The 72,089-nt window shown below is 42.4% G+C and overlaps 2 protein-coding genes across 3 annotated transcripts in view; both read left to right on the top strand.

Annotated features, from left to right (window-relative positions):
- COLEC11 (collectin subfamily member 11) overlaps nucleotides 1-25,260 on the top strand; it is a 45,230-nt gene extending 19,970 nt beyond the window's left edge. The window contains exons 4-7 of one of the 2 annotated variants that reach the window (XM_032791072.2): nucleotides 17,330-17,401; nucleotides 18,235-18,288; nucleotides 22,353-22,448; nucleotides 22,625-25,260. In XM_032791072.2, coding sequence (XP_032646963.1) covers nucleotides 17,330-17,401; nucleotides 18,235-18,288; nucleotides 22,353-22,448; nucleotides 22,625-23,016 — 614 coding nt within the window. In that variant the 3' untranslated portion in view covers nucleotides 23,017-25,260. Of the gene's footprint in view, nucleotides 1-17,329; nucleotides 17,402-18,234; nucleotides 18,289-22,352; nucleotides 22,449-22,606 lie in introns of both variants that reach the window. The other variant, XM_032791071.2, reaches the window with a different exon arrangement.
- Nucleotides 25,261-40,721: 15,461 nt separating this feature from the next.
- ALLC (allantoicase) lies at nucleotides 40,722-67,664 on the top strand. Its single transcript, XM_032791069.1, has 11 exons — nucleotides 40,722-40,811; nucleotides 43,103-43,153; nucleotides 47,985-48,072; nucleotides 50,291-50,416; nucleotides 51,559-51,638; nucleotides 53,404-53,536; nucleotides 57,968-58,123; nucleotides 64,913-64,986; nucleotides 66,062-66,170; nucleotides 66,960-67,081; nucleotides 67,512-67,664. The coding sequence occupies exons 1-11, from the start codon at nucleotides 40,722-40,724 to the stop codon at nucleotides 67,662-67,664; spliced, it is 1,182 nt and encodes a 393-aa protein (XP_032646960.1).
- Nucleotides 67,665-72,089: the final 4,425 nt, after the last annotated feature.

Here is a 72,089-nt window from a genome sequence, read left to right as displayed (position 1 = left end):
GGAATCCCTGTTGAGAAAGACATTACGTTATGTGGCCTCCATGTTATTCTTAGCTTTTGCTGCCTGGGCGATACTGCTGCATATCAGCATGAGACATTAGCACTAGATCACTAGAAAAACAAGTTCAAAATCTGATTATCAGACCTGTTCTCTACTTCTGTTTGCACATACGTGCATGCCCTTTTGGTACATTAATACCTGCAAATACAGGTGTTAGAAATTGCACAGGCAAAAAATGTTTTGACATTTGTTGTGTGTCCTTGGGTGAGTTGCACACTTCTTGTGTCACAGTGTAGCCCTCTATAAAATGAGTACACTAATACTTGTGGTGAACACATTTAATTAAAACTTACGAACGACTTTGTGATCTTCAGATGAATGGCATTTTATAAATACATAATTATCAGAGCTGAGTGAAATTCAAAATTTCCATTCTATGGGAAATTCTGACATTTCAACATTTGATTTTCCCCTGAAATGGCATTTTTGATTGAAATTAAACATTTTGACATTCCTGAAATAAAAATGTTATCATTTCAGTTTATTGAACTGACGTGAAATGCTTCTTTTTAAATAATATCAATATTAAGCTGCATTTCCATCTGGTGATGTATCATGGCAGTCACATGACTCATTATGGCTATTGTAGTCAGGGAGCCTGATGCACTCATTCTCTACTCTGGGCCAGGCTCCTGGACTGGACTACATCTCCCATAATGCACCATGAAGCTCAGCCTGCGTGAAATAAGCTCATTGCCTTATGGGAGGTATTGTTAAATCCTGCAAGACTGGAACCTGGAAGGTTCAGGGCTGCTGATGCCTCTGCATTGCCATGGGAGGCTTAGGCTAGGCTCCCATGGGAGGACCCTGTGAGACTGGGTTTGGCAGGAAGTACTGCCCAACAGGACTGGAATGGTGGCCCCTCACAATCCCCTGATTGGCTGATGCCAGTATATAAATCAGGAAGCCACGAAGGGGAAGTGTCTGAGCAACAACACAGACTGCCTTGCGCATTTCTGCTCCAAACCCTGATTATGATAGGCTCTAGACTCTGGATTCTGACCCTGGTTTGTTCTTGACTTTGTTATTCAATTGCTGTCTGTAACCTGGTGCCTGACCCCAATCTCCTGGTAATCTGACCCTGCCTACTACCTATTGCCTGAGCTCTCAGTTCACCCTCTGGCCTGTCTTGGATTCTGACCTCCCAGTACTTGATTCAGCCCGACTAATGACTCCTGGCTCCAAACACTCAGTCTGACTGCCTTCATCCTGGTTGTGACAGATATAATCCTTCAGGGAGCCTGGCCCGTAGGAGAGAATGAGGCCTGGAATTATAACTCCAGTAAGACAATTTGTCATGATGGGAATATGCAGTTAAATGTTGTGTTGAAGTGATATGAAATGAAAAATAGAAAGGCAGGACTGGGAGGGACATCCTGGGTCATTGAGTCCAGTCCCTTGCTGTCTAAGGCACCATGTTATATAATCGTGTTCATAAACTTATCAAGCTCCATCTTAAAACTAGTTAGGTTGTTTGCCTTCACCAACCCTACTGAAAGGCTGTTCCAGAACCTCACTCCTCTGATGGTTAGAAACCATCTCCTAATTTCCAGCCTCGATTTCTTCTTCTAATTTCCAGCGTCAACATTTTAGATCAGTTCCGAAATCAATGTATTCGGATTTGGGTTAAAATGAACTGAAATGAAATATTTCATTTAGATTTTCCTGACTGAAAATAATAATAAAAAAAACCTGTCAAAAATTTTTGGAGAAACTACATTTTCTGTTGGAAAAGTTGTTACAATAGAAAATTTCTGCCTCGCTCTAATAATTATAATGCTTTCTCCTTTCTGTGTGCCTCTACAATTCTGATTTCCTGCCAGGTCTGGAGGAGGAAGTGCTGAAATAAAAATACCTTGCAAGAAAAAACACCAAAACCAGCAAGAGACAAAGGAAAATAGGAGTTTCATGGCCTATGTATTGGTATTTTTCCAGATGATGCTTCCAGAATGACTGAATAGAGGCAAAATCTTTTACATCATTCAAAAAACTTAAAGACCAAGACATTTTTTTCAGTTGTCCTTTATCCAGCCAGGTTCAGCAGAGTAGATTGTATTTGACATATTCTCAGAACACCTGAAGATGCAACTATTTTGTTTTAGCAAAGTGTGAAGAGTTTATGAAACAAACTCCTGTGTGAAATGGACTCTAATTAGCTAGTCTTCTCATTAATATTTTATAGTTAAAAAAATTGTCTACATTAATTGCTCTCTGCAAATCTTTTTTTCACACGAATACAGCTTGTTATTTTAAAAATAATGTGGAATACATGACACTAAAATTATTCAAAGCGATTAAATACCCTTTATTTTTTGCGCCTTTCTTCCTCATTAGGGACACTCCCCCGCTCCAATACGGTACCTTCAGTTCACCAGGCTTTAAGAAGTGCCTCACTAGCAAGGAATCAATCCCGATTGCAGACAAGCACTCCTTTTGCATCTGCTGCCTTGGGGAAGGCCACATCCAGCCAAAGTGTGGTCTCTGCCAGCAAATCCAGCCACAATCTCATAGGGACAGAGACCTCTGACAGAACATTATCTTCATGGAGGTGGCTCTTAGGCCCTCACAGGATCCACACCATGAGTCACCAGGCAGACATCAGTCTTATCCACAGCCCTCTACAGCTAAAGGCTGTGGGTCAAGGAAACAGATTGCTGACCCCTCTCCCATGTCATCTAAGAAGAGAGTGGGAAGTCCACATAATGAACCCCGAGATAGCTGTAAGCGGTCCCCATCTCGCTCAGTATCTTTGGCACCATCAGTACTGAGACCATCTCAGTCCAGTACCCATAACTCATGGAAACCAACAGCAGCTGGTACTGCTGACATGCTCATGTAAGCACTCTGCTAAAAAGGAGCTCTCAGTATGTGAGTCTACATTGTTAACATCATCATTGCCTCATCCAAAGAGACCGATACAGACAAGATCCCCATCTCTCTCAGCACTGCCACCAACACCAGGATGGTCAGTGCTGGCAAACCAGAGGAGGTGGTGTCATAGTACTCCTTTCTGGCTCCATATGGTGCTCAATACCGTTAAGGCCAATGCCTGCAGATGGCCCCATCACCACCACCCTGGTATGGCCACCCAGGGGCACCACTACCGGGCTCTATGCCACCATCATTCCAGTGGTCTTATTGGGACCCAGAGGCAGCATATCACCAACATGCCTCTCAAGCTTTAAACCTTGCCCAAGAACCCTCAAGGCACACCACCTCGGCCGCAGCATCCAGTGCTTTGGAGCCTCCACAAAATATCATAGAGGAACAGGAAGGTGGGGCAAAGAAGCATTGACATTAAAGAGCATGTTCTCTTTCTCCCTGGATGAAGCTGTCATGCCTTCCCCACCATCTCTGCTGGACAACTTTTGTCTTTTCCAGGAGTTGGCAAAGAGAGTTGCAGACACTCTCCAATACTCCTGAAAGATATCAAGGATATTCATCATCGGCTCCTTGACATCCTCCATGTCTTCTCCTCATCAAAGATTGCCCTCCCTATTAATGAGGCCATCTTAGACCCAGAAAGAAACCCCAGCTTCAGTAGCACCAACTTCCAAGCGGTGTCCCCACCAATGAAACTAAATTTCTCTTCTCCCACCCACCACCCAGCTCCATTGTGGTGAACGCCATCAATTCCTGTGGCTGGCAACACCAGTCGAGGGCCACTCCCTAAGACAGAGACTGGAAGTGCCTAGACCTTTTTGGTAGGAAGGTGTACTTCTCAGCCATACTTCAAATCTATATCACCAATTACCAGGCCCTCACAGTGAAATATGATTATATAAACTATTCAAAACTGAATGACTTTTTTGAGCAGATACCGGAGTTACATTGTGATCAATTTAAGGCTGTTATCCAGGAGGGCCAGTTAGTGTCAAAAACATTGCTGCACTCTGCCCTTGATGTGGCTGACACAGCAGCTAGTGGTGATGCGTGGATGTCATGGCTCTATTTGTTGGCCTTCCTGAAGGAAGTACAGTCTCCTGTTGAGGACCTTTCTTCTGAGGGCACAAAGCTTTTTGCAGAGAAGACTGATGCTCCTTTCACACCCTGAAGGACTCTATGGCCACTGTCCAGTCACTGGGTATCTACACACCAGGACAAAAAAGACTATTTAGTCCCCAGTCCCGGCATAGACACACACACATCGCAATATTAACCTCAATGCCACCATGAGCCACAAAAGAAGAAAGGAAAATTTTCTAAGTGCAAACCAGCCTGACCACAGTCTTCTTCGTCCCAGCTCTCTGTGTCCAAATACCAGTTCTGACGGGTGCGTCGAGGCGCTGTTAGACCATTTCCCCCAATTGATACAGCCGATCAATGCTTTACACCCATTTGGCCACCAATAGGCAACATTCTGCAGTGCCTGGAAATTCATAACATCAGGTCAGTGGTTCCCAGAGATCATTCAGACTGGGTGCACCATCCATTTTACTTTGCTATCCCCTCCACAACACCACTATTTTTTTTCCTGTGGGTGCTTGAGCCCCTCAGCATCCATGGAGTCAGCACATATGCTCTTCAGGAGTCACCTACAGTGAAGCACCCATAGGGATACTACTTGAAGAAGTTGTTACTAACCTTGTGCAGTAATGATGGTTCTTCGAGATGTGTGTCCCTATGGGTGCTCCATAACTCACCCTCCTCCCCTCTACTTTGGAGTTCTTGTCTATGGCTCAGCGGTAGAGAGGGAACTGAGGGGGTTAGTCCACATGCCTTGACTAGCCTCGTGGCAGGGCATGTGTAGGTACAGTGCATGTGCAGGCCTAACGGACACCACTACTGAAGTTCTTCGATCAACAGCACAGGGACACAAACACACCTACAGTGGAACACCCACAGGGACACACATCTCGAAAACCATTGTTACTGCACAAGATGAGTAACTTCTTCATCTTCTGCCATCTGGAAAAGACTTGAGGTCATTGTGGACTTGATTCAGAAAAGTCCTTAAGCACATGCTTAACTTTAAGCATGTGAGTAGTCCCATTGGCTTCAATGCAACTACTGCATGTAAAGTTAAGCACATGCTTAAGTGCTTTTCCTGCCTCTCAGAGAGGAAGTGTGAATGGAACATCCGGACCAGCAACAGTAGGTGAGCTGCCTGTGGATTCTCTCCCGGTGAGAAACAGATGAGGTTTGTTTAATGAACTCTTGTGCCTGCTGTCATTTTTCCAGGGATTGTGTCTATTTATTATCTAGGAATAGGGACTTCAAGAAAAACACCAAATATTGCAAGACTTGTGGTAAAATCACGAGCGTTGGTAACACTTGAAATAAGCAACACATGGCCGTTTTTCCAGTATTCTTCCAGCTAACTTTTTATCTAGTGCTATGAGCTGGTTATCACCTGGAGAATATTTATTTATTTCATATTATAGATGTGCTAAAAGAGCGTGTCCATCCACATGCTCTGAGCTGTTAAGTGCTCCACTATCTGCAGAGATCAACCTGTTATTGGGGCAGTCAACTTTTTAGCTCAGTTTTTAACCTCTTTGTGGGCCTGATCTTGCACCATCAGGGACCATGGACGTATTAGATGACCATGTTCTTTAATTACTAAGTTATAGTATGATTTTTAAGCACATTTGTACTGAGGTTTATATTTAGTTATTCTTTTGTGACGAACAGACATTAAGTGTAAAAGAGGAGCTTTAAATTTTTGGGTCTCCCAATAGGGAAGACTGTCAGTCAAAATCTTTATAGTAGTTAACACTGTTAATGTTTATGATATTTTGGTTCTATTTGAGTAAATGGTGGCTGACTTGAGAGAGTGTGTGTAATTCCTTTGTAGTTTTTGCAGTATTTTCTATTTATGGTATCGCTTTGTGATCTCAACATTTCTGTAATTCCTTTTGTGCCCTTTATCTGTTTTATTTGTTGAGCAAGTTAATTCTAAGATACTGTGACTACTATCTTTGGTTTTATAAGTGTTCAAAAATCAATGAATAAATAAATGAAATATATAAGAAATGCAGTCCTCCTATTTCTAGCCTGATCAGAAGGAGGAAATACTGGGAACCTTGTGAGAAAAATCTCTGCTCTAGTGATATTTGCAGCCCAATTTTTCAGAAGCAAAAGATTTGGATAATTCAAACAAACAATCAGATGTTTGGATACATATCTAAAATAGACCCAAATACTAAGCTGTTTGATGTTTCTGTGTCACTAGACATTGGTTAAGAATAAATTCATGTTATTTTCCTCATTGCTTTTGATTATTCTGCAAGTAGATTACCACCTGTATAATATCAGCATTTTATAAAGCATTAGATAAGATTTAGATTAAACACAGGTCACTAGAACAATTATAATCAGTCATCCAAAGTACACCTCTACCCTGTTATAATGCCACCTGATATAACATGAATTCGGATATAATGCAGTAAAGAGGCGCTTGGGGTGGGGGTAGGGGGTTGCATGCTCCAGCAGATCAAATCAAGTTCGATATAATGCGGTTTCACCTATAATATGGTAAGATTTTTTGGCTCCTGAGGACAGTGTTATATCAAGGTAGAGGTATAATTTAGACCACTGTATTACACTATATGGCAGAAGCAAGAGGAAAATATTCTATATAAGAAATTCTATGACTGATGATGAAATGTTATGAGCCAACTTCTGTCTTTGAATGAATATTGACCTCTGCTGAAGTTATGAAAACATTGCATGCATATCTGAGGGAGAATTTAGCCTTAAATTATGGTCCAAGAGTGAATAATGTAGTACAAAGGATTAGCCTTCCACTGGAGTTTAAATTGTGATGACGGTTACAAATGGAAATGAGTTAGGTGACCTCATCCAAGTCTCCATTTGTGCCCATTATGAAATGACTGTCCACCTCAACACAACTGACATTCTCTTCTCAGAAGATGGATTACTGGTCAGGAGTGATCTGAATGATTTCACAGAGCCATGAGCCTCTGTGTTAGGTCCAAACTTCCAGGAGCACAAACTCCTCAAAACAATTTAAATAAAAAAATATAGCAAAGCAAACATCCCCAGATCAATCGAAATGCCCTCTCAATACAACCCAAAGTAGACATTCTAAAGCATTTAAAAATAAGAAAACGGGGAGGGGGGAAGGTGGGTAGGAGATAGGGGAGTAATGTTGGAAAGCACTGTCAAGCTAACTGGACTCTTAAAAATAAAAGTGGCCCTACTAGGTATTTTAATTTACCTACAGTCTTAAATAAACACCTGAAAACATACAGAATGTATTTGAACTTTTTGTTATTACATGCATAGATCTATAAATTAGGTTTCCTCAAAATGTTGTGGAATAACTTGAACCTATGAGCTGCTGAGCATTCTGGCCCTGATCTGGTGAAGCATGTTACCACATGCTAATTATTAAGTATGCAAATAATCTCATTAACTTCACTGGATTGGGATCCAAGCAGTTTGCAGGATCGAGGTCTAAGAGAGGGGTAATAATATCTCAAGAGATATTTTAATATTACCTAGTGCTCATTAATATGCAATCTTTTTCATGTCTGATTCAATACTCACATGACTTTACTGCTCCTTTAGGGATGTTGCTGACAGAATTCTGTAGAAAAGCCCTGGTGAAAGATGTCTTGTGTAGACAATTATATAGACACAAAGTTGCCATCTGATTCAAAAATATCTTCCAGTTCTACTTTAAAATGCATATACAGTGTATTTTGACAAAAGTGAGGTTGATGAATGTCTTCAATTTCCCATCATGTTAGATAAAAGTTTATTTAATAGCTTCATTGGTACATTAGCACAGTAATTCAGTCTAAATTGTAAACCCCATTGAAAAGCTGCTTTGCTTTCATTATTGTGTTGGTAGTTTAAAGTGCAAAAATGATCACTATGAGCCACATTTTTAAACACGTGTGCATAAGTTGTGCTCACAAAAGGTACATGTGTGTATGGCACAGACAGATAATTGATCATGCAGTTTTATGAGTTTTGCATGTGCAGCTACGTATTTGACATGCCTTTGCACCTCACAGACATATCTTGCTGGCACAATTCAAGCATGTCATATATATTTGCCCCAAAGGCTGTAGCGTAGAATTGTTGCTTTTTAGAGACCATGATCAGTTTTAAGAGCTGCTTTTTGACTTCCTACTATATCTCGCCATTTGCCACTTGCATGATTTATTATTATTATTTATTTATTTGTATTGCTATACAGTAATAATGGGTGATTTCAACTATCCTCATATTGACTGGGTAAATGTCACCTCAAGGCGTGATGCAGAGATAAAATTTCTAGACACCATAAATGACTGCTTCTTAGAATAGCTAGTTCTGGAACCCACAGGAGGAGAAGCAATTCCTGATTTAGTTGTAAGTGGAGCACAGGGTCTGGTCCAAGAGGTAGCTATAGCTGAACTGCTCGATAATAGTGACCATAATCTAATTGCATTTAACATCCTTATGGAGGGAATAGTACCCAAAAAACCCACCACGGTAATATTGAACTTTAAACAGGGGAATTACATAAAAATGAGGATGCTTGTTAGATGGAAATTAAAAGGAGCTGTCAAAAGGGTTAATTGCCTGCAAGCAGCGAGGGGACTATTTAAAAACATGTTGATAGAGGCTCAGACTAAATGTATACCCCAAACCAGAAGAGACAATAAGAGGACTAAAAGAATAACATCATGGCTAAACAGCAGTATAATGGAGACCATTAGAGGCAAAAAGGCATCTTTTAACATTTGGAAGTCAAATCCTAGTGAGGATAATAATAAGGTGCACAAAGTCTAGCAGGTTAAGTGTAAAGGCATAACAAGGCAGGCCAAGAAAGAATTGAGACACAACTTGCTAAAGACTAAAGGTAGTAAGATTTTTTTAAAGTACATCAGAATCAGGAAGCCTGCCAAACAGGGAGTAAAGGTCACTATGTGACCAAGGTGTTAAAAGACCACGCAAGGAATACAAGGTTACAGGGGTGCTGGAACAATTTGTAAAGTGGGGGTGCTGAGAGCCATTGAACCAAACTGTAAATCCTGTATATGATGGAAACCCCTTCAAGCCAGGGGTGCAGCAGCATCCCTAGGTCCAGCACCTATGCAAGGTCATTGCAAAGAAGATGAATTCTCTTCGTCAGTCTTCACTGCACAGGGTGTTGGGGAGATACCCACATCAGAGCTAGTCTTTTTGGGCAACATATCTGAAGTAGTGTCCCACACTGATGTGTCAGTGGAAGAAGTTTCAGAACAAACTGATAAATTAAACAGTAATATGTCACTAGGACCAGATATTCACCCAAGAGTACTGAAGGAATTCAAATATGAAATTTCAGAACTTCTAACTGTAGCGTGTAACCCATTGCTGAAACAAATCTCCATACCAGATGGCTGGAAGGTAGCTAATGTAATGCCAATTTTTAGAGTACCTGGCAAATTGGTAGAAGCTGTAGCAAAGAACAGAATTATCAGGCAGATAGATAAACCTGTTTGTTGGGAAAGAGTCAGCATGGCTTTTGTAAAGGGAAATCATGCCTCACAAACCTATTGGAATTCTCTGAAGGAGTCAACAAGCTTGTGGATAAGCATGAGTCAGTTGATATAGTTGCTTGAACTTTCAGAAAGTCATGGACTTAATAATTCTTTTTGAACTCAGTTATACTTTTGGCCATTATGACATCCCCTGGCAACAAGTGCCACAGGTTTATTGTGCGTTATGTGAAAAAGTACTTTCTCTTGTTTGTATTAAACCCGCAGCCTATTCATTTCATTGGGTGACCCCTGGTTTTTGTATTGTGGGAACACATCTATTATAAGACAAGAGCCAATGGATGGAGACAGACAGACAGACAGGAGTACAAGGAAATTAGACAATATAGGTCAGCATGAGAGACATGGTCTCAGCACATCAGCAGCGTAACTTTTGTCAAACTTTTTATGTAAGCATTTCAGCAAAGGAGAGTCGTAAAGAGAGATTTGTAGCTTTGCAGATTTTATGGGGAGTTCTTCCCAAGCATAAGGGGCAGCGTGGGACAAAGCATGAAGGTGCTTGTTTGCAAATTTAACAAGTGGGTGATGGAGGCTGGCATCATAGGCCACTCAGAGGTGGGAATTGACCTTTTGATAGAGAGAGATGATGAATGGGGTGGGGATAGGCTGCAAAAGGCCTTTAAAATACATACAAGTAGCTTATGTTTGATGTGACAGAGAAGGAGCCAATGGTGAGATACAAAGAGACAGGCTAGGAAAATGATCTTTGCAGCAGGATTCTGAATGGAAATGAGCTGAGTAAGACTGCATTTGTCATGGCCAGAAAGAAGGATGTTGCAGTAATCAAGATATGAGTTGATGAGAGTTTTAGTTGCGCAGATGGATAGGAAAGGTTGTCTCTTAAAGATATTATACCAAATGAATCCGCAAGATTTAGACATAGCCTTGATATGAGAACTTAGACAGAAGTCTGAGCTGAAGATAACATCCAGGTTATGGGCCAGAATGACAGGCAGGATGGTTTACATAACTATCAGCCAGGGGCATCCCATAAAAGATGGATCCTGTTTTTTAATTTAATATATTTGTAGAGTTTAAGGCCAGGAGGGACCATTGGATCATCCAGTCTGGTGCAGGGCATTACATCTCATCCAGTTACCCTGCACTGATCTCAATAACTTGTATTTGGCTAAAGCATTTTTTCTAGGAACACATCCAGTCTTGATATGAAAAGATCAGAGATGGAGAATCCACCACTTCCCTGGTAGTTTGTTGCAATGGTTAACTGATCTCACTTAAAAAAAAATTGTTGTAATTTCTAATTTGAATTTATTTGGCTTCAGCTTCCAGTCATTGGTTCTTGTTATGCTTTGTTCACTAGAACAGTACCCAGTATTTTCTTCCCTTGAAGGTACTTGTAAATTGTGATCAAGTCACCTCTCAGTCTTCTTTTTAATAAGCTAAACAAATTGTGCTCTTTATGTCTCTTGCTATAAGGCATTTTCTCCACCCCTAAGATCATTTTTGTGGCTTTTGTCTGCACCATCTCCAGTTTTCCAATGTCCTTATTAAAATGTGGATAACAAAATTGGACACAGTATTCCAATACTGGTCTCACCAATGCCATACACAGAGGTAAAAATCACCTTCCTGCTCCTGCTTCACTACTCCTGCATTTATACATCCAAGGATGAGATTAGCCCTTTTTGCCACAGTGTCACATTTAGAGTTCATGCTGGGTTGCTTGTCCACTGTGACCCCTAAATCCCTGTCAGTCACTGCTTTCCAGGATACGGTATGGCTTGCATTCCTTGTTCCTTTGCATTTGGCTGTATTAAAATGTGTTTTGTTTGAAGTGGCTCAATAGTTCACCTTTAGTATATTCTGCCTTCTCTTGCTCATGGAAAGGATCTCCAAGAAGATCAATTGGACTTTCCTCTTTTTAGCTCCCTTCCAAGATCCTGAAGTCTTCTCTCATCTGTGGAGTTCCATATGATGCTGAGACATTGGTTTCAAAGTGTATCATCACCAGTAGAGACTTGCAGATGACTGTACTGTTTGTCCAAATTTGTAGTTACATCTCTTTTGGTCACTCCAGGGAGACAGCATGCGGACTGCATTCCCTCCGAGCTTCCATCTTCCCCAGCTTCCTCATGCCGCTTTTGGACTGCTCTTTTGGCAGTTCTGTGGTCTGCTAGAATGGACTCCACAGGTGGTCCCCAAATCATAGCTTGACAACCAGTGATGTAGAAAAATCTCTCTTTTAATTGGTTACTCCATAGGAAGAAATAATTACAGGGAGAGAGGCTTTCCCATGGGTAAATTAAATGGTTATCCCACGGGGAGGTTAAATCACAGGGAAAAAGGGATGTAAAGCAAGTTCGATGAAGCCCTTGGATGACACTACAGTTTGCTACCAGCCAGTGAGTGTATCTGTGAGATTGGAACAAGCAAACTCCTGTAGGGGGAGAGAGACTATAGAAAAAAATCAAATCCAAACAGTTCTTTTAATGAGCACAGGATAATTAATATATGTTTTTCCTGGGTTTGAGATAAACAAACTCTTATTTCTGAGTAGAACACATAAGTTTCATTTTACTGGTTATTATTGATAAGTAGTCTGTTCTGTTTACATAAAAGGATGTGAAGTCACAAGAAGTAAATTAGTTGTGTTTATATATCATGTTATATTTATGGGCTGAATACGTCTGTTTCATTTCAGATACAGCTGTTTGAAGTGAATTATTAAGGACCCCTAGGACTGGGTGTTCAAACCTCTGATATAATCCTTTTATTGTAAACCCAGTCTTCCTATAACCGATTCATATTAGAGTGAGCAAGGCCATTTTTTGATAAGCTCAATAAGGTCAGAACAGGCTAACATTTTTTAACACATTTGGAGTTCCTGGGAAATACATCCCCAACATTCATCACATTCCAGCAAAAATATCTCTCTGTAGTTAATACAGTACCACAGACTGAATCCTTAAAGTGTTCAAGGAATCTTGAATCCACCATGTGAGCTGAGGCTATCTCCCAAATAATACTTTTTCAACTGATTGTACAGATTGCTTCTGTTTTTCTACTGGGATCACATGCATTAGGAGGAAAATACCTGTGGTTTCATGTACAGTTTCCTAACTCATTATCTCCAGACTGATTCTTGTCTGCATATTTATACCTGCCTCTGGAATTTTCCATTACATGCGTCTGACGAAGTGGGTATTCACCCACGAAAGCTTATGCTCCAATACATCTGTTAGTCTTAAAGATGCCACTCTCTGTTGCTTTTCATAGATAGTACAAGACAGTTAGCCAGTCGCCCATCAATTCAGATGTCCTTTCTGACAGCAACCGACAGCAGATGCATCCGAGGAAGGTGGAATCTGAGCTTCTTACTCTAGGATAATGCATCTACTGGTAGCTAGTTGTGTGACACTTCCACTCAGGGTAATAAGGAGATTTCTTCCTGACCCTATGGAGACTAGGTTTTGCCTAGGCGCATGATATTTGATTGTCCTTATCATAAAATTATATTTTTAGTTATAAAATTATCTAGGCTTTAAAAAAAACCCAGCCTAAGTATGTGATTGTGATCTGCAGCAAAGAATTCCAGAGGTTGACAATACATTGGGCCAGATCCTCAGCTGGCATAAATTGTGATTGCTCTAGTGACTTCAACTAAACTATGACAATTTATAAGCTGAAGATCTGGCCTATTGTGTATAGTAATTTTTCCTTGAATTCATCTCATTGAATGAATGGTTCTTTCATTGTGGGAAAATGCATAAAATATGCTGCACAGTTTAAAATAAGACTGGATTTCCTTTGAGAAGAAGACCACACAGAATTTTTAGCGGAAACAGTTGTAGACTAAGCTGCTTCAGGAAATGCTGGGCCAGATTGTCTCTCCTGTTCTAGTCCACTTATGCAGACTCATTGGGCAAATGGGACTGAAAGCTCGTGGAGCTGCTTAACTGGTGTATAGCTGGCATAGCCAGTTGCTACGCCATTCCCTGTGCAGTCCCTAGTATAGAGGGCTTACTTGTACGAGGAGGGTATATGGCCAGAATGTGTTGTGGTCTGGCTGGGATGCGCATGGGGGCATACTCTTTTGAGCACCCCCCCACCCCATGCCTTGTGATGGGATATGCAGCAAAAAATCAAGGCTACTCCTTTTTATTGCTGTTTACAAGTCAGGACAGGGACATTTCTTGGAAAGCCTACTTGAAACAAGTCAGCTGACATAGCAGGTATTCACCAGGTCCAGATTATCCTCCCCTCCCCGAGGATTAATGATCTTGCTGGCTTCAGAGTTACTATACTACAGGGAAAGAGCAACTTCCAGCTCAGACAAACTAAGGCCAGGTCTACACTGCGACTTTAAATCGGTTTAATGGCCGATATACCGATTTAACGCTGTGTCCGTTCACACGATGTCGTCATTAATATCGACTTTAACGGCTCCTTAAATCGATTTCGGAACTCCTCCCAAACGAGAGGAGTAGCGCTAAATTCGATAGTGATAACTCGGATTAGGGTTCGTGTGGACGGAAATCGACGTTATTGGCCTCCGGGCGGCATCCCAGAGTGCAGCACTGACCGCTCTGGACAGCAATCTGAACTCGGATGCAGCGGGCAGGTAAACAGGAAAAGCCCCGCGAACTTTTGAATTACATTTCCTGCTTGCCCAGCGTGGAGCTCTGATCAGCACGGCTGGCAATGCAGTTTGAAATCGAAAAAGAGCTCCAGCATAGACCGTACGGGAGATACTAGGTCTGATCGCTGTATGGGGAGACAAATCTGTTGTATCCAGCTCCGTTACAGAACACGAAATGCCAAAGCGTTTGAATAAAAAACTCCAGGATACACAGCGCTGTGTGACAAGCGTAACGGGAAGCCAGAGACTCAAATGGACGCTCATGAAGGGAGGGAGGGGGTACTGAGGACTCCAGCTATCCCACAGTCCACAGCAGTCTCTGAAAATTATTTGCATTCTTGGCTGAGCTCCCAATGTCTGTAGGTTCAAACACAGTGTCTGGCGTGGTTCAGGGAACAGCTCCTCAGTTTATTTCCCCCCACCACCACGTGAAAAAAAAAAGGGAAAGATTGCTGTGCTATGGCGTTTGCTCAATGCACTCCGCGAAAAAGGCGCCAAAGGGTTGTCTGCTGCCTTCACAAAGGGAGGGGTGAGGCTGTACCCAGCACCACCCGGGGCAGTGTTTTCTGCCCCATCAGGCACTGTGCTCTCAACACGGAAGTGGGAACTATGGGATAGCTGAGGAACAGCTACCCACAGTGCACCGCTCCTGAAATCGATGGTAGCTTTGGACCATGGACGCAAACAATCGATTTCGGGATCCCACTGTGGACGCGCTAAACCGATTTTATTAGATCTGTTTTGTAATATCGGTTTAAGCTAATTCGAAATAATCGTGCAGTGTAGACGTACCCTAAGTATATATAGCACCTGTATATCTACTTGGATTTGCTTAGAAGAGTTGTGGCCTACTAACCATAGGTGGCCTGGTTTAAGCCAAATCTCAGTAATGTGCAGGAGTGCTCTGCCTTTGCTATTAAAACAACCAGTGTTCAGCAACGGTTGTCAGAGACTGGTCCCCCTAGTGTTGAAAATGTTTTGGCTGCTAGTGTAGACAGGGCCAAACCATTTTCAGTATTCATTACAGAAAGCATTCTAGACACTGGGTAGCAGGAGATATCTCCCATGCTTTCAGATAGTGGGTTTTGAAGTCTGTTGACACTATCTTTACCAACAGGATAATGATTTCCCATATTGGTTGAAGGATGTGACGGGGAAGACCCATACGTGTGACTTCTTGGCTCACTTTCCTAGCTTAGACACATATGGTGGACCAAATTCCACTTTTGACTAGTGATGGTAGAATGTGGCCATTGATTCCAGCCAGTGGATCAGAACATCACTAATTGATTAAAACGACTTTAGTGATAAATGACATGACAGATACCTTCTAGGGAAGAGTTCAGATAAGTGATACGAAGACTCACTCTACAGTGATTCATTGGCCAGATAACAGTGGTTTCTCTTCTTCAGCTTACTTTGTGTGATATATGATGATAAAGCACAGCGCATACCTCCTACAATGCACTTGTTTTCCATGAGCTATCCGAATATTCTGTTATACGGTACAGCCAAGAAAAAAGAGGTCAAAGTCAGATGAAGAAAGTGAATCAAACCTTTTTCTATTAGATTTCTATGTATACATAATGGAAAGCCAGGACGAGCACTGAAAGGAGAAGAGGGTAAATCAGGGGTTGGCAACTTTCAGAAGTGGTGTGCCAAGGCTTCATTTATTCATGCTAATTTAAGGTTTCATGTGCCACTAATACATTTTAACATTTTTAGAAGGTCTCTTTCTATAAGTTTATAATACATAACTAACCTATTGTTGTATGTAAAGTAAATAAGGATTTTAAAATGTTTAAAAAGCTTCATTTAAAATTAAATTAAAATGCGGAGCCCCCCCGGACCAGTGGCCAGGACGTGGGCAGTGTGAGTGCCACTGAAAATCAGCTTATGTGCCACCTTCAGCACGTGTGCCATAGGTTGCCTACCCCTCCAGTAAATTATGGCAACTCTGTTGACAATTTGTCAGCTTTTGTAATGTGCATATTTATCCTTTATTCATTAAAAATGGCTGATTTTCAAGTGGCTCATTTACCACAACTCCACTTTAAGTACTGCATGGTGTCTTCATTAAAATTAATAACACTTTACATTCCTGCTGTGAATTACTTAGACTGTATATGTGTGTGTGTGTATCTAGAGGGCAAACATAAGGCTTTCACTACTTCTCGTTATGATACTATTGAGATGTTTAGAGTGTAGAGAAAAGAATAAGTATGGAACTGTCTTCCACTGAATTTACAGAACACAAAGACTAAATTTTGCTCTCAGTTATTTAGTTGCTACTTCATTAGACCAGGTATTCTCAACCTTTCCAGACACTGTACCCCTTTCAGGAGTCTGATTTGTCTTGCAAAGCCCAAGTTTCACCTCACTTAAAAACTTGCTTACAAAATTAGACATAAAAATACAAAACTGTCATAGCCCACTATTACTGAAAAATTGTGTACATTCTCATTTTTGCCATATAATTATAAAATAAATCAATTGGAATATAAATATTGTACTTACATTTCAGTGTACAGTATATAGAGCAGTATAAACAGATCATTGTATGAAATTTTAGTTTGTACTGACTTTGCTAGTGCTTTTTATGTAGCCTGTTGTAAAACTAGGCAAATATCTAGTTGAGTTGCTGTAGATCCTGGAAGAGCTCTGCATACCTCCAGAGGTACGTGTACCCATGGTTGAGAACCACAGCACTAGATGAATTGACTCATTATGCGTAAAGACTTTTATATCTCTTAAATTCCATAATAGATTCTGTCTTTTGATCCACAAGTTTTTCTGGAATCTCCTCTTATTTTCAACAATACATTGGCCTGACAAACTATCTGAGTGGAGTCATACAAAACCCTTTTTTTATGGCTTTCAGTCAAATTTTATTTTCATTTATACCTGTGCCGTCCCAGTGAAGTCAACTGCAGTGAGAAGATTAAATAAGCTTCTGTATTATTTATGTAGCAGGCAATGGATGAGGAAAGAGCTGGACTCCTGGAATTTGACAGACCTTGGTGATCATTCATTGTAATTGCTAAGAAAATTTGCAACACCATTTTCTGTTGCCTGCCATAGAAAATGATACTGAAGTGCTGCTGGACATCTGAATAAAGCAGACAATATTTTTAACTTGTATCTTTGATCTTTTTGTTATGTTTAGGAGAAATGGGAGACAAAGGACAGAAGGGCAGTGTGGGTCGACATGGAAAAATTGGTCCCATCGGTTCAAAAGGTATATTTGATTCAATCTTTTTTTCTCCGGTGGTGTCTGAACTGAATAATCTGTGGTCATTTGTCTTTGAGATGAATCCCGTTCTTAATTGAAATTACTCAGATTGTCTCCGAACTTACCAAAATAGATAATTAAATCACATTCTAGTCAATCAAATGATGGAGATCTCTGGACTAGTTGTCTTATACCCTGACACATAGCAGGATCAAGAGGTTTCAGAAACCTGACTTGTGGGTAGATGAAAGACTTTTTTTTTAATTTACATCAACCTCCGAGTATCGGTATTTAAAGGAGAGTGGTTGGGAAGTAGGATTGTACTTTGGTAGAGGCACAGATTCAGGAGCCACGAGGTCTGAATTTCTTGGCCTTCCCACTTTTTATGTGACGTTGATCAAATCATTTTGAACATCATTTTCAATGGAACTGTCTAATTTTAGGCTTCTAAATCAAAATTTAGACACCTAAATAAAAATGGCCTGATTTTCAGAAGTGCTACTTCCTTACAGGTTCCACGGAAGTCATTGCTTTTTAAAGTGCCTAAGCAAGTACTGGCACAAATAACAAGAGATGGAACAGAATGAAACTAGTCATAATGTTTGTCCCTGAATCCAAACTACACAGTTTGGGCCTGTCTTGATGATGAACTGACTGGGACAACAAATCCAAATTCTCCATCATTTGGGGGCCATCTCTACATTATGCATTTTTTGTTTTTTTGCTGTAAATCTTAGTCATTAACAAAAAAAAAACTGTTTAGAAACTTTCTGTTAATGAAACTGGTGACCCAATCCATTTTCTGAGCAGCAAAATTGATGATATTTTTCATTTTTTAGGTGAAAAGGGAGATAATGGGGATATAGGGCCACCTGGTCCTAATGGAGACCCAGGTAAACCATGATAGATCTTCAAAGTGTATAGTTTTTTTTTTAAATGTATAAATCATGTGTAATACACAGTCCTTTTAAAAATGCTGAAGAATGGTGTTGGAACTTAAATTTTGTTTTACGCATTGTAATTTGGATTATAGTGCACATCTACAGGGTACTTTTACAAAACGTTTGTTGAAGATGCAATGACTGCTCGGAGTTGTACTGTAATTCCCTCTAGGGGCGGACAACTGCTTGAAAGAATGCTTAATAGCTCCCCACTAACTCAACATGGATTTAGTTATTCCAGAAAGCTAATGGGAGCAGGAATGCAACTTGTTCCCAATCATTCCCATTGTGCAAAAAGACATCTCTGGACATCCTATTTAGGTTTTCATTCTGCACTGAGAACCCTGTGGACCCTGGGACCCCTGCACCTTCATTGACTTCAGTGGGACAGCTGATGGGCACAAAGCTGTGCTGTGCATGCGGTTCTCAGGGAAGGAACAGAGCCCAAGGAGGGATTTAGGGACTTCATGCCAGTGTCTACAAGGCCAACAGAATTTGTAGAATTTATTGGCAGAGTAAGAGGGCATATTTTCATCTGGAGCAGAAGTTCTCAAACTGTGGGCTCAGGTGCTCTGGGGGGGTGGGGAGGGGAGATGGTGTGCAGAATATGTTCCGGGGGGGGGCATGAAAAGCTTTTTGGGGAAAAGAACTTACTGCACACATTTTACTCCCAGCAATGGATAAATAACTAAGCTGATTCCTCCAGACATATCAGGTCCTCAGATGGCGCTGGGCATTTTCATGGATTTCTGCTAAGCTTGCATAGCATTATACAAAGTCATTTTCCTCTGTATGTTAATGCATTCTTTGCTACGACATGGGATATGCATTTAATTGTAAGCATCAGCTACAATGCAGTTTTTCTTTTTCTCTTATTACAATGGATCATTGGCTTTGTTTGAATCAATACCTTATAATATAGTATATGGAGATATACCTATCTCACAGAACTGGAAAGGAGCCTGAAAGGTCATGGAGTCCACCCCACTGCCTTCACTAGCAGGACCAAATATTGATTTTGCTCCAAATCCCTAAATGGCCCCCTTAAGGATTGAACTCACAAGCCTGGGTTTAGCAGGCCCATGCTCAAACCACTGAGATACCCCTCTTGCCTTACTGTTTTTATTATTTAGTGAGTTGCATGTTGACTTTTTTTATGGCTATATGTATTTGCGTGTTGGGGGGAGGGGGCTGTAAACTACTACAAACACAAAGAAGGAGGCACAATCAAATACGTTTGAGAACCACTGATCTACACAACTGACCTTATTTTGGTTTTCAAGAATACTGTGATTTTTGCCAGTTATGCTGGTGGAGAGAAGCTGTTTTGCAAAGCCTGTGTACACATCATTTGAGACTCTGAAAAACAATTGGATGATCAACGGAAACACAGTATCTTGTTAGGAGTATGAAAAGCTTAGGGCCGGTCTACATGTAAACCATTGCAGTGGCGCATCTGTACCAGTGCAGCGGTGTCAGTGAAGATGCGGCTATATTGATGGGAGAGCTTCTTCTATCGGCACAGCTAATCCACTTCCATGAGAGGCAATAGCTATGTTGACGGGAGAAGCCCTCCTCTTGACATAGTGCTGTCTATGCAGGGGGGCTAGGTCGGTATAACTACATTGCTCAGGGGTGTGACATAGTTATACCAATGTACGTTTGTAGTGTAGACCTGACGTTAGACTCAGATGATGGAAAACAATAGACTATCGGTGCTTTTAGGACAAAAATGCAGCCCCTCCCCTGCATTCTAGTATCTTTAATAGATTTTATCTTAGATAATAGAAATGTAAAAATGGAAATGTTGTTTGCATTAATTATGTGTTGTTAGCAACCACTGAATGAGACAAATGTAACAGACATGGTTATTAGGTAGTGAGTAATGAACAATCAATGTTTACTAAAACATCTGCTCTTATGGGAAGGTTAGGAAGGAGCAAGGCTATGCAGTGCCTTGTATGCAAAGACAAGAGTCTTAGGGATAGATGATGACTTGGTCTGTGCCCATACAAAAGGAAAAGGAATCCCCATTTCACTCCTACATGGGCTACTTAGACTCTGGTCCAGGCATACACCAGTAAGCAGCCAGGGCCTGCAAAGTACTTTAGCACATGTGTAAGTTCCAAATGTTCTTAAGAGGTTTGTTGAAGTGGGATGGACTTAGGTGTTTAAAAGCTTTGCTGAGTCAGGGGCTTAGGCTAGTGCAGCTAGCACATATTAAGAATTGCCACAGGAGACACACTTCTGAGTAAAGTTTCCTCCTTGGCTCTTTCTTTGCTCCATTGCCGGTTAGTAATTTACTGCTGATCTACACTATTCAAATTACTATCCATGTGTCCTGGCTTACAATCTGGCCTTTAACCTCTGCTGTGTCTGCCGTTTTAGGGCCAGATTCTGCCAATTTACTCACCTGAAGTAGTACTTTACTTTACGAGCAGTCCCATTTATTTCAGTAGTACGTCTCATGGAGTAAGGCACTACTCTGCCTGCAGAATCTGGCTCAAAGCCTTCAAGGGGGAGATTTTTCAAAGTCTAGGTACCCAACTCACAATGAAAGTCAGTAAGTTAAGTACCAGTCCAGGTACATAAGGGAGGCAGAATCTGGCCCTAAAAGGGAAGGTACAGTACAGGTTAAGGGTCAGATTCTAACCAGAAGTGAATTACAGTGTTCTGGGAGCAAGGAAGAAGCAGGGAAGGAAATGGGAGTGGGCACCAAACTACTATTTTTGACTTTGAAAATCCCCCCTAAGATATGAAAGGCACCACATAAGTTTACCATTTATTATTCTAATTCGTGGGTCAGAATGGCAAGTTAACATAATGCAATTCTCTGACTTGGGTGTTCCAGTTTGCAAATGGGTGCTCAGATTGGCACTTCTTTACTATTTGTATTATTGTAGTGTCTAGCAGACCTTGTCCTGGACTAGGACCCCTTTGTGCTAGGTGCTGTACAAACACAGAGTAAATGATATTCCCTGCCCCAAAGAGCATAACATCTGCATGTGAGATAAGAGACAACAGATGATACAGACAATCAGATGAGGGAGTACAATCAGATGACATGGTCAGTATGATGGACTGTGGGATCAATGTGTCAGCAGCCTAACTGTTGTTGAATTTTTTTGGACACACTGTGAGAAAGGGGAGTTATAAGGAGGGTTTTGAAGGAATGAAGTGGCTTTGCAGATATTTATGGGGAGCTCCTCCCATGTGTGAGGGGCAGAACTGGAGAAAGCACAAAAGTGCTTGTTTGAAAATTTAACAAATGGGCCATGGAGGCTAACATTACAGGCAGATCTGGGGCAGGAGCAGACTTGTCAATACTGGATGAGAGCTGATAGATGGGGGTGGGATTAGACAGGTACCTAAACTGGATATTAGTGTGATTAAATACAGGTTTGAATACCTATATGCAGAACTGGGTGCCTTACCTGGAACCTAGTTTTCAAAACTCGGCTCTCAGAAGTTACATTTTTAATAATCTCATTAAAATTGCTTTTTTCAGACCATTGTAAATTTGGGTTAATAGGCAGAATTCTGCCTCTGATCTGTTGTGTGGATAGATTCCTCATGCAGAGCAAATGCAGACTACGCCATACAGATTCCCTGTGTGGAAAAGAGATCTGCAGTGAAGATGGAGAATTTTGCCTTATATATGCATCACTGAGAACTCAGAAGTTTAAAGACGTCCTATTTTTGTTCCTAGCAGGCCGTTGTCTGCCACGTGTTTGGCACTAATTGGCACTGTCATTTGGGATCGCCTCAGAGAGGCCAAGGACTGAGGTGCCATAGGGAGTGAACTAAACTCTTATAGGTAGACCCAAAGGTTAGCGTGAAGGATGTTGGTGAGTCAACGTGGAAGTTTGCATGGTTGCTGCCTATTATTTGGACAGAGAATTTCACTCTCTGGGGTCATCAGGCTAGCCCCTTTTGTGAGCAATACATTTCATGAAACATTTTTATTTATGTTTGTATACACAATTTAACAGCAAGCACCTCCCTGATCTCTGCAGGCATCCCTTGTGAATGCAGCCAGCTAAGGAAAGCTATTGGGGAAATGGATATCCAAGTGGCCCAGCTGACAACTGAATTAAAATTCATAAAAAATGGTATGTTCATTTTGTATGTCTCTCCCTTTCCAAGTGCCCTATTATTTTAATGATGAAGCTGCTCTTAAAGAATATGGCCATTTCATATTTGATTTGTGTATCTATTTTTGTGGTGTGCATTAAGTTGGTTTATAGAAATGCGAGTGCTCACTTTTCAGCACTGCCCTCCCCCGCAGCTGTCGCTGGTGTGCGTGAGACAGATAATAAGATATACCTACTGGTGAAAGAAGAGAAAAGATATATGGATGCCCAGCTCCACTGCCATGGAAGAGGAGGAACACTGACCATGCCAAAGGATGAGAATACCAATAGTCTGATTGCTTCTTACATCAATCAAGCAGGGCTCACCAGAGTTTTCATTGGGATCAACGACCTGGAAAAAGAGGGCAATTTTGTGTATTCTGATCGATCACCCATGCAGACCTTCAACAAATGGTGCAGCGGTGAACCCAATAATGCCTATGATGAGGAGGACTGTGTGGAAATGGTGGCCTCTGGTGGATGGAATGATGTTGCCTGTCACATTACAATGTATTTTGTTTGTGAATTTGACAAAGAAAATGTGTGAGGATGTCTGCTCCGTCCCCCTTCCCCATTTGAAGCAGATTGTATAACTTACCCCTTGTTTATAAAGTACCAGTTATATTTTACAAGTATATAACATCAGTGTTGTACAGCTGTAAATATAATTAGGTATTTCAAATATCAATATTTACCCTTCAGAAGGGAAGAGCAGAGTTAAATAAGACATAGTTTGTCTTGCCCTAAGAAAATATGTATCTAGATAAGATCCATATTCTGCCCTCACTGCAATTAATGAATGAAGTTGCATGACAGCAATGGAGGGCAGAATTTGGCTCTTTGATATTATAATATTGTTTCTGAAGACGTAGATTCTTGATATTGTTTTATCTTAACATTTTTAATTGTTAATATTAATTGCTCATACTGGTTTACAAAGATGGCATTTCTGGCTATTTCAAGCCATAAGGAAAAGTTTTTGTATACTCTAGCTACTTAATACAACTATTGCAATAGGGTTCTGAATGGGCAGGCTTTGTACCTGTTTCTGTGACACATACACAAGCCAACCAACCCATTAGTTCTACCATTTTTGTAACATCTTTTTATTAAACTGTTTACAAATAACAACACAGAGACACACTTCAGGGAGCGAACTCATTTACACTGCCTTAGAGAGTCTAAATGGCTCATAATTCAATACTAGACGGGGATAAGCCAACTTTGTGTTTCTTCAGAAAATGCAATGCCAGGTTCTGTTTGTTTTACATGTTGTTTAACTGAGGGTGGGACTGTGCGTAAACTATTTGAGTGATAAAAAAATTTGCCAAAGGAAGCTAGTACTCTACAGTTGTATTTGAGCCCTGCTGGAACACTCTTGGATGGCATTCTAGCACTTTTTGGGGAAGCTGAAATGGCATTTTATGACCCTTAGGATATTTGCATTCTGTCACTTCTCAAGTGCAGCACTCACTAGTCTATTTTTGCTTAAGATATTCATGATTGATATTTTTGGTTGCAAAACACAAGGAGGGCTTCCTGAGTACATCATGAGTCTCACGAAATCTTTGTTGTCCAACAGTTCCTTTCACTGGGACAAATGCTGAAGTCTTCACTTAGCTTTCACTCTGTCCTTAACTTGATGTCAGCGGAAGATTGCCCTTAGTAAGGACTCTAAAAAGGGCCAAATTCTCTGCAGGCATAAATGAGCACAGCTCCATTGACTTCAATAGATTTCATTTATTTGTCCCAGCAGAAAATTTATCTCTGAGTAAGGACTTCAGGAATTGGTCCTTTATTTTGTTCTTGTGATTACTGCTCTTCCTGGCTATATCTTCTCTTAAATAAAATCTTACTTATTTAAAAAAAAAATTCAGTACACCTATAAAGAGATAGTTCCAAAAGAATGCAGTAAGTCATTTTGCCCCACTTATTTGTGTATCCAATTCACAACTGCATGTGACTGAAAAATGTGGTATATTTTTGAAGGGTATAACTGGACAAAAAGAGTTAAGAATATTGGATATTTGTAGTGGCCTGTTGCAATTCCTCTCATCTTTTAGTCAACCGCTCTACATATGAAGGTCACTGGGAAACCTCTGTCTATTGTGTTTTTCAGACAGTGTGGGTATACAATGTTTTAAATATTTTTTAAGGGTAAACAACACTAAATATGAAACAATCCCAAAGCATGTATGATCAATCTGGAAGAAATATCTAGAAGAAACTGAAAACAGGCTTGGCGTGTGATTTCAGATAGCCTCCCCATATTAGGCAAAACCAAATTAATAAGCTACTGTACGGTGCTACAGTTAACGAAAGATTACTGACCACAGGACTTTTGCTCAGTTCCTCAAAGCATGACAACATTTGAAATTACATGTTAATTTTATTCTCAAGGAAATAAACAATTTCACCCTGGCTTGCTAACTGTTGTGAAGTTGAACCTGTTATAAAGGTTTACTCATGAACTCCTAAAACTGGTAGAATATTGTTTTAATGTATGAAAATCATGCAGGCCATAGTGCTAGAGAGCCATAACCCTAAAGAACAATTCAGATGGTGACTGGTTGTGTTTGCCAGCGTTTCCTTCTGGTACAGGTAAAGTATGGCTCATGTGTGTTTGGCTCTTCCAGGGCTTTAACTGAGATCTCAAATAATCTTGGTGTGATTGTACACTTATATACGAAGATTCTTTGTCTACAAAATCTGAGAAGGGCTAAAAATGTATTCCTGTAGGTCAGTTTGCACGCAGGGAATATTCCCTTTTGAATTTTGTAATGGTTTGCCTCCTGCTAATAAAAATCCCCAGAGGCTTTTAAACCACCACTATGTTTGGATCAAGTCATTGTAGCTGTATGGTAATAAATTAGGGCAATCTAAGCCTGGCTTTCACTTGACTAGAGCTGCCTGCCTAGGATGGCACTTGCCCACGTAAAATATCTTGAAGACACTTTGTGTGCCTAAGCTGTCAGCTTTGCCCACTCTTTACCCATTTTTGCAAGATACTGATGTGGTGGGTTGATTCTGCTTGTATGAATCTGTACCTTCTTTGCAGATTCCTTTGGATGAGCTAGAAAACAGGCCTGCATGCCTAAAAGCCTTACTTGAGCTGGGCAGCAGGCACACAACATTTTCACAGATTTATAGAGTGTTTAGTGAATAATCTGAATTTCTATTCAAATTGCTATTTAATGTTAAACAGCAGAAAACCCATTTATTTCCTTCCATTTTTCTGTGTGTGGTGTTCTGTCCCATCAGGGATGGAGGGGTGGGAGGAGAGAGAGAGAATTATATATATATAATCTGCGCTACAGCCTTAGCTAACAGCCATATGGCTTTTAGCTCATGCAGTAGAGGCTCATGCACTAGGCTCCAGTGCATTCTGCCCGCCGATGACCAAGGTCTGTCCGTGTTTCAAGTGAGGAGGTAGGGCTCAACATTACTCAGTCCTCATTGCACAAGGTGGGTCTTTGGCTGTGCTGCGGGAAGTCACAACTCACTCTCTGTTCTGCTATGGGGAAGGAGGACCTCTGTACTGCCCCTTACAGGGGAAGGTTATAAAGCTACAGTCTAGCAAACTATGGCCTGTGAGTTGGATCCAGCCCACCAGCTATTTTAAGGAGGCCCTTGAGCTCCTGCTAGGGACCACAGTCTGGGGCTTGCCCTGCTCTGGTGCTCCAGCCAGAAAGCAGGGTCAGGGGCCAATCCACACGGCTCCCAAAAGCAGTGGCATAGCCCTGCTCTGCCACTCCAGCCGGGAAGCAGTTGGGTGCCATTCCACGCTGCTTGTGGAAGCAGTGGCAGGGCCCTGCTCCAGCTCCTGCATGTATGGGCAGCCAGGGGGCTCTGCTCTGCATGCTGCCCCTGCCCCAAGCACCGCCCCCGCAGCTCCCATTGGCTGGGAACTGCAGCCAATGGGAGCTGCAGGGGCAGTGCCTACGGATGGGGCAGCACACAGAGCCACCTGGCTGCGGCTCTGCATAGGAGCTGGAGTGGGGACATGGCTGATGCTTCCAGGAGCCGCTTCATGTAAGCACTGCCTGGAGCCTGGACCCCTGAGCCTGTCCCAGTGCCTCAATTCCCTGCCCCAGCCCCAATCCCCCTCCTACCCACTGAACCCCTTGAACTGATCCTGGAACACCCATTTGTACCCCAAACCAGTCATCCCCAGCCCCTCCCCAGAGCCTGCACCCCCAGCTGGAACCTGCACCTTGTCCCACACCACAACCCCCTGCCCCAGCCCTGATCCCCCTCCCACCCTCTGAACCCCTCGGTTCCAGCCCAGAGCACCCTCCTGCACCCCAAGCTTCTCATCCCCAGTCTCACTCCAGAGCCTGCACCCCCAGCTGGTGCCTGCACCCTTCCCACACTCTACTCACCCAGCCTGGAGCCCCCTCCTGCACCATGAACTCCTCATCCCCAGCCCCACGCCAAAGCCCACACCCCCAGTTGGAGCCTTCACGCCCTCCTGCACCCCAGCCCCAATTTTATGAGCATTCATAGCCCGCCATAAAGTTTCTATTTCCAGATGTGGTCCTTGGGCCAAAAAGTTTGACCACCCCTGGTCTAGCCCTATCGGCAAGGTCCAAAGGCTACTGAAGTGAATGGCAAGACTCCTAGGGTATGTCTACTCTGGATCGGAGCTTGTGGACTCCGCTTCCAAACCTGTGCTTGAGGGTCCACACTGCATTATAAATCTGGGTTTAAAATTGCTGGACCCGGGGCTCACAACCATGCTAATTTGTCCATACTGCACTGTGTGGACCTTCTGACTTAGGCCTGTGGCTTGGCCTGCAGCCCCACTGCAAAGTGACAGGGCTTGGACCTGAGTCACAGTAGGACATAGGCTTTGACCCATCCCCATAGTAGGGTCCTAGGATCTAGGACCTGAGTTCTTGTTGACCCAAGTTGGACTCATATGTGTGTGAATGGAAGTGGGGATTGGGCTCAAACCTGAGTCAGAGCCCAGGCTTAGTGTGCTATTTAGACATACCCTATTGAGTTCAGTAGTCATTAGATCACCTGTCACTAGTGATGGAACCAGTGACCACTGACTATTCTAATAAATAAGGGAGATGAACCAGTAACATTTTATGGCAAGGACTTTGTTTGAGAATAGTTGTATTGGTGAGATTTTTATTTTTTTTTTGTTGGGAAAAGAAAAATTATTGGTATTTTTCATACACAGCAAGAAACATATTATACTTGTTATGTACTTCTGCAGAAGATGTTAAAAACACATGAGCAAAGAGCAATTGTAAGTGTGAACTAGAAGGTCTCCCAAGAAGCTAATACAAGGTTTATGTCGTTCTGCACTTGGTTGTCTTTTTTTCTTGTTCAATATTTGTCCATAAACATTAAAAGAAAATGTTTTTACCTAACTGATGGACATGTAGGTGTGTCTTGGGAAATCTGTCAATCAATCTTACAGTCTTCGATGTAGTGATTTCTTCAGGCCCCTGAATCAGTCCTTCATATGAAACACATTTATTTTAGTCAAAATAATGTATTCAGTGTATTTTACAGAGTACGGATGTTTTGTTATGTAGCACCTGTCAAGTGCCTTTGAAAATATGTTTCAAAGACACTTAACAGGTGAACAGCTCACTCAGACTGTGGCTATCATGTATCCATGAGTTATAAGCTTGTTTAGATCAAAAAGCAGAGGAAGACTAAAGATAAGTCTATCGTATACCAAAAATAGAGCACTTTTATTGGAATTCTATAAGGAAAATGATTGACGGTCTCTTAAGTTCAGGTAACACCAGTTGAGATAATAATGAACCTGTTACCAAATTGGTGGGAAGCTTTGGCCCTTGTAGGACTCTGGCCTGAACTGGTCCATGGCCTGGAGACTTATTTCATTGGGTTCTAGCTTTCATTTTGTTTTAGTCTATCAGCTAACTCCTAACTTTCCAGTTCCCAATCCCATAGCATTGTGTGTGTGTGTGTGTGTCTCATATCTATTTAATCTCCAGCTTTCAACTGGAGAGTCCAAATTTATTTGTCTCTCTCTCTGGCCTCTGGTGTTGAGTGATCTTCTGCAATCTTGGAATTTGTAGTGAATTTTCTGTGCCTCCTACTTGTGTCAGGCAAGGCACACAGGAGGTGTAACCAGGAGCAGATAAAGCATCCTCTCCCTCTCAACTCTACAAGGGTGTCTTTGCCTTCCTGTTCCTTCCCCTCACTGAAGGACCCTGCAGCACCAAACCCATCTATCAGCATCATTCCCTGTGAAACAGTGCTCTTAGCGGGGAGCTGAGCCTGCTGTTGTTAGGGAGAGGTGCCTGACCACTGTGAGGTACTGGAGGGAAAAACTGATGTTGTGTTGTGATGAGTTTTGACTGTTTGGGAGGGGAAATTTTTTTTGTTGGGAATTGATTTTATGGATGGAAAGAGCTGATCATGTGAATGGGGAACTGATTAATTTTGGCAGGTGAAGAGAGAACTGATTCTGTGTGGATGAAATCTTGGTGGACTATGGAGGAGGGGTTTGAGGAGAGTTGCGTAGTTAAGGTGTTTACAAGGGAGCAGTTCAATTTAGCATGGGGAAAAAATTACTTTTAGGAGAACGGAGGGACAAAGAGGGAGGAAAATGTGAGAAGTAGCTATGGTGGAGTTAACAAAGAGTATGCACATCTCATGTAAATGTTACCTAGATGAGTGCTCAGGCTTTTTGGTAGGCCAGGGGAGGCAGGTCTGTAGATGAATGCCTGTGTGTGTGTTAAAGCAGAACAAAACAGTCTGCTCCCTTCTAGCAGGAAGCATGGGAATACCAGCATCAACCACTCATAAAAATAGAGTCATAGAGTTTAAGATGAGAAGGAACCACCAGAACATCTAATCTGACCTTCTGTATATCACAGGCCACCAACACCACCCATCCACCTGCACACTAAACAAATAACTGAAATTAGACCAGAGTATTACAGCTTTTGGAAGGCTAAGCAATTGCGTGCCACAGGTAGAGAACAAAAGGGACTAAGATGTACCAGTGGCAGACATGAAAGTTAGGAAAACAAACTAGTACTTCCCCTTCCTTCTGAGGTGAGTGACAGAGTGAGGAGACGAGCCATAGAGAGGATAAAGGAGAGTGATAAAGCTGAAAGAAGAAGAGCAGATAGGAGAGGTGAGTCAGAATGAGTGTGTGCGTGCTTGTGTGAAAGAAAAGACAATGTGTATGGGTGGGGATGTCTGAAAAGAGAAACTGAACATCTGATCTCTGGCCACATGGGGGATGTCTACACTTTGATAAAAGACCTGCGGCATGGGTATGGCTGGCTTGGGTCAGCTGACTCAGGATTGTGGAACTCAGGCTTCCGGACTATAAAATTAAGGTGTAGATGTATGAGCTTGGCCTAGAGTCCAGGCTCTGAAATTCCGTGGGGGAGAAGGTCTCAGATCCTGGGTTCCAGCCTGAGCCTGAACATCTACTCTACAATTTTTAGACCAGCAGCCTAAGTCCCACAAGCTTGAGTCAGCTGACCTGGGCTCTGAGACTTGGTGGCATGTTTTTTTTAAATCGCAGTGTAGACATACCCATAATTCATGACTGTGGGACTGTGCACAAGTACCAGTGCCCTCCACATTATTGATATAGTAGGGATAATAGAGAGACAGACGAAATGGGTGAGGTAATACATGTTATTGGATCAACTTCTGCTGGTGAGAGCAGTGGTGGATTAATGCATGGGGCCCAGGTCCAGGAGCCTCGGCCAATTTGGGGGCCTCTGCAGGAGGGCTGGAACTTGTGTGGGAGTGTGAGGACCACTGGCACCGGAACTGCGACCCTGTCTCCTGCTCCTCTTCTTCCCCCAAGGCCCTGACCATAGCAAAGCCAGAAACCAGAGCTGGGTAGTGGTAAGAGCTGCTCAGGCAGCCAGGGCTGCTCTGGGGAGCCCTGGCCTTTCCACCTATCCTGGCCAGAGTGCCCTAGAGCTGCCCCTGGCCCATGTCCCCGCTCCCTGGGGCGCGCTGTCTAAGGCAGGAGGAGAGTCCAGGGCTTCCCACAGTGGCCTAGGCTCCATGCGCAGCTCTTACCAGGGCCCGGCTCTGGCTTCTGGCCTGGCCAGAGGGCAAGGCCATGGGGGAAGAGGAGTGGAGCAGAGCAGAGAGTGGGGTCCCATGGCAAGGGGGGTAAGGCCCACCTCAGCCATCCACCAGGAAGACGCTGGTGCCACAAGCAGGGATTATGCTTTGTGGCAGGGGACTTTATCAGTTCCCCTGCCATGAAGCACCTCCCCTGTCACATGCCCAAAGCTATAATGCCCATGTGAAAAAGTGGACAGGCATGCCCCTCTAAACCCACCTCCCCCTGGCTCCAGCACCTCTGAGCCCCTGGAGTGTGGGGAGCCCAAACAGGTGACCAGATGTCCCGATTTTATAGGGACAGTGCTGATTTTGGGGCCTTTTTCTTGAATAGGCTCTTATTATCCCCCACTTCTGTCCCGATGTTTCACATGTGCTGTCTGGTCACCCTAGACCCAAATGTTCTTTATGCCCAGGACCCCAATAAATCTTAATCTGCCTCTGGGTGAGAAAGACAAGTTTTTGAGTTTACACAGCTCTTTTTCAGGTCTGGGTTTCTCTCAAAGTATTTGGGTGGCCTATTCCATGATGTGATCCACAATGTGGATTGTCCTCTCACCAACAGAAGCTGTCCCAGTAAAAGATATTACCTCACCCTAAGATCCTGGGGCTGACACAGCAGCAGCAACACTGCATACTAGTAGGGATATGTTACTGTATTCACTTTACTGGGAGCATATGCCAGTGCTGATAATTCTAAGGCCTTGGCTATACTAGAAATTTCAAAGCGCTGCTGGGACAGTGCTGCTGGAGTGCTGCTGCAGCAGCGCTTTGAAGTGTGAGTGTGGTCAGAGCGGCAGCGCTGGGAGAGAGCTCTCCCAGCGCTGCACGTAAACCACATCATTTACGGGTGTAGCGCTTTGAAGTGTGAGTGTGGTCAGAGCGGCAGCGCTGGGAGAGAGCTCTCCCAGCGCTGCACGTAAACCACATCCCTTACGGGTGTAGCGTGCAGCGCTGGGAGCCGTGCTCCCAGCGCTGCTGCCCTGATTGCACTGATGCTTTACAGCGCTGCATCTTGCAGCGCTCGGGGGGGTGTTTTTTCACACCCCTGAGCGCGAAAGTTGCAGCGCTGTAAAGTGCCAATGTAGCTAAGCCCTAAGAGGGGGAAGGGATAGCTCAGTGGTTTGAGCATTGGCTTGTTAAACCCACAGTTGTGAGTTCAATTGTTGAGGGGGCTACTTAAGGATCTGGGGCAAAAACTGGTCCTGCTAGTAAAGGCAGGGGGCTGGACTCAATGACCTTTCAGTTCTAGGAGATTGGTATATCTCCATTTTTTATTATTATTATAAAGGTTAGATACCTAGCATAGGTGCCTGCCTGTTCTTGTAAGTATAAAAATATTAAATACTGTCAAAAATTCAGCAGCTGCTGGTCTGGTGTGCAGTGTAACTGTCTCTATGTTACTATACTATCATCTAGTGGCAGTAAGAGGCAACTAAGGCTATGTCTACATTACAGCTTATGTCAGCATAATTTATGTCACTCAGGGGTGTGAATAAACTACCCCCCCAAGAGACATAAGTTACACCGACATAAGTGCTGGTGTGGGCTGCGCTATGTTGGTGGGAGAGTTTCTGTCCCCGACATAGTTACTGCTGCTCACGGGGGCTGGAGTAGTTAAGCCGATAGGAGAGCTGTAAACTCTCTAGCAGAGCCGTGCCTTAAGCTTTCTACTCTCTTTGCTTGACTGAAAGCTTATTTATAACAGGTTGATGCCACCTACTAAAGGAAAGGTATGTTACACATTGCAGCATCCACAAGTCAAATGTTATTCTTGCTTCATCCTTCAGTGCAGTCATAATCATAAGTAGGTGCAAAATTTCAGGAATAGGAGAATTAAGTTATGCAGTCAATTAATTGTGTTTGTCTTTCACTGAGCTAAAATGTAGCAAAATAGGATGGTATAAAAGTGCAATTCATTAACTTTATTACTACAAAATGGCATCCTTTTCTACACATCAGCTCTACTGTTTTTATCTTAATCTAGTTCCCAGCTGTTTTATCCCCATAAATTCTATCCTGCTCTGGACACAAATTTAATAGGGAAAATTTGTCCTTTAAACCAGATAAGGTGTGAAATCTCTTCTAAGTGCCCAAGAAGTGAATATAGAGGAAAAGACTGTACCTGATCACTGTGCAAGGTATCACCATGGCACATGATTTCATGGTTGTTTATTACCATGTCTTAAATTCATACATTTTAGGAGTAGACTAGAACTCCTGTACCCTTTAGTCTTGCCCTTGTACAAACATAGGTTATCTGTCCAGAAGCCAGAGACAATATCAGTTGGATGTCCTCTCAGAGATGCATATTTAATAGTAAACAGACTGTGGGAGATTATTTGTCACAGGTTAAAAAGAAGAGAGAATATTTAAACCAGAAATGCAAGTTTAAAAGATCTAATCGAGCATGACTGAGATTATGTATGCTAAATTTGTTGCTAGGAATATAATGAAAATGAAGAGAACTCAAAGACAAACACGTAGGAAGCAATATTAAACAAGGTAGCCTAGGAAAGAAGAAAAAAAAAAATCCAATATGGGAAGGTGTTTGGTTTAGTGATATGTCATATAAAAAGAGCTGAGGGTGAAATGCAGTCATAGGGCATAATTAACCTGGTATTTCCTTGCTTTTATGGCTTTGAGTTGGTGGATATTATCTTTAACTCATTTGTAATGAAGTTTTACTTGCATGAATGAGATATTTCAGTTTATCCTCACATAGAATATCAGGGTTGGAAGGGATTTCAGGAGGTCATCTAATCCACCCCCTGCTCAAAGCAGGACCAATCCCCTGACAGATTTTTGTCCCAGATCCCAAATGGCCCCTGTTAGAATGGGTTCCTGTCTGCATCCTGTATCACTTGCCATACCGGTATTGCCCTGGCCTCTTCCTTTGTCATTCAGTGTTGAACGCATTCTACAACAATATGCATTACCTCACCTTTTGGGGGCGAAGCCAGACCTTTTGGCACCTGCTCCCCTATTTGGTGTAAACATTGCTTGTGCCAATCAGAGGCGAACACACACAGGTTTTGGGCCCTGTCCCCTATGACACTTCTGTGATGTCATAGTGAGTACTTTAGGGGTTGCCCTGCCATGTGCAGGCAGAGAGAGGAGAAAACGTGTCCCGTGTATCCCGTGTATGCCGTGTATGCCGTAACCGAGCCTGATCACCTCGAAGCCTCTCTCTCAGCTCACGTGTTTCAAATAGAGCTTCTACGTTTGCCGGTCGTGATGTGTTGGTTTGTATTTGTAAGTATCAGTTATTACTAAATGCTGCATTTTGTTTGTAAATATTGTTAGTAGATATTTTAGGCATTGTGTGTTTTAGGTTTTGTTAACTCTATTAGCTAATCATAAGCTGCTCCCTTACCCCTTGTAACTATCCCCAATAAAATTTAAAATTGATTAATTTTAGTTGTGTGTGTGTGTGTCTGCAGTTTGCCTTGTGACCCATACTCTCCTTGTATCTCTTACCTATATAGTCTGTTGCCACGTGCAGCCTGGTAAATAACAGGCCTGCATTTTCTTTTGCCCCTGCAAATACGTGGCAATCTACAGCCCCCTTGAGGGCTGAACTCATAACCCTGGGTTTAGCAAGCCAATGCTCAAACCACTGAGTTATCCCTCCTCCCATGTTTCTTATACCTTTGTAACTCCTGAATTTATTGGTGGTAAATGGTGTCATCTGCTTTAACTGACAGTGCTTCCTGTGTGAATACATTGGGAATATTATTGCAATAGCAAATGGGTAGACAAGCTGACCTCTGAGATGTTTTACTCATTTGAGGCTAAGACACAGCTTTGCCATAAAGCCTGGGTAAGGGGCAGCACACTATTGCATTGCCCCATGAGCTGACTGGGAACCAGACAGTGACTCTAGTTATGCCTATGCCTGATAGAGTTCTATGCCTGGTGCAGATTCCTTCCCCTGGCAGGCTGGCTTGCCTGTGCTGACCAGCATGTTAGAGGGAGGACCCAAACTTCTCTTATCCACTTCCTCCCAGCCCACCTGCATGAGGGGGGACTAGTGCCCCCTGGAGGCTGCTTTTCTCCCTTTGCTTGCACTTGGCAATATACAGGAGCCAGTAGCCCCCTTGCTCATTTGTTCAGCAGCATAAGGCTAGTGATCTAGTTCTTTCGTTGGAGCACACATAGCTAAATGGCAGAGAGAGACAGGATACAGTGGTCAGCACAGCGCTTAAGTCCCAAGAAGGTAACCTGGGTGCCCTTCGGATAGGGGGAGGATTGCTAGCCTATATCTAGTGGTAAAAGCTTGAACTAGAAGCATGGGGGCAGGTTCCAAATCCCACTTAGGAACCACAGTGTTAAGTGTTTATGTCTGAGGATCTGGGCCTACAAGGATTGTTAAGTTCTGTGCCTCCTGAGATTCAGCAGGGCCCTTATTGTGTGGGCAATGGAAGGGCAGAGCTCTGACATCTACACTGGAAGAAAAGACCCAGGGCATGGCCATGGCTGGCCCAGGTCAGCTGGCTTGGGCTTGGGCTTGGGCGGGGGGGCTAAAAATTGCTGTATAGACGTTTGGGGTTGGGCTGGAGTCCAGGGTCTGGGAGCTTCCCCCCTCTGGCTGCAAGTCAGAGGCTCATTTGCTGCTCAAAGTTCCCTTCTGTAACAGGCCAGTTATTGAACCAAATAAATAGTGCGGGTGGGTTTTGGGGAGGGATGAAGGGGGTTAGCTTGTGGTAGGGACTGATTTCTTAGGTATGGGGAATGGGTAGGGGGTATACAATGTAAGGGGGTGTATAGACCCCAGGTACCTTGAAGACGGGAGGACGCTCAGGGGAAGGCAGAAGCTGAGACAGCTGGGCTCAATTGCAGCTCCACCAGCAACAGGCTTTGTTTCAATATGCATCAGACTTGAGAGGGGTAGAGAGAAGGAAACTCTCCTTGAGACTCCTATGGAAAGGGCTTGAGACATCTGTGTTAAAGGACCCGCTGAGCCTTATCTGCATTTCTTTTAAAAGGAGCCCTAAGAGACCCCTCTTTACCTAGACCTTCTGAGAGTGAAGAGGATGTTGTATGGTGCAACCCCCTTTTTAATGCAAAAGACCAAAGAAATCTTTGTGAATCTAAAATACAGGTGTGGGGTCCTTTCTCAAAGGGATGGAGGTATCCATGGCAGGGAATCTCTCACACAAGGCACAAGGGGAGGGATTGTGTTTATGTCTTTTTGGAACATCCTGCAGGGAAAGGGTGCCTCCTGGTACAGCAGCTGCATTTGGTCAGGGAGCAATAGAAGCAGATGAAAGCCTGGTGAGTCAGTTTCTGCAGTTCCAGCAGCAGCAGAAGACACAGTTAGTCTCATAATGGCAGAAAGAAGTGCACTTGGTTGCACAACAGAATCATCAAATGCTTTACTGTAGTACAGATATTGCAACTACTATATACTCTTCATCCTATACGTTTTTAATTTAGTGGAGGGGGAAAAAACCTTTGTCTACCTCATTCTACTATGTATAAAGACCCAGAACCTCAGGTGCAGCCATGGAATGCCCAGCAGAACTTGGGAGAGAAGCTGCAACAGTAACTGCAAGTTTCACAATCCTAGGCTGTCTTGGTCCAGTGTCTGGGGGAAGTTTGAGCAGCCTAAAGACTGCACAAAGTTAAAATGGCTTCTAATGGCCCTAAGAACTTTAGAGCAATCAGGAATTGCTGGGGTTCAGGGATTACTTTGCCAGGACCCCTTTTCTCTAGTCAAATCTCCTGTGCCAACAACCAGTGTGTGTGGCATAGCAGCCAGTATGCTGGCTCTGTACCAAGGGAAGATCACAGGACAAAGAGGTAATCCTCCTGTGGCTGGTTATGGCAGCTTTAGGGCTGCTTTATGCTTGTGGCATGATGCAAAGCAGCCAGGTGCAGCCAAGAAAATGTGCCCTGAGCTAAATCCCTCCTTGAATCAGTTAGGCTGACCATGGAATAAACTGCAGAAGTCAAGATATAAATAAGCTGTAGCTGTATATGTTTAAGCTCCAAAAAGAATTGCACAGAAAAATATTTATATCAGTCTAAATAAGGAAAGAGGAGCTGTTAATCTTTGCTTTTCAGAATCAATAAGTCCAGTGGCTGTTTACTGATCAGTTGCATCACTAATGCCTATCTTGGGCTATAGACAAACATTTAAAGACTTTGACCTCTTAAAAATTTCTCATTTCTTTAGCAGACACGGGAGTGGAACAAATCATAAGGTAACATGAAAAATCCATTGCTGATACATTTTATTTTTTGATAGGCTATTTTACATTGCATGGGATTATAAGGATATTTCAGATGGAATGCATCTTTATAAGAATTTAAGTATTTGTTTTCCAAAGTAAAGTACCTTCTAAGGTATCATCTCAAACAATGTTTAATAACTTTTGGGTTGTCTAATTTATTTGTGATGGCATGCCTAGATCAGACAATGATGTGTCCATTTAAAAACCTCAATGGTATCTGAATTATGAAATTCTTCAGCACAAGAAAACTATAATTTTCCCCTTGAGATCCGAAGAGATATGGTTTTGGAAAATACCAGTTATGAAACATAAACCTTACTCTGACCTTTCATCTTGTGTCTGCAATTGATTACAGACACAAATCATAGAATTCAGATCTCAAACTTCCTAAATGGAACTGTTGTACCTGCAGATCAGATAGTTAGATCCTGAAGTGTTTATCCACAATCAAATGTGATTATAAAATTGCACCAACAATCAATTGCAGGTGCCAAAGTAAATGTTGTTATTGAAAATCTCTGTCTTAATATTTTTATGGTACCAATGTGACAGATGTAAATTTGGGTGTAAAATGAAAGAGGTCCCTTTTTTGATAACAGAAATACTGAAGACTATAGCAATATTAGAAATTTTATATGAGATTTCCCAAGAGCCACTGCATGAAATTTTTGATTTTTTTTTTCCATAATCCTGATCAATGTCAGTGTAACGTCATGGCATTCATTTTTAATAATGGACAGTGCCATTTGTCAATACAAGACGTACAAAGAGTACTGAAGGAATCACTTTTCTCTAAAAAGTAAAGTATCTACTGTATGGTAAGGTTTTGGTTGCTGGAACTGTTCAGTAAATGCATGTTTAACAATAGGAACCTGTAGTGTAGCCTCATGGTGGTAGAATGCAGTAAAATGGAAGAATTTAAATATATCAACTGGCTGCAGATTGCTCTAATTACAGTTAATAATAATGTGATAAACTCAGGACAGACAGCAGCAAGGGAGGGGTAGGAATTAGTACCAGAGGGTTAAAAGGCCCTCCTCCTTATCAACTGGGAGGCAACTACAGGTCAATCAGGTTCAACTGAGAAAGGGTTACCAAGGTAGCAATCAGAATCAGCTGAGGGGGAGCTGCCTGAGGTTAATTAGTATCAGCTGATTCCAACTTTGGGCTACCTGAGACCTTTTTAAACCCTTCCCTGGGAGGAAGGAAGGGGGAGAGAGCATAGAGAGAAGGGGCCCTGCCGCTGCTAGGAGTAGCAAGACAGTGAGCCTCACCAAGAGGAGAGGCAGTACTCTCTCCCACAAGGGAGTAAGAATATTCTAAATAGGACTGGTGGAGATACGGGAAGCAGACTTCCCCTGTGTCCCAAGGGGGACCGCATTACCCAAGCCTGTCGCACCAAGGCTAAAAGCAGCAGAGGCTGGGGAGACTGAGAAGGTGCCTTGCTACAATAATAATAATAATTAATAAGATAACTCAATCAGATTATAAAGAAAGCATAAAATAACCAACCATCATGGAGAAAAAAATCATATTGGAAATACTTTTGAGGGCAACATGTGGTAAATTATAAAAGCAGAACTGGGCTTAAGGGTATGTCATGATGGGATGAGGACAGAATCCTCTCCTTTCAGGTCCTGGGGGAGGGAACAAGATAATCTTCCATCTTGTGGAGCAACAGCAGAACTGCTCCACAGCTCTGAGCTGTAGTCTCAGAGCTACAATAACACCCACAGCAACTGCATCCTCAAGCACTTAAGAGAATAAGTGGTGAATCTGAAAATTCTGGACCACAGGCACCTCTTCTTTCCCAGTTCCCAAACCCTATGCTGTAATCAATTCCAGGGAGCTACTGCATAGCTGATATCTACACTGAACACAGGTGCAAACCTCTTGCATAGGCTCCATAAATCTTGCCCCTCTATCGAGTAGAATCACATCAACTCTGCATCAGCCAGGGGTCTCCTCAGCTGTGGAGCAGATGGCAGGGTTTGCTTCTTAGGGTCCTTGTCAGTGCTCTGGTGGCAAACCACTTTGAGTTCTGAGGTCAACCTAGAATGAAACCTTCGGGCTTTTGTACACTCCTCTCACTGTCCTCCCCCTTCTTACCTTTCTGTGCTATCCCAGTCTGCTGTAAATTTGAAAACAGCAAATACTGTTTCTGTAACCAAACGAAATGGGTCATTTCTCATGATTGCAGGCTCACTGCAGAAATGTCACCCAAGTAGGTGTTGATGTTCTTCAGGGGCAGCATATTTATTACAACTAGGATAACAGTACAGCAGAGGTGCCTGGTGCTTTACAGATCAACTAGAGACAGAGTCCCTGACCCGAAGAGCTCATAGTTAGACAAGAACATAACACAGGGAGAAGCTATGAGGAAACAAGGGTGCCCCTACATGTAGTTCCCCTCCCCAAGCTGGCAGGAGCATGAAGTATCTGCACAAAGAGTATGTGCATAGACCTCCTGACACAGGAACCATTGACAGACCATGCCACCTGGCTCCTCGACAGTGGTCTGGGATACAGTAATTATTCTAATATGATTGTTGGTATAATGTTTATCTACAGACCAAGGGAGGGTTCCAACCTTGGACCAGAGTCACCCACACTAGATGTACATTTCCCTATATCTGAATGACAAGGGGATTCACCCTGAAGGAGGGAAGGCTGGCAACAAAAATGATTAGGGTTTCCCAGAGGGAATGAACAGGTAATCATCAAATGATCCATTCCGTATCACTCAGGGAATGGCAGACAGAGCCTATGGACACCATCCTTGCACATCCTGACTAATAGCCTTTGGTGGACCTATCCTCCATGAATTCATCTAGTTCTTTTTTGAACCCAGTTATAGTCTTAGCCTTCACAACATCCTCTGGCAAAGAGTTCCCGGGTCGACTGTGCGCTGTGTGAAGAAATACTTCCTTTTGTTTGTTTTAAACTTGCTGCCTATTAATTTCATTTGGTGACCCCTAGTTCTTGTGTTATGAGGAATAAATAGCATTTCCTTATTTACTTTCTCCATGCCAGTCATGATTTTATAGACCTCAATCATATCCCCATTTAGTAGTTTCTTTTCCTAGCTGAAAAGTCCCAGTTTTGTTAATCTCTCCTCCTACGGAAGTTGTTCCACACTGCTAATCATTTTTGTTGCCCTTTTCTGAACCTTTTCCAATTCCAGTATATCTTTTTTGAGATGGGGTGACCTCATCTACACACAGTATTCAAGATGTGGGCATACCATGGATTTATATAGAGGCAATATGATATTTTATGTCGTCTTATCTATCCCTTTCTTAATGATTCTCAACATTTTGTTCGTTTTTTTTGACTGCTGCTGCACGTTGAGTGGATATTTTCAAAGAACTATCCACAATGACTCCAAGATCTCTTTCCTGAGTGGTAATTTAAATCCTATTATTTAATACTTATAGTTGGGATTATAAACTCTCCAGGTAAGGGATATTGTTTGTTTTTACAGCATCTAACACAGTGCAGTCCCTTCTGAGTGGTGCCTCTGGGTATTACTGTTAATAATAAAAATGATGTTGGTGATAATTAATATAAGGTGAACTTTGATATCATGATGCAAGAAGGTAAATTAAGAATCTACTATTTACAGCTTTGGAAAATATGTGGACTTTTTTATTTATTAACACCTAATCATATTTTTGTTAATCTCAGATAGATGCATATTATAAATCAATAGAAATGGTAAAAACGTATCCTGAATGTATGTGTCGTTATTTTTCTTCCAACATGTAAACAACCAAATCGTGGAGTCCAAGTTTTCTTTGACTGCTGAGAAGCCAGGAGAGAATTCATGAAATGACAAGTTATGCTGAACGTGCTCCTTTTAATTTCCCTTATTTCTTCTTAGAATTGAATAGAATACTTTACTTCTGCTTTTAGAGGAAAGATGACTGCTCATCTCAAAGGAGAAAAAACTCAAGTTTTACCTGACTTTCTACATCTGAATGACCTGGCGTGTGAGGCTGTAGGAGGAAAGGTAAATGTATGCAGTTCAAAAGACAAATTGTGCTTTTAGTGCAGATTATACTTGACATTTCTACAGCTATTTTCTGCTGAGGATCTAAAAGTGTTTTGCAGACACCAATGAATTAAGCCTCTGAATATTTCTGTGTGCTAAGTAGTAGTATCTCCTTTTTACAGATGGGAAAACTGAGACACAGAGAAATTAAGGGATTTGCCAAAGGTCACATGGGAAGTCTTTGGCAGAGCCAGGAATGGACCCCACAAGTCTTAATTTGCAGTTTTATAATCGGAACACAAAGTCTTTCCTAGTGTTCAAATTCTGAAGATCTAAGTTAACAAAATTTTGACCTATGTTGGAGCTAGCCAATGAAAGAAGTTAGATATACCCAGTGAGATACATCCACTTTGCAACAGAGAAAATTGTCATCAGTGTTTTTGGGTTTTCTGAGTCACTCATACTGCTTCCTATGTTCCAAAGAAGGGCACGATGGTAGTAATGCTATTGATGATGCATTATGACAAGGCTGTAGAAGGAGACAAAAAAGAAACCCCACATAATTCTCCAGTAGAGTGACAAAAGTGGTAGATAACAATGACCATCTTGCAAGAATGTAATTCCTACAGATGCAAGACAAATAGGTGGCCAATGGTTCTTTTCCTCAACATGCTTGATGTTGTTGGGATTTCAAGTTTCATCATTTAGGTCAGTGACAATCCTGCTTGGCACCACACTTGCCGAAGATAAAGAAGGCACTTGTTCCTTGTCAATCTAGGACAGGGATCAGCAGTGTTTGGCACGCAGCCCACCAGGGTGCTTACCCTGGCGGGCCGGGCCAGTTTGTTTACCTGCTGCGTTCACAGGTTTGGCTGATCGCGGCTCCCACTGGCCGTGGTTCACCATTCCAGGCCAATTGGGGGCTGCAGGAAGCGGTGGCCAGCACATCCCTTGGCCTGCGCTGCTTCCCGCAGCCCCCGTTGGCCTGGAGCGGTGAACCGCGGTCAGTGGGAGCCGCGATCGGCTGAACCTGTGGACATGGTAGGTAAACAAACCAGCCTGGCCTGCCAGGGTGCTTGCCCTAGCGGGCCGCGTGCCAAACGTTGCGTATCTCTGATCTAGGAGAATGACTTGTAGATACACATATAAAGAGAAGAATCCTTCACACACAACATCTTACCATCCCCTGTCAAAGCAGCACTCTCATCCCTCGGCTACCATCAAAAAACAGCCACCACGGGAGCACTTAGAATACTCGGCAGTGGACACTGCTAAATTTGCCCAAGGTCAGCTGACCTAAGAACCACAAGCAATATGGAGAATGTAGTGAATTTGTATGCCCTGATAACTCTATACTGATGCTGATGTGTGAAAATTGCATACAGACTCACATTGAATGAGACTCCAGCTAGTTCTTTCAATTTGATATTTAAATAAAGATTTTTCACCTAAAACATTGAAGAACTGTTCTTAGTTTCTGAATGCATTTGGGGGACAAAAGTCCCCCACAATATAGTTAATGTAACTTTTTTCTCAACACTAGATGAAGGTTAAAGAAAAAGGTGCTCTGCTGTAAAATGAACCATGTCCTTAAGACTGTTCAGTTTAACACATTTATGTACAAAACAGAAATACATATTCACAAATACCGGATTGTATCTCATTGATGGAGGTACCAGTAGTATATTTCCACTAGCAGGGCTTCTTGTCCTGCAGCTAAGGGGAGGTAAGAATCCTCAGTGGAAGGACAGCCTGGTTTGTGATTAAAGAGATGTTTTGTCCACTTGTTTTTTCTGCATCATGTCATATGAATCCTCATAACAATGCTTCTAGTCTGAAGAACCACTCAAGAAGGTGGAGGTTTTCCAGGTATATGGATCATGAGTTATTTACAAAGAAAATGAAACAAACCCTTCCCTATGTCACAGCAGTAGGTAAAAATTTTGTAAATAAAGATGCAGAAAGAAGAGTGAGGCCCTGATCCTTAAGCAAACAATTGAACTCAATGGGGTTCTATGCCATTTCATTGGAGTACAGTATTGGAAAGAGAAATGCATACAAAGATGAAGAAAGAAGAGTAAGGACCTGATCCTCAAACAAAGAATTGAATTCAGTGGGTTTCTATGCAGGTTCATTGGAGTATTGGAAAGAGAAATGAAAGAAATCCTTTTTTTAAAAATATGGTCTTATATGTATATGTCTATAAGCCTTTAGGCAACGTAATATTTTCTTTTTACTGGATAACATTTCACTAGGAAATGAAATAAAATAGTATATATTTATAATAATAATTTTTTTTATTTGTGTAGATTATATTTGCAACGGATGACTTTTTTGCTCCTGCGGAGAATCTCTTAAAGGTATGGTTGGCTGATATTCACCACTTTGGAGGGTTTGCACAGACTGTTAAAGATTTTAGGCTTTAGAGGCAGGGACTGTAATTTACTGTCAGAGACCAGGACATGCCTAGTGGTTAGAGCGGGAGTCAGCTGTCAGACCCTAGGGTTGAGCCAAAGACAGAAGTGAGGAATCATAGGAGAGGGTCAGAGTTGGTTTACTTGGAGTGAGGCAGGGCTAAGAACAAGCAAGTACAGAAACCAGGGGTGAAAGTGGGCCAGTACAGGCCGGTGTGGTGTATCAGTAAGAAGCTCACTGGCCTGTACCCAGCCGATGTTAAAGCACTCCCACATCAGCGCTTTAACATTGCTGCACCCCCCTGTTGGCGGCCCTGCCAGTAGAGACCCTATCGGCAGGGCTGCCAATGGTTGGGGGGGAAGGGGCAACTGCCCTGGTGCCAGCGATTTAAAAGGGCCCGGGGCTCCTGGCTGCCACTGCGGCAGCAGCTGTAGCCCCGGGCCCTTTTAAATTGCAGCTGGAGCCCCGGGCGGCAACGGAGGGTCTGACTGGGGGAGGCTGACCCCCAGCCCCGCCCCTTCTGCCCGAGGCCCTGCCGCTTCTGGAGGCCGAGAGCCGGGCCCCCCTACTGGTAAGAATTTAATATTACTTTCACCCCTAACAGGAGCCAGCACAGCCATGGGCAAGTCCTTTGAGCAGCCAATATCCTGCTGCTGCTATTGGTCTTAAAAGCAGGTCTGCTAATGCCGATAGCCAATTGGGAGGTTTGGCCAATTAGGTGATTCTGCTTCAGCCAACTGTGATTCAGTTGTGGGTTCTCTGTTGCTCACTAAGGAGGTGGAGTTAGCTGGTCCCAGGCTCAGCTGCAAGCAGGGCTGTCTCCTGGGGGTGTGGGGCCCGGGGTGGAAGTGACATCACTTGGAGGGCTGGCCGCGCCAGGAGCAGGTAGGGAAAACTGTGGGGTGGGACGGTGCCTCTACAATCAGCCAGGCATGGCCATGCCCACACTCCACCCCACCCTAGGACCCTGCTTTGGCGGTGCTGCATGACTCCAGAGGGTTGGGGTCACGCCGCCTGTCTTCCCAGGGCTGGGGAGGCTTCAGTGGCACTACCACATGCTCTCTATCCCAGCGCACTCTCCCTTGGGTGGATGGGGCGGGGCTGAGGGTAGCCTCCCCAGCCAGTGGTTCACCTGCCACCCATGCAGTGCCAGCCAATTGCGCCGCCCCACAGGGTCCCCCAAAGCACGGGGCCCAGAGCGGTCGCCTCAATTTGCCGTCCCCTAGGGACGGCTCTGGCTGCAAGCCCTAATTTCTGACATTTATTTTGTTTATACAGTGCCAAGCACAATATTGATGGATCTGAGCTGGCTGGCCTCTAGGCACTGTCACAATATAAATGTTGAATGATAACTGATCTTTGTAATGCATCTCTGCAATTTCATGTATACGTTACTAGGAAACTACTTCCATTGGCTTTACAGGAAAATTACTTACCTTGTAATTCTGCTTCTCCCTTTGCAAGATTCTTGTTCTTGGCTCCCTAGTTGAGACAGGCAGAACTTCCTTAGTTGTCTAAGGGCAGTGGGAGTGGGTAGAAGCACAAGACCTCCTTGGTCCCCATTGTTTTTTATGTGTGGAATGTAACTGTAATACGTAGAACCTTCCAGTCACATCCTAAATTAGCAAGAAGCAAAAGTTCACCAAATAGAATCAAGCCAATCATTGAAAAATTAATGCCTCTGAAATGCAGAACAATACAAACACATAAAGATGTAGGGCTAAACTCCACCAGCTGAAGATGTCTGTGCAGGAAGCAAACCCCATTGTGTGCACTGATTATGCAAAAACATGCTTGCATTATTATGAGAACATAAGAATAGCCAGGCTTCATCAGACCAACAGTCCATATAGCCCAGTATTCTGTCTTCTGACAGTGGCCGGTGCCAGAAGCTTCAGAGGGAAAGAACAGAACAGGGCATTTATTGAGAGATCCATACTCACCTTCTGGCAGTTAGAGATTTAGGGACACTCAGAGCATGAGGTTGCATCCCTGAATATCTTGGCTAATAGCCATTGATGGACCTATCCTCCATGAATGTGTCTAATTCTTTTTTGAACCCCATTATACTTTTGGCCTTTACAATGTCCCCTGGCAATTGTTCCACGAGTAGACTGTGCGTTATGTGAAGTACTTCCCATTGCTACTTCATCTTTTGCATCCAACCCATTGGCTGGTTTCATCCAACTTTTGCCTCTTGTCGTAAACCAGGATTGCTGTCTGGGGCAGTGACTGCCTTTTTACTGTGTGTTTGTACAGTGCCAAGCACAATAGGAGCTAGTGCAATACAAATAAATAATAATAAATAGGTTTCCCATCAAACTTTGAGGGAGGTGGGTGGATGAGTGTGAATCCTAAATGATAAATCTTCTGAGAAGCAGAATTACTAGGTCCAAGATTTTTCTCTAAAGATGCCATCCAGGAGTGTGTGTGTGTGTGTATTTTAACCAGAGCAGGATAAAATGTTAAAAATTTGAAATTTCGTGCAGGAAAGAATTTCCAGAAACATTCAATGTTGGGAGAACTGAAATGGAAGTTTTTGGCTTGCTGGCGGCTTCCCTGGGAGCCTGGGAAAGTAACTAGCCAGGCAGCTGGGCAGCCTGGAGATCAGGCCTGCTGGGGAGTCAGCCAGGTGGGCTGCTGGGTAACTTGGTGGCCAGGGACCTGGCCACCCACCTCCCCAGGTAGCCTATAGTCCACAGAAGCCAGCTAATCAGGGAGATGGCCAGCAGCTCCCCAATTAGCCCTTAGAGCCAGGAAGCTGGCTAGACAGGAAGTGGGCCACCAAGCTTTCCGAGTAGCCCAAAGAGCTGGCTACCAGACCACTCAGCTCCGTTGGTAGTCTGGGAGCTGGAGAGCCTGGAACAGGCTAGCCTAGTGAGCCTGAGGGCCCTTGCTCCTCAACATCTCACTTGGTGGGCTTCTGGAGAGCCTGAGCCCGGAAAGCTGGCTATCCTGGGGAACTGTGCTGTCTGTCTGGCTTCCTTGGCTGTGCGGTGAGCCGGATGCCTGCCAGTTGAGAAGCTGGGCAGCCTAGAGAGCCAGAGGGACCCTAGGCTCTACAATATCCTACCAGGCAACTTGCCAAGCAGTGGTGGGGAGCCCAGGGAGGCAGGCAGTGGGTCGGCATGCTGGCAGGAAACCAGATGCCTGGCTTCCATCAATCATTATGACTGAATGGACACATTCCGCAGGAATACGTCAATTCCACAGAACAGAATTTTCCAAAAGAAAACATCTGACCAGTTTTAGACATGAAAAAGAAGGAATTTTTGCATGTGCATTTTTGTTTTCAGCATAAAAGAAGGGCCAGATGCCTCCCTCTCCTACGGCACCTCAGTCATTACCCCATGTAGTGCACTGCCTCGCCAGTCTGTGTGGTCTCTCAGTCACAAACATACCACACATTTTCACCACATGCATATTTATTCTTTCCTTACAAAGTATCACAGGGTACTGCAAGGATACAGCAAGTAGAAGATTCCACACAGGCTTCACTCCTCAGCCCCAGGCTCACCGGCTGATTGCTATGTTCCTCCCACTAATATTCTCCCAATTACTGAGCCAATTGCCCCATTATCCCAGCAATCGCCACCCACGTGTCAGTGATCCCCAAAGGAAATTGATTAATTGGCTTCAATTAAGCCTGTACTCTTCTCAATGCTGGAGCAACCTCAGTGACCAGGGTGCTACTAATAGAGCCCTGTCAGGTGCCCCAAAACACTATTATAGCCTGTAGGCAACCAGAAACAAAGGATCTGGTTCTGCATTGTCTCTTCCATTATGAAGTCATTTACACTTGTGCAAAGTGACTACAAGGTAGCTGTACAATGAGTCAGTTGGTAATAATGAAGGGTGGTGACCCCTATTACTCCTCTGACATCTTCATTGTGACCAGTGGCTCTTGCTACTTTTGATAAAGGAAACATTTGTAGAGGCTTGATTATGCTTACTAAACTTTTTGATTCTTGATTACTGATTTATTTCAATTGCTGTCTCATTACTACTATAATAATAACTTCTGAAAGGTTCTCAGGTATAATCAGAATTCAGGCATTATAGTACAGTGGAAAATATTTCAGAGAATCAAGTGGGATTTCCCCTCTACCCTTGCCTCAACTACCATTTCCTTTCATCACCTGATAAATACTAGCCCAAACATTTAGGAACATAGGAGCTGAAGAGTGGAAGGGACCTCCTATGTTGCAGAGTCCAGTTTCCTGCTATTTGCTGACAACTCTGCCATATAATCCTGTTCATACACCTTTCAAGCTCCATTTTAAAACTACTTAGGTTAACTAGTTTTCTTTGCACACATTCTTCCTGTGACTACCCCTCTTTTGAGGAAGCAACTTCAAAGTACATTTTAGCTCTGATTGGAATTTATGATGAAATTCAAATATTTCCATTTAAAATACAAAAAAAGTTAGCAAACTGTTCCTACAATCATTACACATGCAAAAATCCCACTGAAATCAGTGGGGTTACTCTGAATTGATACCTGGATATGTAACTGAAAGAATAAAACTGGCACGTGGAAGTCCAGCTCCTCAGCCCGAGTAGATCAGTATAAATCCATTGTTTGATGCATCTGATATTTTTCCAGAGACTAGAATGACATCTATATGCTCCTTTACTAATAAAATCAGTCAAGTGACTTGAACCCTGCATGTTCTGTGCTGGTCAAAATTCAGTGCTCAGTACACTAAGCTTAGTGGCATAGTACTGGTATAAGTGAGGAAAGAATATGGCCTGTTGTTCTTATTTATTTTTTAGAAGAAGAGTCCAGTTCTTAAACCAGATGAATTTACTGATTATGGAAAGTGGATGGATGGATGGGAGACAAGGAGGAAAAGGATTCCAGGTAACACACTTAATATTAATCACTTAGTAAATAGTAACAATAAGGGATTTGAAGAAGAGGTGGGAAGAGGAGATGACATTGACTGACATCATTATGAAGCCTTCCAGTTTTGAGAGTAGTGAGCTTGGGGTTGCTGGGACTGAATGAACCAGAAACTCCAAATGAATCTTTCATAGTGTGAACCACCACATGGACTAAAACTACTGGCTTGGGTTCATCCAATCTATATGAATCCAGACCTTCAATTTTTGCACAGTTCTACTGAATGGCAAGCGTTTAACCAGTAGATAAATTCATGAGTTTAATGCATACTGAAAAAGCTCCAGAAACAGCTTACAAACTTCCTGGGAGTTTGAGTTCTTTTTGTGCGTTAAGTGTACATTCTGTGATGGCTTTTGTTGTCATGACTTGCTCTTTTGTGTTTTGTTTTTATCTGAAGTACAAGTACTGTATATATACTTGTAGTGATTTGGAGAGACTCCTAAACCTGCCATTGCTCACTCCAAAATAGAGATGGACCCAAACCAAAACGCTAGATCCAAATACCCCTAAACTTAGATGTATTCAAAATCTAGACTGAGGTCTTTGTCTGAATTTTTAAAATGTCCTCTATTTGGTGTGAACCAAACTCCCTGGTACAAGCACACTCAAAATTCTGGGTTTCGAAATACAGATCTGAATCCAAATTCTGTCTTCTGAGCTCAGCTTTTCTCCCAAATACATGCATATCACCACATCTTGAGAAAAGGCAACCAGATAGCCAAGTTTGAAATAATTCTTTCTTAAAGAGTTGTCAGCTTATCCTTTGATTTTCTGTCCAAGGCCTTAGGAAACCACGCAGCTTTTTAAAATCCAAACATCTAATGCTCTTCAAAATGCCACTATAACAATCAGCAAGTTGGTACTATTCATGTTTTGTCAAGTATGCTTAGTGTCTTTATGGAGTTCTTCAGGTTTTGATTACATGAAAATTCCTTCAAAACTTAATTGGAATGTGTTGTAGCTTTTGGATTGTTTTACACATAAGCTGATTTTACAAAACCACAGAACTGAACACCTCCAAATTTTGGTCATATGGAGGACTGTATCTGGATTTAAAGTTAACAGCTTGAGCCCTTTTCTTAAACATATTTATAAAGCAGGATTGTACCTTGTCATGGTATAATTCCTCACTCTGAACTTTAGCGTCCAAAAGATGGGGTACCAGCATGAATTCCTCTAAGCTCAATTACCAGCTTAGTACTTGTAGCGCTGCCACCAACCAGGAATTCCAGTGACTGGTACACTCTGTCCCTGCAAAACTTGCCGGCCGGGAACCCAAGCACCAGAGCCTCTGGATCTTAACACACGGAAAGTAAACCCTTTCCCCACCATTGCTCTCCCAGGCTTCCCTCCCTGGGTTACCCTGGAAAGATCACAGTGATTCAAAACTCCTTGAATCAAAAACAGAGAGGAAAATTCACCTTCCCCTCCTTCTCTCTCCCCTCCCAAACTCTCCCTGAGAGAAAGTAATCCTAACACAGAGAGAAAATTAACGTTTCTCCTCCCTTCCAACATTTCCTGGTGGATCCAGACCCAGTCCTCTGGAGTCTCACCAGAATAAAAAAACCAATCGGTTCCCAACAAGAAAAGCTATTAGTTAAAGAGAGAAAAACAGTAAAATTATCTTTGTAAATTTAAGATGGATTAGGTACAGGGTTTTTCAGCTATAGACACTGGGAATACACTCCCAGCTAAGTATACAAGTACAAATTAAAATCCTTCCGCCAAATACAAATTTGAACTCCTTCCAGCCAAATGGACATTTGCAAAATAAGAAAACAAACACAAGCCTAACTCGCCTTATCTACCTAGTACTCAGTATTCTGAACTTATAAGAGCCTGATTGGAGAGATTGGAGAGAAACCTGGTTGCACGTCTAGTCACTCTCAGAACCAGAAGAGAACAACAATTAAAAACTAACAGCAACACAAAACTTCCCTCCCTCAAGATTTGAAAGTATCCTGTCCCCTGATTGGTCCTCTGGTTAGGTGACAGCCAGGCTTACTGAACTTGTTAACCCTTTACAGTCAAAAGAGATATAAAGTACTTCTGTTCTATTAACTCCTACTATCTGTTTATGACATACCTGCTAAATATTGTTGAAGTGAATTGCTGCTTTTATTCCCTGGTGTTATATTAAACTAGCTAGAAAAGCAGTTTGGCCTCTGTCTTTCAGGACATGATTGGTGTATTATCCAGTTGGGAGTACCAGGTATTGTCCATGGATTTGAGGTAAACACATCTTTCTTTGCTGGAAACTGTGCTCCTCGTATATCAATTCAAGCAGCATGTCTGACACAAGGTAACTAATACATTAATTTATATTAGGTCTCCAGATATCTTAGCGGAAGAGCTATTTGTGCCTTACATTGTATTGCTACTATTAGAGCCTTATTATTATGGGATAAAGTTAAGTATAATAAATTGTTTCTTATGGTAGATAAAATAGTTAAATTTCAGGCATTGCAGAGTTAGTGATTGGAGTGATGTAATTCCTGGAAATATCACCTTGGGAAAACAGCACTTCTGGCAGTGCAGTGTCAGAAACACTGGGTGACCAAGGCTGTGAATGATGGGAGAATACAGCTGTTACTTTCATTATTTTAGATCACAAGTTCACATCACTTACCCCACGATGTTGTGTGTGCTTAATAACAAAACACGTTTTAGAGAATAACACATTTTTTAATTCTTAAAGAAAGAAAATCCTCCAAAAAGGGCTAAATCCAGAGTCCAAAAAACCAGCCTGAGTAGTCAGGCTGGATGCCAAGCAGATGTACTATGGGAGAAATCTCACCACTCTTCCCACCCAGCTTTAGATGGCTCAAGAACTATTCCATTAGAATGAATGAAGTGTATCCATGGCTCTGGGTGTGGCCTTTCCACAGTGAATGATGGGAAAAAACATGTAGGAGCAAAATCTTTTAGCATCATTTCTACCCCTTCTTGCCCTGGCTCCGTCTCCTCCTTTCCCTGCCTGGTGCCACACTGGTTGCTCAAGTGGGTCCGTTCTGCGCTGATATTACATATCTCTGCTATGTTCCTCCACTGTCTTCTGTACAGCTCTCCCTTTGTACAGCAGAACTGCAGTGGTTCCACTGCTAGGGATTACTCTGGGGCTCGAGAAGATGAGGTGGGATTTAGCTCAAAGAGAAAAATCTGAGCTATTGTAAAGCAAAAAATTTGAAATAATTAAGCTAAATGACTTATTTTTGTTAGTAGAAATAATATATCAAATACGCTTCCAGCACAATATATTTTTATAGGCATGGTCCACCTAAAATAAGTATTTCTACAAAATGATGAGCTTCTTGTGATGGCATTACTCAGCTGATCAAATAGTGCTTTTACTACTTCTGTCATTCTATATATGTTAGTATAAAAACAAAAATATTTCAGTAGCACTAGTTACTGATTATGCATGTGTTTATATTGCTCCTGCAGTGGATTTACCAGAGTTTTGGCCAAGAGGGGACAGGATAGGAACTGCAGCTTCAGATGAAGAGTTAAAAGCTGTCAAGAAGGTATAGTCTGTTGGAGGCTGGGCGGTTCTTGGGATTCTAATGGGATACAGAAGCTTTTACTTCTAGATCATAGTTGGAATTAGGCATAATTTGATTCAGCGTTAATGTTGAACTCTGATGTCTTTTCAGAGATCTATTATTAGAATGAGTGTTGATCTGAATCCAGATCCTTGTGAGCGGGTGTCCATAATACCAATTGTGCTGATGGCTTTAACCAGCACATTTACTTTGGCACTGTCAGCAAAGAGGGCAACAATTTAGTGAGCATGGAAACTGAATTATCCTTTCACACTTAGAGGGGGCACCTCCAAAACGGTGTTGAGATGTATCTGTAGGAGAGCCTAGAGAAGTTTGCATGCCTGTGCTGTACCTCTGCCTTGAGTATAGGACTTCATTTTTCAGGGCTGGCACCTTTCAAGAGTTCTCAAGTCACTTATTATGTTTTAAAAAAATAAACAGGCCATTACTGTGAAGTATATAATTGACATGACAGTTTAGTTGTCCTGCACAAGTCTTTTCTTCATTTAATTCCACTTTGTTCCAATGAATCTTGCTTACTTGTGGCCTCATGTTGGATGCCTCCATTTTTAGGTGTCAGACTTTAGATCGGGGATTGGCAATCATTGGCATGCGGTCTGTCAGGGAAATCCGCTGGCGGATCGAGATGATTTGTTTACGTGCAGCATCTGCAGGTTTGGCCGATCACAGCTCCCAATGGCTGCGGTTCACCGTTCTAGGCCAATGGGGGCTGAAGAAAGCAGTGGCCAGCATATTCCTTGGCCCACGCTGCTTCCCGCAACCCCCATTGGCCTGGAAGGGCAAACCACAGCCTGTGGGAGCTGCGATTGGCCGAACCTGCTGATGCTGCAGGTAAACAAACCGTCCTGACCTGCCAGTGGATTTCCCTGACGGGCCGCGTGCCAAAGGTTGCCTATCCCTGCTTTAAATACTTTAAACATATTAAGCTGGGTACCCAAATTTAAGGGACTTTTGAAAATGGTCATGTACAGGTCACATAGGAAGTCTGTGGAAGAGCTGGGAATAAAAATTCAATTTCCTGACTCAGAATCACAAGATCATCCATTCTTCCTCTCTTGAATACCATGGGATATTTGCCTGAGTAAGGACTGCAGAATCAGACCTATAAAGTCTGTGTTGCATTGCTCCTGGATTTAAGGTTGTTCTAGGAATATATACTAGAGTTACACTAGTGTAAATCAAAAGTCAGTCCACTGGAACAAGTGGAGTTACTTCAGACCAACACCAAATGTAACTGAGAGCAGAATATGGCTCCTTAACTCTTTATTTCATTTTTGTTTTGTAATGAAAATCTCAGCTTCAACATTATATTAGCATCATATATTTATTTATTTGTAAATAAAACCTTGGGAAAATAGGAAGTACTTCCCTACGCATTTAATCAAAGAAAACCCCACCTTCATCTGAATGGTCAATCCTCAAAAATGGATGGTTTATTTCAAACTTTCTTACATGACTGATGAATTTCTTTGAAAGTTCAACTCAAAGGTAATTATTTTGAAACTGTATAAACACTGGGGCTTAGAATGCAAATACCATCCCAACCCTACCTGTAAAACACAGGTGATTAATAAAGGAATTCTAGCATGTATGGGGTGGAGAAATAAGGGCTCAAATATATTAGAACACATTGGGCTGTATTAAGCATAATTAATAAACATATGGACTAAAGAAGAATATCCGTCACATTGATTCAGACAACTAATTAATCAATATTTGTTATCAGATGAAGTCAGATGAATGGACTCTTCTGGTTCCTATGAAAGAGTTGAAACCAAGATACCTTGATACTAGCCTCAATTATTTTTCTGCCAGTTGTAAGAGGAAGTGGACTCACATAAGGCTCAATATCTATCCAGGTAATTTATTTTTATATATCCAGGTAATACACACATATACAGAGAGAGAGTGAGAGAAAGAGACTCCTGAACTATGGTATTCAAGAGTGGTAGCTGTGTTAGTCTGTTCTGCACGGCTGAGGTTATGGAGCAAATGATGCTGCTTTTCCACAATTTCAGCCCGTGCACATCAGCTGATGCCCTCTACACCAACATTCCACACAAAGATGGACTACAAGCTGTCAGGAACAGTATTCCTGATAATGTCATGGCAACTGGTGGCTGAAATTTGTGACTTTGTCCTCACCCACAACTATTTCACATTTGAGGACAATGTATACCTTCAAGTCAGCGGCACTGCTATGGGTACCTGCATGGCCCCACAGTATGCCAACATTTTTATGGCTGACTTAGAACAATGCTTCCTCAGCTCTCGTCCCCTAACACCCATACTCTAATTGTGCTACACTGATGTGCTTCATCATCTGGACCCATGGAAAAGAAGCCCTTGAGGAATTCCACCATGATTTCAACAATTTCCATCCCACCATCAACCTCAGCCTGGACCAGTCCACGCAAGAGATCCACTTCCTGGACACTACAGTGCTAATAAGTGACGATCACATAAACACCACCCTATACCAGAAACTTACTGACCGTTATACTTACCTACATGCCTCCAGCTTTCATCCAGACCACATCACACGATCCATTATCTACAGCCAAGCTCTGGGATACAACTGCATTTGCTCCAGTCCCCCAGACAGAGACAAACACCTACAAGATCTCTATCAAGCATTCTTAAAACTACAATACCCACCTGCTGAAGAAACAGATTGACAGAGCCAGAAGAATACCCAGAAGTCACTTACTCCAGGACAGGCCCAACAAAGTAAGTAACAGAACGCCACTAACCTTCACCTTCAACCCCCAACTAAAACCTCTGCAGCACCTCATCAAGGGTCTACAACCTATCCTGAAGGACGATCCCTCACTCTCACAGATCTTGGAAGACAGGCCAGTCCTTGCTTACAGGCAGTCCCCCAACCTGAAGCAAATACTCACCAGCAGCCACACAACAAAAACATTAACATAGGAACATATCCTTGTAACAAAACCCATTGCCAACTCTGTCCACATATCTATTCAAGAGACATCATTGTAGGACCTAATCACATCAGCTACACTATCAGGGGCTCATTCACCTGCACATCTACCAATGTGATATAAGCCATCTGGTGCCAGCAATGCCCCTCTGCCGTGTACATTGGCCAAACTGGACAGTCTCTATGCAAAAGAATAAATGGACACAAATCAGATGTCAAGAATTATAATAATCAAAAACCAGTCAGAGAACACTTCAACTTCTCTGGTCACTCAATTACACTAAAAGTTGCAATACTCCAACAAAAAAACTTCAAAAACAGATTCCAAGAGAAACTGCAGAACTAGAATTAATTTGCAAACTGGACACCATTAAATTAGGCTTGAATAAAGACTGGGAGTGGATGAGTCATTGCACAAAGTAAAACTATTTCCCCATGCTAATTTCCCCCTACTATTACTCACACCTTCCTGTCAACTGTTGGAAATGGGCCATCCTGATTATCACTACAGCATTTTTTTTCTCCTGCTGATAATAGCCCACCTTAATTGATTAGTCTCATTATAGCTGGTATGGCAACACCCATTTTTTCATATTCTCTGTGTGTATATATATCTTCCTACTGTATTTGCCACTGCATGCATCTGATGAAGTGGGTTTTAGCCCACGAAAGCTTATGCCCAAATAAATTTGTTAGTCTCTAAGGTGCCACAAATACTCCTCGTTCTTTGTGGTATTTAACAACCTGTTGGCTGGTTCTGTGTCTATCTAATCCCACTTACAGCTGCCATCAGAACAGGAAGAGAGCAACTAGTTTGAAATAAAGTAACTAGCAAAGTGCTGGGTTAGGTATAAGACTTGGTATGATGATTAGATTAGATGACTGCTTTTGGTTGGCTAGTGGGATGATCAAGCAGAAACAAGACACAACAATAGGCAGTAAAGTCTATTAGCACAGCATAATCTTTATAAATACAAAGCAAACAAGTTAACAAAAGCAAAAGGTTTACAAACAAAAAATTTCCCAGCCAGCAGGCTAGCCTAACCTTCAGAGTCTTGGTAGGGAGCCCTGACTTCCCCCAGGTATTGTCCTCTTCTCTTCTTCCCTTCCTTTTTCTCTCCAGCAGCCCTTCCTCTTTCACAAGTGTTCAAAGGGCATCTGGAGTTCGCCCTGGTGCACTGGGGATCAGGAGCGCCGCCAGCTTTTTTGCCACCCTAGGCGGCAGAAGGTCCTGTCCCCGAAATGCTGCCCCCGGCAGAGGTGGCGGAAGGTCCCGCCCCTGAAATGCCACCCCCAACAGAGGCGGCGGAAGATCTGGCCACAGCGGTCACCGCCCCCCAAATGTTAGCTCCCTAGGCAACTGCTGAGTTCGCCTAATGGGTTGCGCCGGCCCTGCTAGGGATTAGATTGTATTCCTGCACCCTGCCACACATGGGGTTCATGATTCTAAGTCAATAGACTTAATTTGCATCTCATTAAGTTCACTTGGTGTTTTGGGTTCAGAACCAGAAAATGTCCTGTGAAATTCAAAGTGAATGCAGCAAAATCTGACTTTCAGAAATCAGCAGAAAAACAAGGAAGCACCCTCAAATGCTGGGCTCCTTGTGCAATGTGTTTTATACTTGAGTCTTTTTTGCTTAAATGTGCTGAAGTTTCTTTATCTTTGGGTCTCTGGATCAGGCAACCCTGTCTCAGACAATTGCTAGATAGTCAATAGTTCCAAAATGAACACATCAGCTAACAGGGAAATAGTGGAAATCTATTTTAGGCCTATAACCCTCTCTCTGACAATTGGATTGCATTTAGTGACCCAAAGGTGATTTTAGTTATGTGAGATAGACTTCAGCCCTTAGGAGGCTAGCCTGTCCTGAGCAGTTTTATACCTTCAGGGCTCTGGCAGTTTTCCAGGGCCAGAGCACTAGACTGTGAAGGAAGGAGGACCTGAGATGGAGGAGGTGCCAGACCAGGGCTCCCAAGCAATGTTAGTCCTGGCTAAAGCTGTTGTTTCTGGTAGGAACAACCAGTTTTCTCCCAGCCTTCTTTTCTTAATTTCCCTGATACTGATCTCACTTACATATTTATGTGTGAAGCATGCACAGGAAGCAGTATGGGGTGAATAGGTGAGAGAAACTGGCTGAGGATGGAGCAGAACAGGGAGACAAAAAAGGTAGCTCTGTACATAAAAGTTGGTGGCAGGGAGCAGAAAGCTCATGCTCAGTCAGAATGGGGCCTTCTTGCAGCAATTATGAGGGACCAGAGGTCAGCCAGAGAAGCCTCTTTGTGTTATGTGCATATCTTGGGATTTCAAAATTTGTGAGTTTAATTCATTTTTTGGTGAGTTCAATTAAAAAAGTATAGACACCACTGCCCGGCAGCAATGCACACCACCATGTAGATCCTGTGGAGATAAACGCAACAAGAAGTACCGTGTCAGAAAGACAGCTTCCTCTCTGGGCCCTGATTGGTCTAGGCACCCTATTTAAGCCCAGGAGAAGTTCCAACAAAGTGGACTCTATTGCCACTGCCAGTGTGGGGCCTGCCTCTCTAGGTCTTGGACTCCTGGTTCCTGACTCTAGCTCTGCATCTGATGCTGTTCCTGGCCTTTGACCATCACTGCTCCGACCATGAAGCATGACTGCCCAATCCCCAGACATGACAGTTGCCTGATTGAAATTTCCTAATGCATTAGTATACATCTGGATAAAGGATGCACTGTATAACAGCAGCTTCTTTTGTAGAAAAATGTTCAATTGTCATTTAAAATAATATTTTGGCTTTTTAACAAATTTCTGAAACTCTCATGAGAAGTAACCTTGGAGCAATCATAGAAATGTAAAGCTGGAAGGAATCGCAGGAGATCACCTAATCCATCCCAAGCACACTGAGACACGACCAAGTATACCTACAATGCACAAATATATCCAGAACTGTGTTGTTATAAAACTTGTTTGATGTTTCTATCAGTTTTGCCCTTTGATTTTTAGCTTGCATTTTATAAACTGCAACTCTACACAATGGTTTAAAGGAATTGCCAATATTCTCAGATTCGACTGCACTGTGGATTATTAGTGCACTGACGTGTTGCACGGATATCCTACTGGTCTTGATGTTTATTAATGACATCATAAACTACAGAACTCCTGTGTGGAAACGTGTTGTGATCAGCTTCCACACTGAAATCCAAGCTCTTTCCTTTCATTCCAAAGTCTGTAGATTAAAAGGAAAGTACATCTTGCATTTGCCATCTGTGCTGTAATCTGCTTCTGAATATGTATAAGCAAGGCCCTCATGGTTCTATTCATTCTTAAAGATAAAATCATTTACTGTAATTTTATTTTTTTGACAGATGGTGGGATTGCACGTTTCAAAGTGTATGGTGTTGTTCAGAAAGACTGGTCAACTTCTGGCCCAAATGACTTGGATGACTTGGTGGCAATGGAGAATGGAGGTATTTGTGTTGGATTTAGCAGCGCTCAATTAGGCCACCCAAGAAATATTCTAGGTAAGTTAAAGGCATTACTATTTCTGGTTTTAAATACTAAAAGTAAACTGTATTCAAGCATAGAATCAATGTTAATCATTCTCCTATGCAGTTTAACAAAAACTCCCTCTTTGGTCACAGTAGTCACAACAACTGGTTTAAAGTAGAATTTACTGAACTATGATTTAGTCCTGTAGTGTTTTCTCAAACAAAACTCACATGAGATGCGGGTCTTGGCCCTACCCACATGGCTATATGAACTTACGAATTCAGTAAATTTGTTTTGTTAACTTAATTTATGATAGACGAGATCTTCCATAGGGGCCAGGATTTCTAATGCCCTCTGTAAGAAAGGATTTCACTTCTAGGCCACTGGCCAATAGTAAATATAAATTGTTACAATTAGATGACTCATTCTGTAGCCAGAGCCCAGATTATCTTCTCCTGTGGCAAAAACTTTGGGAAGACCACAAGGATTTCCTCATGGAGAATCCTCTGTAGCATGTAGACAATACGGTTTTATTTCTTCTACCACAGAAAAGCTGCCCCAAACATGGCAGATATCTTGGAATCTGCAAGATACATCCATATAGAGGTTCTGAACTCCTTGCCATGCTCTTCTCCTATACTCCTCGGCTCCCTGGCAGTGAGACTCCACTGGAGCCATGCTACCAGGGACTTCCTGTTGGCCTCAAGTGGCTCGCAGGGACCCTAGTGTGTTCTGGGAATGGTGGAGGGTGTGTTATGCAAAATAGTGAATAGTCTGAGGTGGTATTAACTCTTTCAAGGAAATTCCACTGGGCTAGGGCAGGGGCTGTAATGTTTCCACCACTGGTCTGCCCCTTCCCAAATTCCATCCTCTCTCTCACATAGACCCCAGATCATGTGGAGAGGAGGTCTGGAAAGTCAAGGAGGGAGAGGAAATGGTGCTTTGGAGGGTCCAGAGCCTTTCTTCCATGTGGAAGAACGGACATCCATGGGTGGAGCACTCCTCTGCATGTGGCTCTTGGGGGATATGATCCGTCCTCTCTCTTGATGCTCTCAGTCTATATCCCTGTGTAGAAATGTTCACATCACAAAACCCACCACCACTGGCAGTCTCAGCAGAAGCAAAGGACTGAACTGAACATAGTAACAATTATTCTGGTCCCCCTAGAAATGGGCTTGCCTTGTTACGGTTGTGGCACACTGGTGGGGCAATGTGATGAAAATAGCATATCCATTGCCTGCAATGTACATGTTCAGTGGATATACAGCAAGCTGACATATCTAGAAACTACAATCTAGCATCTTTCTTGAGCACTGAATTCAGAAGAAATATTGAAAGCAGAGAGAAACCACAGCTGATTTATAGAGAATACCCTCCACTGTGTTACTGTGACAGGGTGCTCTTAGTAGCTATAAACTGAGCCCTTTGGAAGCCAGCACCCTGGTCTCGTAGAACACCCAGAGCACTGGTTGTAGGATTAGTCTACACTAGACACGCTACAGCAGTGTAGTTGCACTGATGCAGCTGTACCACTGTAGCATGTCTGGTGAAGACACTATATGCTGACAGGAGAGAACTCTCCTGTTGGCATAATAAAACCACCTCCATAAAGGGAGTAGCTATGTCAGTGGGAGAAGCTCTCCAACTGACAGAACTGTCCACACTGGTGCTTAGGATGGTGTAGCTTACATGTTATATTCATAGATTCATAGACTCTAGGACTAGAAGGGACCTCGAGAGGTCATCGAGTCCAGTCCTCTGCCTTCATGGCAGGACCAAATACTGTCTAGACCATCCCTGATAGACATTTATCTAACCTACTCTTAAATATCTCCAGAGATGGAGATTCCACAACCTCCCTAGGCAATTTATTCCAGTGTTTAACTACCCTGACAGTTAGGAACTTTTTCCTAATGTCCAACCTAAATCTCCCTTGCTGCAGTTTAAGCCCATTGCTTCTTGTTCTATCATTAGAGGCTAAGGTGAACAAGTTTTCTCCCTCCTCCTGATGACACCCTTTTAGATATCTGAAAACTGCTATCATGTCATGCTATCAATATAACCTGTAGTGTATACAAGCCCTCAGAGTAGGAGAGACTTAGTTTGCGTTTGAAAGGGCAGAAGAGAAACCTGGGGGGCTGATGAGCTAATTAGCTCACCAGCTGTATAGCTCTGAGAAGAAAGGAAGCAGTAAAAAAGGCTGAGCCAGGGAGCAGTGTGGGGGCTGGAGCCAGCTATTGGTGAGGTTGGGAGAGGTTGAGAGCTGGGCTTGGAACTCTGGGGCAGCTTGGGTTGGTGGCTGACTGGCTGACCATAGCTGGAAATACAGACTGAAAGTGAAAGGCTGGAAGTGAAAGGCTGGAAGTTATGTTGGAAAATGAGGGAGAAGAAGTAATGGGTGAGGAATGGCTTCAGATTAGGAAGAAGAAAAAGGAATAGAAGCATTTGTATCCAAAGAACAGGAAGCAGAGAGGGGTGGATATAGTCTTACATGGCTGAGTAGACTATAAAGATGACATATTAAATGAAAATTTCAGCATTTAGGAACTCAAAAAATCTATAGACAACAGTTAAAACAGTCTCAGGTGAAGATAGTATATGTAGTGAAATGCTCAAGCACTTACCAGTAGGAAGGTTAAAAGATTTATTGAAATTATATAATAATATATGAGGAAAAGGAATATTATTGGCAACAAGCAAAACATGGCAAATTATGAACAGTATCTGATGCATATAGACCTATTGCCCTCACATCATGTGCGGGCAAAATTATGGAAAGAATGATAAATTAGACAATAGTAGCATACTTGGGGGAAAAAAAAGAAATTATAAATTGTGTACAAAGTGGTTTCAGGAAAGTAAGATGCACAATTGATAACATTGTAAGATTAGAAACAGAAATACAAAAAAACCATGAGGAATAGAGAGTTTGACAGTTGTCTTTTTGGATATTGAAAAAGCATATGACATGGTATGGAGGGAAGGCGTGCTGTATACACTATCCGCAATTGAAAAAAAAACACAGAATGTTCTGGTGGATAAGTGATTTCTTAAGTGATAGAACCATACAAGTCAGGGTGGAGGGGGCTTTTTTTGAATATTTATAAACTTACTAATAGTATTGCACAGAGGGACATTATCAGCCTAACCCTATGTAATGGTCTGATTAATGATCTCTGGAGAGTATAAAGGCAGGAATAAGTATTACTCTATTTGCTGATGACTGTGCTATATGGGCCAAGCACAGAAGACTTAAGATAGCTGTGGAGACAATGAAAGAGGCGGCTGGGAATGTCAGAATGAGGAGATACTTGGGGATTTAAGTTCAGTTGTTAAAACAAAGGGAATGATCTTCACAAAAAAGGAAGTTTGGGGAGAATGGAACCTATATCTCTAAACGGAAGGAATACAGGTTGTTCAAAATTTTACATTCAGAAGTTATGTTAGATGATAAAAGAACTTGAAAAGGTTATATAGATAATAGGCTGAATCTGCTGGGAACAATTGGGGTTACAGATACGAACACATTGTTATTGCTGTAGAGGACATTAAAAAAACCAGTTCTATATTATGGATGCTAAGCCTTTAATTCAGTTTCTAAATCAGCATACACATACAAGAAGGCTGATGCAAGCCTAAGCTCTGTGACTTGCACGTGGTGCAAGTATTACGACTCCTTTGTGTGCTTCAGGTAGCAACTGTAGAAATGCCTATAAATTTAAGGATTAAATTGTTAGATTTTGCCTTTTGGGCTAAGGTTAATGTAAATAGTGAAGATAAGAATACAAAACAAATATATGAGGATTGTTGAGAATTAAGTAGACAAGAAGTAACTGGGCACCACAAAAACTCCCATATGCTAATAGGGTCATAAGATGGGTAAAAGACTTGGGTGAAAAGGAAGGTCTGGAGAAATTAAAATCTTTAGTCATGGGAAATCGAACTATAGCTGGACAGTTGTCTCTCTCGATGTGGATTTGGAATTATATGAAAAAACCAAGGGAGGAGCAGGACTATTAAATATGATGACTATGACTTATGAGTTTATACATGGCAAATGGCTCACCATTTCTCTGGCCAAATCTCTACCAATGACTCTACAGAAGACTACACAGGTAGAGTGGGAATGGCCTTTTGTATCCCTGAATTTGGAATTCAGAGATCTATGAGTCTATTCAATGTTGTGGTCATTATGATGGCTGAATTGACATGCATACTCAGGGGCAGCTATAGGCATTTTGCCACCCCAAACACAGCAGGCAGGCTGCCTTCGGTGGCTTGCCTGCAGAGGGTCCGCCGAAGCTGCGGGACCAGCGGACCCTCTGCAGGCACGCCTGCGGGAGGTCCCCTGAAGCCGCGGGACCAGCGGACCCTCCACAGGCAAGCTGCCGAAGGCAGCCTGCCTGCCGTCCTCGCGGAGACCGGCAGAGCACCCCCAGTGGCTTGCCGCCCCAAGCATGCGCTTGTCATGCTGATGCCTGTGTCATAAGCAGATAGCTAAGGGTTAATGTTTCTTTCACCTGTAAAGGGTTAACAAAGGGAACCAAACACCTTTTTCTCTGCTAAAAAGCCCCTAGCAGAGAAAAGAAAAATATAATACTCCTACTGGCTTCTGGATTCTTACATCCCACCGCTGCCACCATGTCATAGCTTCCTACTCAGATTTGAACCTTCTAAGCTTAATTACCAGCTTAGATCTGATATCGCTGCCACCAGCCAAGGATTCCAGGGCTTGGCTCCCTTTGGTCTTCCAAAACCTTCTCTGGGGGACCCCAAGACTCAGAAGCCCTGAGTCTTACCATAAAGGGAAATAACCCCCCTCCCCTTGTCTTCTCTTTACTTCCTCTCCAGGCTTCCCCTCCGTGGGTTATCCTGGAAGATTACTGTACTTAAACTCCTTGAATTACAAAACAGAGAGGGCAATTTACCTTCCCCCCTCCTTCTTTTTCCCCTGAGGCTGCACAGATTCACCCTCCGTAAATCTAACACAAGAGAATTTCCCTTCCCTTCGTTCCTTAGCCTACCCAGAGAAAACTCAAACAGGTCTTAAAAAGAAAGCTTTATATTAAAAAGAAAGAAAAACACATTAACATAGTCTCTGTATCAGGTTGACAATACAGGGCCAATTGCTTAAAAGAAAAAATGAATAAACAACCTTATTCAAAAAAGAATACAATTAAACATTCCAGCAACTACACACATGTAAATACAAAAAACATATAAAAACTATATTGTCTTATACCTGTACTTACAACTGAGAAACAGAAGATTAGAAGCTTGAAGATAGAAAGATCCCTCTCATAGCCGAGACGCAGACAAAGGGACACACACCCAAAAATTCCCTCCCTGAGCTTTTAAAAATCTTGTTTTCTGATTGGTCCTCTGGTCAGGTGTTTGGTTCCCTTTGTTAACCCTTTACAGGTGAAAGAAACATTAACCCTTAGCTATCTGTTTATGACAGCCTGGAGCCACCCCTGTGCATACTGTTGGCACAGTGTTAATTGCTTTGCAAACCTGCACAACCATGATGCCAACAGTGGACTTTATTACCCCTCATTGGTATGCAACTGACAGGTAGCTGTCTGGTGTGGCTAGCTTCCACAAGGCAATAGTCACTTGGTTCTGCACTAGTGTGGCTTCTCTGAATTGAGTGTTCTGGTGTGGGAGGTTTGGTGCAAGCTCATTACACATCTCCATGAAGGTCTGTTTCATAATTTAGAAGTTCTGAAGCCACTGCTGGTTATCCCAGGTTTCCAAAATGATGTGATCACACTACACCATATGGTTCTCCTGCACCAGAAGCGATGATCCAACCATGGCAATAGCAGCATTCACCATATCTGTTCCATGGAACACAAGTGGATTCACCTGGATAAGGGATGTATGCCCAGCTATGACTGTTGTTCTATCCTATCTGACTCTTTATCAGATATAATGGTGGTTAGAAGGGGAGCCACATAAAACAGGGATGACTAAATCAAAGGTAGTACAAATGGGTATACACATTGTAACAGTGTGGATTCCGGTGCATGTTGGGATACTGGGCAATGAAATGGCAGAAAAAGCAGTGAAAATGCCTTAAAATTAGGAGGTTGATATACAGATCTCTTTGAGTAAACAGGACATCAGAATTTTGGTTAAGAGAGAACTTAAGAAGCAATGGCAAGAACTATGGGCCAAAGAGAAAAAAGAAGAAGGTTCTATGAAATATGTCCTAAACTTGAGGATAGTAGTATACTTAATAACTATGACAGAAGAAATGAATTAACTATATTTAGTGTGCTAACAGGTTGCTGTGACCTGAATGGTAACTTATATTTGCTAAACAAGCATGAAGATGGGTTGTGTGATGCATGCAAAGTCCAAGAAAGAGTTGAGCATCTGCTGTGGCAATGCAAGGACAATTTCATAGAGAAAAAGTTAGTCATAAAGTATCTAAGATGCCTTGGGACGAAAGAAGATAGTCCAAAAGGACTGGTGAGAGTACTGGGAAAGTGGGGTAACATTAAAAAAGCGTCACTTTGCTTTCTTAAGGATACAGGACACTGATGTTTTTTGCTTATGTGAAAACTGAGGTAGGTGACACTCGTAGTCTCACATGCTGAGTCTGCTGCACCATAAAACGACAGGAAAAGAAAGGAGAGGGGCTACACATGACTGCTGCTATGTTGTGATGTACTTGGACTATAAACATCAATAAAGACACTTGGTGGAGATACCCTGCTGGACTGTATGTGCTGCTTAATTCACAAAAAGGACTTACCAGCCAGGGTTTCCAGGAGCTGAAGGGGGAGCCTGTTCACAGTTACATATTTTTGTAGGGCTAGGAAGAGCAACATCTATGGAAGATGGTTGGGAAACAGCAAGAAGACCGGACAGGCCACCAGTTTTAAAAGTAAGGAATAAATGAGTTACAGTTCTGATTTTAGATCTGCTTACAATTCTTTTTTCCCCCAAGAGGTGTGTATATATGTTTGTGTGTGTGTTAGAGAAACTTGAGAAGATTTAAAGGAAAACTTAAAATAATGTTTTCTTAGAGGTGTCTTGTGTTCCCAGGAGGTAGCAGAAACTCATATTGTAGGCATTGCAATATATTCTCTAGGTCTAGTTCAAAGCTATTAGGCCCTATATAGTCTCTTTTTCTCACCATCTCTGTCTGGATTCTTAACCTCTCTTGATAATGAAATGAACTATACTAATGTGAGAGATGATTATTACTACAGCTCTATCATCTTTGGGAATCAGGTTCTTAAGAGAGACAAATGGATAAAATAATAAAGTCAAAGGATGTAATACTTATTGAGAAATGTGCAAGCTGCTTTAAAGGGAGCAAATTATTAATGGCCTAATCCTGCATCCATTGCAGTCAATAAGAGTTTTGCCACTGATGTCAAAGGGGGCCCTAAATAATGGAAAATAGGTTTAATGCTTATCGTAAGAATTGCATATGATGTGATATGTGGAATGATTGGAATGCTGGCACCTGCAACTGGAAAGGAATCACTTTGTTTACTCCTTTAGTTCACTTTTCTTTATTGGAACTTCAAAATTAGGATGATTTTGGCTTTCAGCCTCTAAAAATGGGATTTCTTCTTAAAGAAGAAAGCTACATAACAGCTATCCATAACAAAACATACCGAATCTCTTGTGAATTCTCTTTAAATGCATTATATTTGTATTGTCCTGCAGATTCCATATCTTACTCAGTCCTATTAATAGAGCTCTAACCTATTCCGTGAAGGTAGCTTTACCGGAGTAATGTAGTTCTTTGTGGAAAAAATTCTCATTATCAGAAGGGAGGTTGGGGATCCGGTGTTTAATCAGATTCATTCAATAGTTTGAAAGTAAAATGTACTCTTAAGAAACCAAGTTCAGCTAGTAAATGCAAAAATGTACCATGCGTTGCCTTTACCTTTTTGATTTGTGTGATTCACCGAACCATATAAAAGGTTTTTCCCTCTTATTTTCAGCCTGATGAGAAAGGTATCCTCCTCATGCCAGGGAGTGAATGGGCAGTTTTCCGGCTGGCACATCCTTGTCTAATAACTCACATTGAAATAGACACTAATCACTTTAAAGGTAAAACAAATGCTTCTTGTCTGTGCCCTGTATTTTATTGATCATACCAAAAATATATGTTGTACCATAGATATATTGTGCAGGACCACTGGGAAAGGTGGAATTAAACGGTTTCAGCAGTTGATGATCAGCTAAGCTTAGGGGCATCTAGGGTGTATCTCCCTTCTGCTGGGCATATCAGCACCAGGACTGCCCTAAGTCAGGGGAGGATTCCTCGATGCTGGGGGAATCTTTGAGGGCAGTCACTGGGTGAAATCCTGGCTCCATTGAAGTCCGTGGGAATTTTGTCATTAAAATCCTGATTCCATTAAAGTCACCCAATCGAACGGATCGGAGAATCTGAGCACTCTATATCAATTGTTACAAAGAGTCGAACTATATTCCTTCAAGCAGTAGGTTTCAAGTATTTGTAGAAAAAAGGATTTTATAGAACAAATATTGTATGATGAATGTGGAATTTATGGAATAACTTATGTGGATGTTTTCCATTATTGGTCATAGTGATAGAGGCGGGTGCATAATTCACTAATATTCATGAATAAATACAAGCTTTGTGATTTTTTTATATTAAAATATTTGTAAATAGCTTTTTAATTATTTGTCCAGCTCTACTTATTTTTTCTAGCCATCATTGCAGTACAAATGTAAAGAATCAAACCTGTGTTTTGTGAAATTCATTACTCTGTGTTTCAGCTCTGAAAGCCTAAATTTAGTTTATGAAATAAATTTATCTTAAGAAAATTATAATGCGACAAAAATATACAAAAGCATGTTACTGTTTGCCATCAGGTAACTTTCCAGATACTTGCAAACTCGAGGCCTGTGTTTTGAACACAGAAGAAGAAAAAGATTGTATAACACAGAAATGGAACCTTAATCCAAAATGGAACTCTTTGCTTTCTGTTACAAAGGTAAGGCTTTTATTTCTAAATTATATGAGCACTATGGACTGTTAGCCTATAGCCTATTGGCTGCGTTGAAATAATGCTTAAAAAAAAAGCGTTTTGTAGGTTTTTATATGAGTAGATCAATTTCCAAACACTACAAGGACAAAACTACACAGTATAGTAAGCAAAAGTGGACACGCATCTTGTTTTCATGATCTTTTTCTTTTTGTTTTCTTGGGGGACGGAGAAGCATTATACAGTATATCAGATGATAAGGAGATTATTTTGGATTCTTGAATTTTATAGCTTCTTCTCTGTGTACCTGAATTTCATCTATTTTATCTGTAGCTAAAGTTTTAGTGGACATATGGACCCTTCTGTTTATATGTAACAGCTATTCTGTTAAAAGGCAGTATTTAAGTATGCCAGTTTTTACCTTACATTTTTGTTTTAGCTTAAGCCTAACAAGAGGCATTTCTTTGATGGTACTGCCCTACAAATGCAGGATGTAATCACTCATGTGAGACTTGTTATTGTTCCCGATGGAGGTGTAAGTAGGATGCGTCTCTGGGGTTTCCCACGGACTCTGCTTTATACAAGTAAATGAAGAGGATTTTCTGAAAAAGGCTTTAAGGGTTATAGAATGGATGTTCACTTTTCCCCGTTATAGAAGCTTGAATATATTCATTGAATGGTACACATGCATTAAACTAAGCATGACTTTTTCCCAGCAATAATTCAGACATAACAATTCTGTATGTATTATGGCTGTACAATAATACAATGACTTCTCTACTCCTAGGAAAATAATGAATGTAATATATTTTTGCTGAAATGTATTTTTTGGGGAAAATCAATCAATGATAACACAGTGCATTCCTGGGTGATCATAGCTCATCTTTGTGAAGATCAAAATTGAAGGCCTAATTATTTTAACCACTATGTAAATCCACTAATTATCCTAAAATGCACTACCTGCAGCGTCTTACTGGTGAAAAGAAATAGCATTTTAAAATAAAAATAAATCAGAGACAGGCTTTGCTTTATTGTTATGTCTGTCTTAATTATAAGGCAGTCAAAAAGCTCTACTTATGTTCTAGTGCTTTCACTCATGTCCCATATATAGGCATTTCATAATTATTCATTATATAAATTATGTATTCATAAGCATCTCTACCGCCTATCCTTCTGATAGTACAAAGTGCTCTCTTGGATTATTTTGCCAAGATTCCAAACCCTAAGAAGAAAGACAGGTTGAGTCTCCTTGTCAGCCTCAAGTTTGTGTGTGTGTCAATATATTGGTGGAATTTGGAAACATATATTTCTTTATGAAAACACATAGAATGATTTAAACCCTTCTTTTCCTTGCACTTTTTTGCTGTAACCTAACACCCAAATATTGTCTGTTTCTCTACCAGCCTAGGCTAAGATTTTGAAAAGGGAGTGCTTAAGGTTATGTTGCTAAATCTATATTTAGCGATCCAAATCAGTGACCTGATTTTCAAAAATGCTGAGCATCCTGGGGTTCTCTTTGATGTCAGTGGGAGCTATTGGGTGCTCAGCACTTAAAAAAATCAGGTCACTGAATTAAGTGCCTAAATATGGCTTCAGAAGCATAGCTCTAAGCACCCAGTTTTGAAAATTGTGACCCTGGGCCTAGATTATACTGAATGAGGCAACATTTCTTTTGGAGAGAAAAAAGTGCTCAGCATGGGGCTGATTCCACATGGCACAGGGAGGTTTTTTGTGTGATGGCACATGATCATGATATACTGTGGATAGGAAAAGGTGGTCCCAAGTACTGCTTTGCTTTCCTTACTCTGGGCACACACCTGCCTTGTTCCGTATGCACCTCTCATTTGCACCATGGCTTCTGGGTGGAAGTGCTGTGATGATGATGGAGAATAGTTGGGGCCATGGGCAGGCATCCTTATGGGGGGTGTGTGTGTGTGTGTGCGCGCGCGGGGGGGGGGGGGGGGGGGGTGTTTCTAAATTTTTGTACTCAAGCTTATACTGTAGTAATTAAAATGCCGAAGGATATATATGAAGGCAGATATGGCAAACAATTTTCTGGAATTTTGCATAATAATTGAATGTAAAATAGCATTGTCTGTAACAATTATGGAGGCACTGGCAGTGATTCTATAGTTAAAGCTGAATTGTCCATGGAAGGGGGACTATTTTTTCTTTATAGGTAAGTGGTCTTTCACTGTGAAATTTGATATAATGTATATTTTATATAGGGTCAAAACTGGGTATTACAGAATTGTATCTGACTTTACTTGTTTAGTGCACTGTATTTGGGAGCATTCAAAATATGTTGTGGCATAACATATACTGTTTGCAATCTATGCTTTTGATTTACATCTAATTAATATTTCTGACATAATTAGTATTATGTTATTTATCACTCTTATGAAGTATCAGAGAAAAATGCTTAATTTGTAATACTACAATTTATCCAAGATATTTATTATCCCCATCTTTAATGTGTTTCTCCTCATAACACTCGGCTCTGTAGGGAAATGCAATTATCCCCATTTTGCAGATGGAGAATGGAGACGCAGAGAGATTAAGTACCTTGCTAAATGTCACACAAGAAACCTATTGCCAAACAGGGGATTGAACCCACAAGTGCCAGGCCAGCACCCTCCCCACTGGACCATCCTTCCTGTCACAAGTCATCTAATATGTGTAATGTCTTGTTCTAAGGATGGAACTTTTCTCCATTTTGTTTCTTAACCCTTATAGCTTACTTTGTATTCTATCCTTTAGTTTGCATAATAATTTGTAGCCATGGTGTATGGTGCTATAATAAAGAAATTCCCATTTTCTATTGTTTGCTTTCATGGGAGGCAAGTTTTAGAAATTTTGGTAGTGCCCAGAACCCGCCCCCCCAACTCCGCTCCCTCAAACTCTGCCTCCATCTGCCTAAGGCTCTGGGCGGGGTTTCGGGGGGAGGTCTGGGGTGCAGGTCCTGGGCTGGGCATTAGGGTGCAGGAGGGGTGCAGGCTTTGGGAAGGAGTTTGGGTGCTGGGTGCAGGCTCTCGGCTGGGGCACGGGATGGGTGTGCAGGAGGGGGTGAGGGCTGCAGGCTTTGGGATGGAGTTTGGGTGCAGGCTCTGGGCTGGTGTTGGGGGTGTAGGAAGGGGTGAGGGATGCAGGCTCTGGGAAGGAGTTTGGGTGCTGGGTGCAGGCTCTTGGACTGGGGCAGGGGGTAGGTGTGCAGGAGGGGGTGAGGGTGCAGGCTTTGGGACAGAGTTTGGGTGCAGGCTCGGCTGGGGGTGGGGGTGTAGGAAGGGGGAGATGGTGCACGCTGGGGGCAGAGGATCAGGCTGCAGGAGAATGAGGGTTGGAGCTGAGGATGAGGGGTTTAGGGGGATGAGGGCTCTGGCTGGGGAAGAGGATCAGGGTGCAGGGGGATGAGGGCTCTGGCTGGGGAAGAGGATCAGGGTGCAGGGGGATGAGGCCTCTGGCTGGGAATGAGGGGTTTGGGGCATTGGAGAGGCTCAGGGCTAGGGCGGAAGAGCAGGATAAGGGCAGCCTGTCTTGCCATTAGCGGATGGCAGGTGCTAGGACCCTGGGGCAGCAGACAGCAGTTCTGCTGGAAGCTGTTCTCTGACAGGGACATGGCGGAGACGGGATGCAGGGGGGAGGGGTGGAAGGCGGAGGCTGGGGCCCGATCCAGGCAGGGCCGGGGTTGCTGGAGCAGGGCACCCGGCCCTGAATATTGCTGGAGCCCGGGCACCACGAGCCCATATAACTCGCCGCCTATGTCTGCTTTATCATGTTGTGGCTTTCCACCTATCTACCCAGTCCCTCACAGACTTTTAAGGCCAGAAGGGACCATCATGATCACCTAGTGTGACCTCCTGCACATTGCAGGCCACAGAACCTCATGCACCCACTCCTGTAATGACTCATAACCTCTGGCTGAGTTACTGAAGTCCTCAAATCATGATTTAGAGACTTCAAGTTACAAAGAATTCACCATGTATACTAGTTTAAATCTGCAAGTGATGCCTGCCACATGCAATCCCCCCACTTGGGTCTCTGCCAATCTGACCAGCGGAAAAATTCCTTCCTGACCCCAAATATGGCGATGGGTTAGACCCCTGAGACTTTAGGCAAGACCGAGCAGCCTGACATCCAGAAAATAATTCTCTGTAGTAACTCAGAGCCCTCCCCATCTAGTTCCTATCACCAGCCTTTGGAGATATTTGCTGCTAGCTGTCACAGATCAGTTACATGCCATTGTCGGCAGTCTCATCATACCATCCCCTCCATAAACGTATTCAGCTCCGTCTTGAAGTCAGTCAGCTTTTTGGCCCCTCTGCGCCCTTTCTTCAGTTATTGTGAGATTGAATCCTTTTTGTTGTCATATTGTTTTCTATATAGCAGCATGACATACAGGTTACCAGTTCTAGCTTTTGTTTTAGTAGACCACATCTGAGCATCCTTTTCTGTGCTATTAGAAACTGAGCACTGCCCTTTTTTAACAGAAGGTGAGGAATGGGTTAAAAGAACTCAGATAACCAAAACAAGCAATCTCATAGGGTAAGAAAACTGAGCTGTGCAGGAAATGAGAAGTAAAATCATGCATATTTTGGCTAGGTATTAATCTCATTTGGAAGGAGAGACTCACTAATATTCAATAAATTTTGAAGCAGTTTTTAAAATCTGCCCCATAATTGAGATTTTTTTCAATACATTTCAAATTTCTGCCTACAAATATTCTAAAATTTCCCTCATCCACAGTGTCATAGCATGAGAATTTCCCACCAGTAAATCCCACACAAGAGAAGCACGACAAAATCCTCAATGAGCCTCAAAATAATTCTAAAACTGGTACCAAATAACCACAAACGGAAATGATGTATTTAAAGAAGTAGCTGTCAAGCTTTTGCACTTGGAGAACCACAGAAGTGATTACATTATTTTTTTAAAATTGCCTCCCCCTCCCCCCTGGGATAGCTGCCAAAATGTTGTCAAGGCTCCAATGCCACCATTTTCCAATGTGGAACCAATGGCA

This window comes from Chelonoidis abingdonii, chromosome 3, assembly GCF_003597395.2.
Source record: "Chelonoidis abingdonii isolate Lonesome George chromosome 3, CheloAbing_2.0, whole genome shotgun sequence".
Classification (NCBI taxonomy): domain Eukaryota; kingdom Metazoa; phylum Chordata; order Testudines; family Testudinidae; genus Chelonoidis; species Chelonoidis abingdonii.
Note: the sequence above shows the minus strand (reverse complement) of the source record. Positions and strands in the feature narration are given on the sequence as shown.

Excerpts from the sequence above, each read along its gene's own strand:
- ALLC (XM_032791069.1), top strand. The coding sequence starts at position 40,722 with ATGACTGCTCATCTCAAAGGAGAAAAAACTCAAGTTTTACCTGACTTT. Across the intron at positions 51,639-53,403 it reads AGTTAAAAGCTGTCAAGAAG|ATGAAGTCAGATGAATGGAC; the intron begins GTATAGTCTGTT and ends ATTTGTTATCAG. Across the intron at positions 66,171-66,959 it reads AGACACTAATCACTTTAAAG|GTAACTTTCCAGATACTTGC; the intron begins GTAAAACAAATG and ends GTTTGCCATCAG.